The 72,089-nt window shown below is 35.9% G+C and overlaps 1 protein-coding gene across 1 annotated transcript; it reads right to left on the bottom strand.

Moving 5' to 3' along the window:
• Positions 1-41,057: 41,057 nt before the first annotated feature.
• LOC149792061 (methyltransferase-like protein 27) lies at positions 41,058-62,802 on the bottom strand. Its single transcript, XM_089969327.1, has 6 exons — positions 62,678-62,802; positions 53,342-53,513; positions 47,550-47,681; positions 46,855-46,990; positions 42,080-42,172; positions 41,058-41,356 (listed from the first exon to the last, which is right to left on the bottom strand). Exons 2-6 carry the CDS (start codon positions 53,498-53,500, stop codon positions 41,172-41,174), a joined length of 705 nt encoding a protein of 234 aa, XP_089825453.1. The 5' UTR covers positions 53,501-53,513; positions 62,678-62,802; the 3' UTR covers positions 41,058-41,171.
• Positions 62,803-72,089: the final 9,287 nt, after the last annotated feature.

The raw sequence follows: 72,089 nt of genomic DNA, 5'->3' as shown, positions 1-72,089 counted from the left end.
ACCTTTTCAGTAACCGTTGTGCTAGGTTAAAATAAATGTTCTGCACCTTCTACAAATTCAACTTGTGACTCCTGACGAGCTTGTAGTTTTTCTTTAACAGAATCACGGAATGGAATATATCTTTTAATTGCTTCTAATTGTTCTCAAGCTAATCTTGCTGAGTAAGATTCTTTATATGGTGCCATTATTTGATACAATTTCATTTTATTTACAGCAGCAGGGAGGTTGAACCTGTCATCGATTGTGTTGCCCAGGTAAACTCACCCGCGTATAAGTTTAAAAAGAAACAAAAACAATACAGTAACAAAACAACTAACCCGTAAAAGAAGCTCTCAGTTAGAGGCTTCCATTCCACGTTATTTACGTGTTCTTTTCAGCTTTTGTAGGAGGTCTTAGTTTACTACACACGGACTTATAAAAAGTGCGGGTTCACCCTCCCTGCTGCTGAAGTGAATTTGGATCGGGATTGGTGAGATTTGTACCTATATCGGGGCCATATTTGTATTTATATTTTGAGCTAGGAGCAGAGAGACGTTAGTTGGTAGCGAGTCAGACTCACAATCCAAGGGTTGCGGTATTTTTCAACGTAACGCGACACGTACCACGGTATACCGGAAATGTATTATCTCTGTCAATAACCGGTAGAAAAGAAAAAAAAAAACATTTGACTCTGATTTGTAGGAAAATAACACCGTATCTTATCCTCGATATATTTAAGAAAATATATTGAGATAAAAGAAAAGAAAATATTTAGCCTGAAAATAAAATCAGAGCTTCCTCCCGCCTCAGTTAAACGGCCATTTCCTTACAGCATTGAATTAATGAAAAGTTTTCAGTGGCCAAAGCGTCCCGTGTCAGTGTTTTTGGTGAAATATTGTTTTCTTTTAAATTTTGAAAATTACTCACACGAAATGTCAGTAAAGGGAAAATAATTAAACTGAGGAAAAAAGATTATTTTACTCCCATTAATGGTCCCATTGAATTGGTGGCGCTATTTAGCGGATTCAAGGGTAATAACCATGTTTCGTACCCCCTTAAGAAATTGAACATTCATTAATTGTACATTTACGTTTCGTACAACTTATAAAAACAAGAATATGATTTATGTGAACTTCACAAAGTATATGTTTTCAGAATGAATGTACCTGCAATGACTGATAAGTGTAGAAAGTGTGATAATGTAGAAATTCAACCTGTTTTGTCTCGAATTTATATCAAGATTAAGTTTTGTATCTATATACCAAACAACAAAGCCTTTGAAACATAACAACAGGGAAGAGAATGTGAACCTTAATGTGACCTGGACAAAGATTGCGCATTTTTTAACATAACGTATAATATCAAATAGAAGTCAATTATTGTATAACGGCCGCCTACCCACAGCAGCCAATGTGAGTTTTCGTCCATGATCTCATCCTCTAACAATATGTGGCAGCATAATGGCAACTTTTCATGACCTTGTTGTATTACTCCTCAGTAAGAATACTGAATCCGGCAGCAGTTATGTCTCACCCAGGTTTCACTCAATTGTTGAAAATTTATTCTCAAATAAAGATTTGACATTATCTTGAAAGTCACTTCTGCAATGCCTGAGTAAGAACTTTGGGGGCCCTGGGCAGAGCCATCATAGGGGCCCATAGTTATCATGCCTTGTCCATAGATATGGTTACAATACTATTAACAACACTGCATGTGAAATCAGACGATAATATACTGGGCCCCTTGAGCCTCGTGGGCCCTGGGCACGTTGTCTACTTTGCCCTATGCCCTATGGATAATCCGGCCCTGCACTTCTGACAATATTTAGTTTTTGCCAGAATAGATAGTATAATGATTTCAGAATATATCTTGTTCTACGTATGTTATTAAGTTTTAGTGTATATCTGGTAGATTAGCATGGGTGTCCTCAACATTCACTATAACAGTGTTAAAGGAATTACAACATTCTAATTTTGGACAATGGAAAATGCAGGATTCACTTTAATGTTCCTGGGTATCAATAAAAGATCCTGAAAACTTTTCTATGACACAATCTCCATGGTTTAGAGCTCACACCGATGGATTAAACATTCTCCAAGTATTGAATAAATTCTTCATTTGGTCATTTTGCTGATTATTGATTTTGTTACGTATTTTTTTTTTTTTTTTTTTTTTTTTGTATTTTTTCCCAGTGACACAGAAGACCGCTCCGGTGGCCTTGTGATTAGAGCTTCCGTCTCGAATGCGGGAGGTCGCGGGTTAAAACCCCGGCCGAGTCATACCAAAGACTTATAAAAATGCTACTAACAGCTGCGCTCAGCAATAAGAGGTTAGTGTTAAGACTGGTCGGCCTGGTGTCAGGATAATGTGACTCGGTCGGACATGACGCTACATGTTTGCGGCATGATGCCCCAGTGCCAGATATCACTGTAAACTTCCACACTGCAGACATCGAAGCGATATGACTGAAACATTGTCAAAGCTACGTTAAACACACACACACACAGAGTGACTCAGATTATTACTATCACTGGCATTGTTGTATGTTCATCCTGTTTCGTTTCCACCTTGCTCCGCGTACTGTGCTATCACACCAACATTTGTCTCTCATTTGAACGATTACTATGCGAAATGGTATACAATCTTTCGCAAACTATACGATGAAGTAAAGGTACAACACCATCATAGAGGGTTCAAAATGCAACTGGGCGATGAAATAGGAGGCTTGTTATCACTTACATTTGCATCACCATAGATAATTCCAGAACTGAAGCACGTGAGTTTTGGTGATAAGATAATAGGATCTATCAGAGTTGCGGAGTTTTCCGGTACTCTGCTCGGCTCAGATAACATATTATGCATGACGTTAAGCATCATTACCCGTCTGAGATGTCATGATTCAGCCATCGCTGAATAAGTGCTTGTCTAAATCAGCCATAATTAAAATAGTATCACATACTGTATCGTTCCTCTGTATGATGATTTGCAGCAAAGTGCAGATATGCCATAACACAGATGGAGGTCGGTAGATGACAAGTAACATACATGTCATACATCTTGCACATATTTATATATCTACCCCTTCAATGTTATGTGTCAACAGATGAGTATATTTCAAAAACAAGTTTTCTGAAATGTTGACAATTACACCTTTCCCACCTAATTGGTTTAAGGTAATTATCTACCTTAAGTAATGTCACTATCCAGATGAGTCTCTTTAAGTGCAATACTGTCGAAATAATTAAAATAATTAGTGTTGAAATTTAATTTATGGAGAACATGTATTATATGTAAATGTCCGAAAGAAAACGTGTTATCCGTTGACAAAATAAGTGAAATAGAATCAGATAAAGCTAATACAGATATTGGGCCTGGGGTCAGCTCAGTGTCACCGGATAATATAAGAACTAGGAAACACCCATAATATACAAATAAACAACTTTATTTAAACTAGGTTTTAAAAATTATTGAACCTTAGATTAATTTATTGCATCTATGTACACTACTGGCATGTAGCAAAAACTGATAAAAATAATTCAACGATATAAAAATCGAATGACACAAGGAGATGATAAACTATACACTACTATCATAGCATCTTTTCCCACTGTGATAAGGAAATTTATAGCATCATTACAGTTCAACCGTTTCTTACTGGGTACACTTCGGTTTTACTGAGGAAAAGTCCAATCCCATATTAAATAAGAGAGCATTCGATTACGAACAGTAAGAGTTCAACCTAAATGATAAGACAGACTTTGACTTGTGTTTAAACACTACAGAAGAACACATTATAGTATAGCATATTAAATGCATCCCCCATCCACAGAAATAACAGAATGATGGAAGACTGAATATAGTATAGCATATTAATGCATCCCCCATCCACAGAAATAACAGAGTGATGGAAGACTGAATACATAGAAAATGAAAACAAATACTGGCCGACTGTAGATTTGTGATCAAGATCGACCTACGGCGACGATCGTAAAAATAAAAAAATATTACTGCTAAGAACTACCAAAGGCAGAAGGTAAAGGAAAACAAGCGACATTCCAGTGTATGTACATAACGAATAGTGAATGCTTGCAATGAAACCAATTTCTTGTTGTTTTATTTTTAAATATATAAATAAAAAGATAAGAAGATAATAAATTCTACAGGATTCCTCTAATGTTATGCAAGTAATACATTATAGCAATTGTTAAGAGAGGAATGTGAGTAAATTAATTCAAATTATTCCAACATTTATTTCAGAGAACATATTTCTGATCCGATCATGATTATACATAGAATATCTACTTTTCATGGATAACTCTAGTGTGTTCGTTAATGTGCGAGATTCACGCACAATGATAAGGTGAACTTACATGAACGGCTGAGCTTGTTACCATTAAATAGGCCATATTTTTGTCATAGTTTGATCTGGTTGCAGCGATAGATTCGTTGGGAATGAGTCAAACTCACGATCACATGAATTCGTGTTCGATACCTACCACGGCTAACATATGTACTTCCTTGAGAAAAGCACCGAACTCCCATTTTTGCTGCATGACATAGCCATTAACATGCTGAAATTGCTATTAAAAATATCCAGCTACCACAAATTGTGAATAAATATGGGATATAGGTACGTACTATCAACATCTTAGATGAGTTGGTAAAATTTGGTAAACGGCTTACATCATTAAGATCTCAGACAAGTACGCTTACAAAGGAGATCCATTCATATTAATTGTGTTATTTTGTATCTATTTGCAAAGAACTGGTCGTCAGTAGGGCAACCACACTTGTCATTTTGACCGAATTTGTTTAACAGTCTTTTATAATCCTGATATGCTTAATTATGGGTTTACTCAATCACATTTAGGAGTTAATATTATATTCGATTTACTTAGCATTATATTGCCCTGGGGTCTGAATTTTGTTCAAACCTGGTCAATGTGCTTATGTCATCGTTCTGTTTGACTTGATCTATGGTAAGTTAAATATGTTGGCTATGTTTAATGGGGTGATCCTTCATTTGATTGGACCGCTCCGGTGGCCTAGTGGTTAGAGCCTCCGCCTCGGATGCGGGAGGTCGTGGGTTCGATCCCCAGCCGAGTCATACCAAAGATTTACTAAAATGGTACTAACAGCTGCCTCGCTTGGCGCTCAGCATTAAGAGGTTAGTGTTAGGGCTGGTCGGCCTGGTGTCAGGATAATGTGACTGTGTGGGACATCATGCTACATGTCTGCGGCATGAGGCCCCAGTGCTAGACATCACTGTAAAGTGCCACATTGCAGACACCATAGCAATATGACTGAATAATTGTTAAAGCTACATTAAAAATCCAAATCACATCACATCACCACTTCATTTGATTGGCAGAGCTTTTATCTTATCATAAGGCTTTATTTCTTAAATAATTTTGATTGCATTTATTTCACAAGATTGGATCAAACTTTTGGGCGCATTTAGATTATGATCATAATTGATGTATATTAATTAGGTCTGCAAGCTTATACATGTTTTGTATAAGAGTATGGTGAAAGAGGGAACATTTGTAAAATTTAGCGCAAGGCATACTGGCATAAATGGTTTCAGAGTCTTATAAATGAAGTCGACACGATGTCAAATATGGCCGTCACTACTAACGAAAGCAAAACGCTACCTCTCAAACATCGCTGAAAAAAATTTGATCAAATTTAATAAGATAAACTTTATATTTCGTTATAACTAATGTCGATCCGCTTCCAAATATGGGCACCGTTCCCAACAATTAGGAAAAAAACATGGCGTTTCTAAAACATAACACGTTTAAAGAACTTGCTTAATAGAACTTGACAAACTTGGTCGAAAGACATGAACCTCTTTTATGTTGCTACTACAAATTATGCCGATCCACCGTAAAAGGGCCAACTGTTACTACACACAGATAAACGTCTTCTCAAAGTCGGCTGTACAGGAATGTGTAGATATTTGAGAGTAAACATTTTGGTATGACGAACTTTTCAATTTTGTATATATCCTCCACAAATATGTTGACAATTTCTCAAATTAAAAACAAACCTTTAAACGATTGCTCCAAAATCGCTAGAAAGAATAGAACCAAACTTGATTTAAATCATTGTCGCCAGAAGACCTTACAGATTTGTAAAACTTATGTCTATCCATCATCAAATATTGACAACGTTCATAAAAGATGGTCATCGAAATAAAAAATATGGCGACTTATCCAAAGTGTCTAAATATCATTTAACGAAACTTGATAAAAACCACTCTGGGGATGGTTTCCTTTTAATCATATTGAAAAGAAGTCGATCCCCCATCCCCCCCCCAATAAATGAGTGTTGTTACTAAAATTGCCCAGAAATACGTTCAACAACTCCTTCTCCAAAACTGTTAAGCATAAATTGCCCGAGAGTGATGGACAGCATCCAAGCATCGAAAGTTTCAAATTTTTTGTACCTGATGCTGATTAACTCTCAAATATTTTTTATGTTATTAAAACAGACAGAAATATGGCTGCTATTACTAATATTAGTAAAACTTACATGACACCTTTTTCAAAACTGCTAATTATGACTTTGACAAAATTTGATAGAAAGCATTCTGGGGTAAATATGTTTCAAAATGAAAGATTAAATGACTTTTCTACCATCAAATACAAAAACATTTAAACGAGTTATTCACAAAACTCGCCTTACTGAATGTGACGGGCCCCGAGTGCCGAGTGGTCTAAAGTGCTCATCGTTACGGATCACCGTCATCTCATGTCTGTCTGCCTGGTTCGAGTCTCGGGTTCGGCTAATGGGGGTAAGTGAGAAAGCTTGCCGGTAGTTCTTATGGGGTTTTTCCTGGGTTCTTCCACCATTCAGACTGGCCGCCATATATAGCATATCTTGTGCTGAAAAATGGCGTTCAACCCTACAACAACAACAAAAAGTGAATTTGACCAAATCTAACGGAACCCATTGCTGCACAGCGGGCGTTGCAACTGTACAACTGAAACTTATTCGCCATCAGATATGACTACCGTTAGTAAGAATAGAAAACCTTTTCCTCTTTAGCTTTTCAACAGCTTGTATCGTCGGAGTTTCAGCAAAATTTATAGAAAGCATCTTGTCCTAAGGACCTTTGAACTTTGTACAAATTTGATTCAAGCTGGTATGTCTTAAATACGAAATAGAAGAATGAAATGCAATGGAAATAACATAAAATACGAAATGGAAAAAATGGAAAGGAACGCAAATAAAGACGAAATGGGAATTATTTTGTGGGTTTAATTTTTTAATGATAAAAGGTCAAAGTACGTTTTTAATCTTTAGATGTATAGATATCTCTTTCTATTGTGAAATAGAACATGGAATTAATTTTCAAAACTGGCGCTAATAATTGTGTGGACCATGCACATTTGAGTACTAGTTAAAACACACGAAGCAATCATCAAGCATGGTTCAAATCAGTTGGCAGAATTTTATTGACAGGAAAATACAACATTAATATACTCAAACCGTACTTCTTAACTTAAAGACGTATTTCTTAATGTGCGTTGGAGCTAGATCAAAAGATAAGATAGTTCCATTGCGTCTGCCGATTTCCATTGCTCATCAGGCTGGTCACTGTCATATGAAAGACAATACACTAAAATTATATCATTACTTAAAGCGAGGGTGGGTCATTTTTTGTGTTTATTAAATTGGTTTACATTTTGACTTGGGTACGTTTTCACTATAGTACTTTTGACTGGGGTACGTTTCGGTTCAGATACGTTTTTATACTAGACCGATTGGCCACGAGGAATGAGAACAATAGTTAACCTGGTATCCTGTCCTGACATAAAGCACCTCATATAATAATAATAATAATAATAATAATAATAATGACACTAAAACAACAACAGAATAATCATTGTGCGAGCTGTAACAGTAATGTTGTGGCATATTCAAATAATAATCCAAGACAGTTTACCGTAGACAGACTTAATAGTAGTCTTGGTCACAGACGTGAAAATGTGATGCTGACCTGTCTTGAATGTAATCGACGTCGAGGTGCTAGTTCACAAAAGTGAACGCGGTGGTAATTGCGTATCTTCAAGAATTAATTGTAATTGTTCACGTACAAATCCACGCTGAGGAGCAGTCTGTATGTTGCAGGTCTACCCGTGGATCTTACCAATGCTGGAAATTGTTATGTGTTGTCACACACCAAACAGGATCAGTTGCTCTCTTTTTACCCCCTTTAAATTCACCAGGTTCATATTTCCTTCGCATACTGGTATCCAAGTAACCGCTCAGCAAGTGTTCTATTAAATCGTTCAACAATTACCTGATCGTGATGAATTACGGTATGTCCTCATCTGATTCTGACGTTTTGTTTTTCATCATAGATGACACTGCACCAAGAAATTCCTTGCCAGGATCAACCTGTAGCAACTGTGGCCGTCGTAAGGGTTCTCGTTCATAAAGTCGTTCAAAGGTAGATGCAACTTCATTAGCTGTTTTAGTTGATAGTGGTTCTGATTCTTTATATCTACTTGCAACGTCAACGACAGTCAACGCGTATTTGTATGTGCGTGATTGACGTCTACCAATTTTAATAGTATCATGTGGTAAAAACAATATCTACTTGATGAACTTCATTGGAAGCGCTGACATCAAAATGTGCGTAATGAATTTGTTTAGGTGGTGGTAGATAAATTTGCCATATTATCTTTCGAGCTAACTAATTTCCAGCAACAGAACGTGTGACATTTTCTGCATCAGCGAGTTTATTAATCGCAGATCTACCCATCCAATATCCCCCCCCCCCGGCTATAATAAATCGATTCCATTATAATATTAATAATCGGTTGATTAATTACAGGCCCCTAATACTAGTTTACCTTTCATCGCGGATTTTACTAGGAAGCTAGCAAGTTTTTCTCTGAGAGTTTTTAAAAAGATGGAATTTAACGATTGAATCAACTTGAAATCTGTAATATGTCTTTGTTGTAAATCCTTATTTTCATAAGCTACGTCATGAACGTGACATTCTTGACAATAGCATTTATTGGACACTCTCCAGGTCTTGGTTGATCTTTCTCATCAAGCCGGACATCAAGTCGGGTTCCAGGACCACAATGATTATATTCAGGAAGATGTTTTTCTCCCGGATACTTAGTCCATGTAAGTTTCCTAACGAATCAGCGATATCACCACCCCTGACATCCGTCAGGTGAGAGATAAATTTATATTTTGTGTACCACACTTTGCACACTTACCTGTGCACGCTTTATATTTTTTGTTACTATTGTTGGTAATCCACTGGTGGAAGTGGACGCTCTGCATCGAACTCAATATAAATTCATATTATTTATTATATTTGTACAACATGGATATCATTGATTTTTCAGCGACACGAAAGCAAGGGCCATTAAAACATCATCCAGCGCTACCAAATTCTATCGGAGCTATTATCATAGGTCCATCTATGTCTGGTAAGACGCAATTGTTGCTGAATGTGATAATGAGATGGCTCAAGTGGGATAAATTGTATTTAGTGGCACCATCCGTAGATGATAAGCGATGCTACGATGAGCTTAAAGATTTGAATGAAAATGCAAAATTATTGGACGAGGGCGGCAATTATATTTTTGATTTTTCACCGATATTGAAAAAACCCCATCTGTTTATGTCCTCGATGGATATATTAATAGTCTCATAGTATACGATGATGTGATGCTGGACAAACACTCAAATCCAGCTCATATATTTTCTCGAGGCAGACACAAAAGCACCGATGCATACGTTACTCAACGAGATACACAAATACCTAAAATGATAAGAGATGACTGCATTTTTTTAGTTGTGTCTAATGGAGCTGATACACATACTTTGAGATATATTCATCAGACTTGGTGTTCAGGGGATATGGATATGATTAAGGTAAAAACTTCTTTTCACGTGCGCAATCTACCCTACACGGATATATTACGATAAATGTACATGATCCTCGGTCGGGATATCGTGTAGGTCTTGATAAAATTGTTGGTTAAGAGATAGCAGCAGGATGGGTGACGACCAACAACGAGTGTCCGGGTGGGTAAAAGAACACACACAAATTTGAAAACACGAGTGACAAAGATAAAGTAACAAAATGAACTAACCCAATTAGAGAAAATCTCGGTCGGTTAGAGGCTTCGGTTTGACGTTATTAGCATTGTATTTTCAGTTTTTCGTATGAAACTTTCTTTCAGAGAAGACTTGCTCCAAAATTGGTCTGTTCACCCTCCCTGATGCTGGGGGAAGTATTGCACAAAGGGGCATAACTCTTGTGACCATGTGCAATATTGCTAATTCAAGAAAGGAGATGAAATGTTCGGACTTTCTGCCACGTCTGGTTATAATTGGTCGAAAAATTAAGCACAAGGTAAACTATTACAATTACAAAGTTTAATAGCTCTCGTTAATATAGACGGATATTGCTGGTTACAGACAGTATCCAAGGCATTGTTGTAATGCAAGTTGCTGTCAAGTTTATTTGATTAAGATTTTACGTATAATGAAACGTCTAAGGTGCCCACAGCTTGACGGACGGACAACATATTATCCTAAGTAACCTACCTGACCAGTTGAGTAGCTGCTCAGGTGAGCTAATAAACTAACAAAAGCGCCTTTGCGGGACGGTATATGCCCATCTGCGTCACGAAGTCAGTAACAATTAGTATTCGAATATACCAGCCGGTTAAAGAGTTAAGGCTCAGATACAATTTGAACTTTAAACTATATTGTGACAGTAACCTTGGACGCACGGCGCTGAAAGTTGTGCCCGACACATCGTCTCGATGTAAGTAACATTTGTACCAATTATAATTCAAAATATACAAACCGGTTTAAGAATTACAGTCCGGACATGAATTTGAGCAAGACGGGCAGACAGAGGCCACGAGCCAACACATAATGTGACCAGTCTTAAGATGGACGTACACTAAATACAGTTATGCTTTAACAACTACATAATTAATTTATCTAAATAAACTGAATATACATCATATCTAATTCTATAAATGTAGACAGGAAGAAAAATTTATCACTATATGAAAGTATACATTGATTGGGAATGAAAATAACTGAGAGAATTGGTAACCAAGTGGATAACGTTACAAAATATAACGTTACAAAGTATAAACCAAAGGGAAGCTGATACGATTACAAAGTATGCCTATCTACTCACCAGATGATTACCAGGTATGCCTCTGTACTCACTAGATGATTACCATGTATGCATATATACTCACTAAATGATTACCATCTATGCCTGTATACTCACTAGATGATTACGATGTATGCCTATGTACTCACTAGATGATTACCATATATGCATATATATATTCACCAGATGATTACCATATATGCCTTATCGTGGGCAGTTGTTCTTTCAGGGGTTTTTCCCGGATTCTTCCTCCACCATTGATACTGGCCGCCATATATTGCCTATCGTGTGCTGAAAAATGGCGTTAAACCCTACAACAACAACAACAACCATGTATGCATATCTACTCACTAGATGATTGCCATGTATGCCTATATACTCACTATATGATTACCATGTATGCCTATATCCTCATAAGATGATTACCATGTATGCCTATTAACTCACTAGATGAGTACCATGTATGCCTATACACTCACTAGATAATGACCATGTATGCCTATATACTCACTAGATGATTACCATGTATGTCTATTTACTCACTAGATGATTATCATGTATGCTTATCTACACACTAGATGATTACCATGTATGCCTATATACTCACTAGATGATTATCATGTATGCCTATATACTCACTAAATAAGTACCATGTATGCCTATATACTCACTGGATGGTTACCATTTATGCCTATATACTCACTAGATGATTATCATGTATGCCCATATACTCACTAGATGATTACCATGTATGCCTACATACTCACTAGATGATTACCATACATGCCTATATACTCACTAGATGATTAACATCTATGACTATATACTCACTAGATGATTACCATGTATGCCAATATACTCACAAGATGATTACCATGTTGTTGTTGTTGTTGTTGTTATAGGGTTTAACGCCATTTTTCAGCACACGATAGGCTATATATGGCGGCCAGTATATAGATAATTACCATATATGCCTGTATACTCACTAGATGATTACGATGTATGCCTATGTACTCACTAGATGATTACCATATATGCATATATATTCACCAGATGATTACCATATATGCCTTATCGTGGGCGGTTGTTCTTTCAGGGGATTTTCCCGGATTCTTCCTCCACCATTGATACTGGCCGCCATATATTGCCTATCGTGTGCTGAAAATGGCGTTAAACCCTACAAAAACAACAACAACCACTTATGCCTATATACTCACTAGATGATTACAATGGATGTCTATCTACTCACTAGATGATTACCATGTATGCCTATACTCACTATATGATTACCATGTATGCCTATATACGCATTATATGATTACCATGCATTCCTATATCCTCACTAGATGATTACCATGTATGCGTATATACTCACTAAATAATTACAATGTATGCCTATATACTCACTAGATGGTTACCATTTATGACTATATACTCACTAGATGATTACCATGTATGCCCATATACTCACTAGATGATTACCATTTATGCATATATACTCACTAGATGATACCATCTGTGACTATATACTCACTAGATGATTATCATCTATGCCATTATACTCGCTAGATGATTATCATCTATGCCATTATACTCACTAGATGATACCATGTATGCCTATATACTCACTAGATGATTACCATATATGACTATATACTCGCTAGATGATTACCATGTATGCCCATATACTCGCTAGATGATTACCATGTATGCCTATCTACTCACTAGATGATTACCATGTGCCTATCTACTTGCTAGACAATTACCATGTAGGGCTATATACTCACTAGATGATTACCATGTATGCCTATTAACTGACTAGATTATTACCATGTATGCCTATATAATCACTAGATGATTACTATCTATGCCTATATACTCACTAGATGATTACTATCTATGCCTATATACTAACTAGATAATTACCATGTATGCCTATATACTCGCTAGATAATTACCATGTATGCCTATATACTCACTAGATGAGTACCATGTATGCCTATATACTCAATGGATGATTACCAAGTATTCCTATATACCCATTAGAAGATGACTTTAAAGATTTTGATCTGTAAGACGAAAAGCACCCTCGTTCATCTGAGGAATAATCGACTCTGAATTAGTGCACATTAGGCCAAGCATATCCCAAAAACCTATACATTTTGACGTAGGCTGAAGAAACGTGGCTTATTGTTTTCAGTTGTCATTTTTGTTAAAGTACATAGTTTGAAATGTTTAGTTTAATCATATTAAATGTAAATCGACAGCGAAATATGTTCTTACAGTTTATATTAATCACTCTCGCTGGCTTCCTGGGTAGAACCAGTACTAATCAATGTAGATTAATTGTTTTGCTCAAGGATAAATACCATTGCCACGGTGATGTTCGAACCACAACGTCTCAATCTGGAGTCCGAAGTTCTACCACGGGACGACACTTTCCACTCCACAATGCTTGTTTGTTAATTTTGTTTCTGTTTCTCTTCATTGGTTGTGGAGATACTGATGTTGGAGCCCAGCAGATGTAATTCATTTAGATACCAAATTTTAGAATACGTTCAGACGTGATTTCTCAGAATGACGTTCACCTCCTTAAGCCACATCTTTCCAGACCTTACAGAATGTAAATCGATGTGCCACTCAGTAAACGACACCACAACAGCCACCAACAGCGCCACACAGACGCTGCTATATGGTAAGCAAATTAATTTCAGACATTACAGCATGAGCAGCATGGGGTCAATATTTTATAGGGGTCCTTTTTGTTTGTGAGGGGTCATATTAATTATTTTATATAAAAAAACCTCATATTTATATTGCATTAATTATGATATAGAGTCATTTTTTGTATAAACGTGTTGACTAGGGAGTTACTCTTCTATGGGGTCGATTTACTTCATAACACATGTTCAGATGTACATCAACACCAAGTCGTCGGACTAAGTAAAAACTGTAAATGTCAATGGACATTTTGTGTAATATGAACAGTGCTTTATTGTGAAATCGATAAGAGTATGCTGTTTGGTGAACGCTCACGTGCACTCTTTAACAACAAGATGACCAAATATCGGTCCATCCAATCGAGTTTGTATTGACATAGTCCAGTAGAATAATTGTAGGTGGCTTTGTCCACGTCTGGCTAAATAATTAGCAGTTTCAGTCGCTAGGCCATATGATCTCAATAAAACATATAATTATGCGTCGCCATGTATGCTCATAATGGGTGTCATGTCCTGTTGTTGAATCAAGGTTAACAATGTCAGTTTCATGTGTGCGTGGTTCCATCGAGAACAAATTCATTTCGCACAAATACACCACGAAAATGCTTGACCGATTTTTTGTGTCGAGTATATCAAAATTGTCCAAGAACGTGGCCTTATGAGTGTTGTACCAGATAATCCAAGACATCTTCGGATGGTATTCGACGACATATTTCTGGCAATCGAAGGCATTTTCCTTTTTCTATTCGTATGCCACCCCGTTCGCCTTTTTTTCAAAGCCATTCCCGATGCTGTTCCGAGAGTCCATAATGCGGTCGCTATGCAAAAGCTGAAGCCGCTGCTGCTAACAACGCAGTAATGGCTGCAAAGAATGTAAATATTCCACAGGTCTTTTGCAATTGCAGTACCTTTGATTTGAATACTTTTAATACCACTGCTGTTATTGTGTCTGGCCGCATTAAACTAATCGAGTTGTGTTTGGGTCAACCACACTGGGACAATTCCTTTTAATTTTGTTAGATACAGCCATAATGTAACATCACAATAATTGTTTTTTGGCGTTTTCTATTTTCGCAAGCTGATATTGTTTTTACTGAGGTAGACATTAAATTCATGATTGGACATTATTGTTTAATGATGTAACTGGTTCAACTACTGTATCAAAATCTCGATCAGTTTTCAATTGCCGCATCAAGAACCTCCATTCTGTCATTCGAGCTCTCTAACAACAAAGTCTTATCAGAAAGAATCACGACATAACATCGAAAACAACAAGCTAGAGCTGCACCAACATGTATATGAAAATTTATATCGACAACGGACTGTCTGAATAACTCGTGGTGTTCATAGAGGTAATTATTATAAATTTATACCAAACCTACCTACCTCTCCATGACCATGTATTTCACATTTGTTCACCAAATACATATTAAGTTTTTATTTTTGTTTAAGGTTAAAATACGAAACTGTTCTCACAGGTGCTCTGCATTACATTTAGTTATCTTATAATGAGTTAAACAAAATAATATCTCTCGACTGATCAACAATAAAATGTTCTGGCTATCGATAATCTCCGAGGATAAGCAAATATTGGGACCGGGTTTGTCTGTGGCTCTACCTATTGGAAAGATAACTGGCCGTTTCCAGCAGCCTTAGTAGCAATGCCTTGTATAATATGGCGACGATGTTCTCTTTCACTAACATACTCAGCAGCAGCCATAGCATGACGGATGCCATACGACGACGTGTTATTTTCTCTCATTGAGATGACGGTCATGTTCATCATTATACTCACACAATAAAGCATGTATGTCAGCTTTACTCGCACCTCTTGTTATTAGCTCGTTACGCTCACTTGCATATTGTTTCAGTTGTTGTACCTGTGTTAGCAACCTTTTGTGAATTATCAGGGACAACAAGTTGATCCAGCTCAACAGTGGGTCCCAATAAATCAAATATGTTCACTTTTCACATACCTATTTGCATTCTCGTTGTTTTAATATTTGCACTCTGCCAAATTCAGAAAACGCAATCACTTCAATCCTAGCAATTATTTCATTTATTTCTTTGCATGCTTCCTCAGCAGCGTCGGATGTTTGTGCACATGTCACGGGTTTTTATGCAACCACATATTTACCGAATCTCAGATGACGCGCGCCATAATTGCTCACTAACAGATCAAAACGGACGACACAGCTGATAACGTGATTTGATTCCAATGCCACATATATACAAGGCCGAGCACATGTCTCAAAACGATGCGCGAGCAAATGTCATTTACAGTGTGAAGGGGCAAATTTTTCTGGCGATCTAACAAGAATACATTAGCTGAGACCAGAGAACCATTAATTAGATTTATGGAGACAAGTGCATATCATATCGCCATACTACCGTGTACGGTAATCCCCTTTGGAGGGAGAATTTTATTCTTAATTAAGCATTTGTTTATACAGCAGCCAGACGGACTATTAAGGACACGGTAATCTTCATTTTCATGGTAAAGTTGTCACAATTGAGAAACTGCAGAAACTCTGTTACTCAAACTACCAGGTTAAGCTGACCCCGACTTTGGCGCCTCTGAGAATAGGCGGCAGAGATATTTGATTCTGATTGGTTATGTTAAATAAGGGGGTTTCCCACACAAAAATTTTCTAGGTTTCAAAATTGCCACATCGGAAATTTTAATCAGTCTAAGCTTTTCTACAAGAGGAAGCAGAGTAGGCTCCGAGGGATTTGCAAGAAATTCCTCGTAAAAGAACTGTTGTCCAAAGAGGACTATAGTCGAAAGGAACCGACGAAATAATTTGGCGATTAGAGGGAGGAACGTTGAAAGCAAAGGTAGTGTGACAATTCCATGTAATTTGTTGATGTCATATATAATTCTTTGCTGAATTTATTTACTTGTATTTGCATGAATCTTTTTTGTACATTCGTGTAATAATTTGCTTTATGAAGTATAACTGTGTTGAGTTTATACATAGGAAGTAGGATATTAATCTTGTTTAGATAAGTTTGACGAATTGTTTGAATTTGTTGTCTTGTTTGCATAAGAATTATGTTCTAAGAAATTAATGCATTACATTAGTTAATATGATTACGAGAATCCGTGTGAATTCACCGAATTTAGAAGATTTCACGTTATTATTAAGAGTAAGTGTGTATTGACTGAAATGATTTAGTAATTGATCTGATGTATCCTATTTATTCGCTGTGTAAATTGAGGCTGGCTCAGAACCCCAGGCCTCGCGTATGGTGTGTTAATGTGTAAGGTCAAGGCGTAACGAATTAGCCATTTGACTAACTAGGGTCATTATAGGACATGTGGAGTCGATTGATACCCTTAGCATCTGTCTAGCACTGATAGTAAAATCTGACAACGACGGAGAATGATGAAGAATTAACTGTATCATAAATAACAGGAAATTTAGGTTGTCTCTATTTGTATTTATTTAAAAGGGAGAAAATAGCTCCTGAGACGTATTATCCTGAAACGTATTATCATGAGACGTATTATTCTGGGACATATGATGTGACGTTACCCTGAGACGTATACTGAGAAGCATAGAGAGAAGTGCAGCGGGACGTACAATCCTGAGACGCAATCCTGCGACGTATTAATTTCTGAAACGTATTCTGAGAGTATCCTGAGACGGATGGTGAAAGTATCATCCTAAGATCCAAGGGTCTGAACAGCTACAGTGGAAGCAGAACAACCGAGGACGAGCAGGTAATGCAATCGTCCAAGACGTTGACTTCGATTGTTCACTCGATCCTATGATGAACTAAATCTATCAGTAAACAGATCGGCTATTTTTAAAAATCTATTTGCGTTCTTTGTGTATTTCGGTAAAAGTTTAAATTTCTAAAAGCAGAGTATATTCCTGATTTAATGAATTTTCACAGTGTTTTCTTTTTGTAATTGATTAAATTGTTTATTTACATGTACGGAGGCTCGTGTTGGTTTGTTCTATATACCTGCTAAGATCTATATCTATTTCATCTATAAGTTTCACCGCTTATATTTATATATACTCGAACCGGGCAATAACATCGAGGGCGGTCAACCCCTAGATAACGAAAACCAAATTTGGCGGGACACCCACCAGGGACAATCCCCCCCACTTTACATACAGTATTTACAATAGCTTGCTCTGCTGCATAGTTCATATGTTACCATGCATACACCTTTACAGTTATTGCGTCCTAATGGGAGTAAACAACGAAGATTTTTCAAGTTGCCGCCGTTTAAACTCGTTATAAGTATCCAGTGGTATTATTTACAAAAACTTATGGAGATCGCCAACACAAAATTGCGAGTCAGCCCTTTTCAAACAATTAATTTGTTTATTTTGGTGTCATCGTCACCGAATTCCTTTGATGCATTATATACAATATATTTCAGTTAGGAGTCGGCATAAATAGGTTGAAATAACCCATCACTGGGTATGACACCGACACAACTTTTGCCAGATTGGTGTGTGTACCCAAAAATATTGTTTTGGACTGATTCATGATATCAGCTATGGTTTGGGTTTCCTATGTCAGATAGTAGCTGTCAAGAATTTCCACAAGTGCTTGTGCTGCTCTACGTTTAAAACGTGTATAACATCTTTTGAGCCTCTTTTATAAATCTGTGTGATGCATTCAAACGAATCAGTCATTGAAACTTTTCTGCCACTTATATATATATATCCAAAAGCCAACTTGGCATAGTTCAGACATAACACAACAGGATAAGAACAGGAAGGCGAAAGAGGACGGACGGATGGCTGGATGTATGCTAACACGGCATCAGACCCGGGGAATTTCGGATGTGGATTCCTAGGGTCTCCCTCCTCTATCTGTATTGGCCCAAAATAGAAATGATATTCGTAACAATGTACCAGTTAACCTCCAAACTCGCTATGTCCATACTTAGTATCTTTTTATAGCTAATTCTTCACAATGAATGATTAAAACAGTATAACAATATGTAGCTTGTTCTGAATTAAAATATTCAAAAGTCGTCCCTATGCAATGCGTAATTAGCCGCTCTTATAAGCCATGCATGTAACCAGCTGATATTCCTTTTATGTCCCTTTCTAGATTGGTACGGCAATAAGGTTTTGTTCAAATTGCTTCCATGCCATTCATAGTAATTTTGGTAAACATTAAAGTTCATATGCAGGTTAAGTAAACTCCACTGCAATCCTCTCGATGTCTTTGCAGTTGAAGACAAGATGCAATTCCATTTCAGCCCCTTAACAAATATTATATATAGGCATTTATAGTTCCATTCTAATAACAGTCGTCCAGAAATTCCTTTTGATTTTTCCATTCAAAATGTAAAGGTATAGATCAGATAGTGTATCTAATGATCCTGTACTTCAACAATTTTGTGAATTTAGACTTTGTTTTACATAATTATAGAACCTCTGCAGCAAATGCAAAAATACATGAGCAAATTTTAAATGTTCGGTGCTTAGCATTGAGACCGGCTGTATACTATCTTTGAGACCAAATGAGACCAATTGTATGTAAGTTTGACAAGTAGTGGACAAAATATAGCTTGTCCCGGCTAAGTTTATATTTTCGACTTAGATGCAGAGATAGACAGGAACAAACGTAATAAAGGATCGAAAAAGATTTTGCAGCATTTTTAAATTATTAAACTGTACGTTTGCAACAGTACAATCTCTAACGTAAAAAAAGTATCAAAGAACTCAGAAATGTCAATGCATTTAGAAAATTTGTTATGAGCCAAATCTTGTTGCTCGCGAAAATTATTGACTGATTTGTGGGCAAAATCCAATGTCACACTGTAAGAAAAGTGTCACACAGCAGAATAGAACAAAATTAACTTAACAAAGTTTCTGCAATGCTTTCCATAACAATTATTCAAAACTGAGTTCGGATACAACAAAAACAATGTATTTGTCACTTATACCAGTCAATTGGTAAAAGGACGTCGTTAGTTTAGATCTCGATCCATTTTGTCAAAATGTCCTGAGCCTCAATCTGAGACTTTTTCTGGATTATATATACCGCAGTAATTCTTCAAAATAATATATGTCTTCGCCACTATATTTCTCCTCAGCCAGTACAAAATGTTCTTAGCCACACTATATAGTAAAGTCTATAATCTGGTTTATGAAGTATTGAAAAAGTAGTTTATGTAGTATAATTTCAATAAGTAATATAGGCCTCACTGAAAACTTTTCCATGCAGATCATTATCGTAATAAACAATCGTGTCTACTGTAATAATGTCATAGTCGGTTCATGCTGATTACTGATTACTGCCACTGTCTTATATAACTATTTAGCCACTTCATTTTCGTCGATTATAATCCATGGGTTGCACATGGTATGTGGATCCTTTGCTAAAATGAACAAAAGTCATGGCTCATAGAAGGCGGTGACCTGAAAGGTAAGGAATATACAAAACACTTTGTATCACACTAATCTGATAGCCTTGAAAAAACCCATCAGATTCGCATTCTGGTGAAGTGAGTTAACAACGTAGCGAAAATCAAATTAAGATCACAAACATCATACGGCTAATGCACCAACATCTTTGATACCTATTCGGAAAGCAATAAGTATGCACAGTACATTCAAAGAAACTAACTGTCTATAGAAGTAAAATTCATAACTCTGGATTATTCGATATGGGGAATGTGACTACCGCAGTTTTCGGCGTCTGGAAAAATACCGAACATGCAAATAAACATATTGGCATAGCTTTGTTATAACACAACTTAACAACTTTACAATGAGTCTGTCGATTGAAATATAAATTTCCAGTTGTATAGAAGAAATGTGTATAACCGAAAGTTAAAGATGTTCCCATCCGTGTCTTTTGTTTAACAATTATACCTTTCTTGCTTGCTCTAAGCTTCTTCAAACTTTCTTTATCCATTGATGTATTTTCCTCTACATAAAGTATTCAATAACTTTCAGCAGCATGGCTTTCAGTATTATTCCCTCGCTTCTTGAATGCATTATTGCTTTCATTATCGCATATTATCCTACTCACCATAGTATACTTTTCTGCTTACTCATCATGTAATAAAAAAAAAATTGTAAATCAATTAATTTGGAAAGTCTTTGCAACAAGCCTCATTAAAATTGCACCAAACACGCTGAAATTCAGTGCGATGATAATCATCTAGCAATTCCTATGACATCGGAAATGTCAGAGGTCACACTCATCTCACCGGCAATACACGCCATGCTAACTCTAACCCAGTTTAAAAACGTGTATACTTTTTGTATATTTATTTATAATACCTCTTTATGAAGTTGATCTTTGGAAACATACAATTGAAAGTTTTATCTGCCGGTAGTTTTAGATACAAAGATGGCTCAGTTTGTTTACTTTCCAGATGATCCACAGATAATATTATCTTGCTACTGTTGTAACGTCTATGCATTGGCTCTTTTACACTTTGTAGAACGCTTGATGAATTGTTCACAAGATTCATTTCTACTTTGATCCTTTTTCTTCATTGAAGTTGTTTTTCTGCTGAGTTCTCTAATGCAAAGTTCATTTTCTTTTCTCCACTTTCCATTTATTTTAAACCAAATCGTTAGTTTAACGTAAACATGATTTTAAGATTACTTGAAAATTAATCTATATCATAATTTGATTAACCATAACATAGATATAAAATCGGCTTACGATCACATTGAAAGTAAATGTAAATTTTGAGCAGTTCAACGTTCATTGTAAATGATGTAGCAAATATAAATAATGGATATTAAGAGATGCTCAAAAGAGAAGAAAAAACCCACACCATCAAAAAGGTAATAGTTAATGAAAATTCTGAGTAAAGGGGTATAAGAAAAGGTGGAAGATACAAAATAAGAATTATCTTAAATACTGAATATAACCTGGCATAGAATATTTGATTGATTACATAAATGTACACAGAAAAAAGATACATCATATAATTTTTATAACGAACAAGACAAGAGGTATTTTTAAAGCGTTTTAAAGAAAAGGTCAACTCAGATACAACGATGAACATTACATTTCTACACGCTTTTGATTTTATCTAATAGAGTTACACAATTCAAACCAAAAGGTGTTCGTGATCATTCTTTAGATATAGGTCATGCGTAATTACGTGCGGGTTGGTTTTTTTGTACTTGGTTGTTCGTTCAAACAGGTAAGATTTGCAAGAATTCCACTAATAACAGCTATATGAGAACATTATATTTAAATGGAGGCTTTGAGAAATGCTAATGTTGCCATGGATTAGAATATGAATCACATGTCTGTTTTATCACCAATGTATCCTCCCTTAAAGGACTTCACCGTGTAAAAAATAGGTTCCTATATTAATAATTACAAATGTGATAAAGAAAAAATTCATTAATTTTAAAGCATGTGGTGTACATGTATTCACAATTATCTTTCGATTTTTATTAGTTGATTTTAAGCTTTATCAATGCAATCTAGCATTCATTATAGACAGAGGTAATCCCTAGTAAGATAACAGAAAACCCAAATGAACTATATAATCATATGTGATGTTTCTTTATCTCTATGAATTACGTAAATTACCGATGCGTACAAATACTCATCAGAGAAGTTACTGCAAGATAATGTCATCGTAAAATGTCTTATATGTTTTAACTGATCCCATCTTGAACGAGATCTCTCAGGTTTTCTTTAGGGTTTTCTTGTCCATTTTTCCAGTTGCATTTTTAGCTGTAATCTCCTTGTATTTTCCATTTCCTAAACTACTTTTGAATTATACCTTGTATTCTTCAATTACGGAAAAGATAAACTTGGTTTAATTTTCTCTCGATTGAAACAGAAATAAATTTAAAGATAATTATTGGTTCATTTAAATAACGCAAATATTGCAGATGGTAGTGAAGGATTTGAAGATTCAGAACTACCTGATGATTACAAGGGAGATGGTTAGGAATGCATTAAATCATTAAAAACGTATTGAACCATATTTTATTGAAGCTAACATACTATCGAGGGGTTTAAAACTCCTTAACAGAATCGTCCAGCAGACGTAATCGATCGGTTTGAAAATGACACTATACGTTATTAAAAAAAACCAGAAGCAATACGAATTACCCGAAATAGCCCTAAAATAGAAAATAAACATATTTGTTTAAACAGATGAAGAAAAAGTTAGAATATTAAGGGAAAAACCATGAAAAGTGCAGTTGATAGAATATTGTAAGCTTCACGAACAGAAAAACACCGAAACTAAAAGTGTTGAAACAGTTAAAATAGGCAATCATTTTTCTTTCTATACATTATTGTTTTTAAAGAAATATGGCTTAAAACTACAAATAAAACTACTAACATGGTTTAAAACTGCAAATGAAAACGACGTGTCTTCATCCTTACCCCAGACAGGACTAACACCAAGAAAGCATCTTTCTTATCCAAGGGTTAGCATTGATAACCAATACAAATTCACGAGGAAACATCGATGCACACAATTAACACAAACGAACCATTTAACCAACGGTTAGGGGAGGCAGAGACTGTAACAAATGATAGCCATAAAAACACCCGAATGGCGAAGAATATTTAATCCACAAGGAGAAAATTAGGAGGCAAGGCAAGTACCATAACAAGTGCTGAACCGACGATAGAACGCATGAAATCAGGCTTTGAACATAAAGAGTACCAAGAAAGCTATCAGCAAGAAGCAGATGCAACTATACAAGTTAAATTTCAGGCTCTGTTGAAACGGTTAGACGTAAAAAGCATGTAAATGAATATGTAACAGACTTTGAACGTAATTTTAATGACAACGTTAAACAATACATTCATAGTTATAGGAACGGTACCATTAGACTAAATGCAAAAGCAAAATGGCAAAGAAGAATGTAAGACATTGGCACAATCATTACATTTGATATATGATTGTAACAGCTGTGTTGTATTTATAACTCAACTGGTTAAAGGTTTAACAATAACTGGAAGAAAAAACAAGTGCATGTGGAAACGGTGGTTAGAAAAGTAACAGCGGAACACTGGAGGGCAGAGTTAAACAACGCATGAAAAATGTTTCCAGTTATTTGCTCGAGCTATCTAAGAAAGTATTATTAGTATTGCATGACACCATTGGAAGTGTACTAATCAGGCTTTTAAAAATAGCTGGACTGGTTGTTTCTGTCTTGGATAATCGTTGTCACTTTTTTGTTTATTTATTTAAGCTAGTTTTGATCAGGTATGTAAATGCAGCAACAAAACTATACCAGATTAATCATTTATTTCAGCTAAGTAAATGTAACCAGCTTGTACAATGATAGTTATGATTATAAATTATTAGGGTTGATCTCTGGTATCTATCTTTTTTATTAACGCTTTTTTTATTAACGCTCCTGGTCTTTTGGGGGTCTTTTTTCTCTGCATAATTCTTACCCGTGTTCTCTTCTCCTATCCTTTGTTTAGCCCTTGACTAAATATTATAGAATTCGTATAAGATGCATGAACAACAATTTGTACCACGTGGCTATTTATCGTATAGTATAGTACTAGTTAAAATTTGGCGGATGACTTGTTCAAGTCGTTGTTGTTACCAGCAATGCTAATCGTTTTGATCATCATTTAACTCTGTAATAAAAAACCGTCAACATCAACAAGATATTGAAGTGTACCATTTGAATCTAAAACTGAAAATTGATCATGATTTTTTATTTGAGCCATAACTAGGAGCTTTTACCAGAATACATCGAGGTCCTACACCAAGTCTATTCAATTCGTTTATTTGGATTACAGGCCCGACGTTCTGCCTTCTAAACAACATTCGCTTGCATAAATGGTTTCAAATTGTACTTTGCTAGTTCAATTACAAACTAATGATCACTTTCACCTTCTATAAAAAAAAAAAATTATGCCATATTTATCGCAATCGTTCAATAGTGGATGTTGTTCATTTTTATGCCAGGGAACTCTCGGGCTTGCACTTTTATTTCGATAGCACGTGTGTTTGCTTGTTTCTAAGGCTTATTTGTCCCCAGTAGTCTAGTGGTAGCTGTAATTCATTTTCCCACTTTATTGCTTCTATAGCCATATCTGTCCCTAGTGGTGTTAGTGGCAGCTGTAGTTCATTTTATCACTCTATTACTTTTATTGTCATATCTGTTCCCAGTAGTCTCGTGGTAGCTTTAGTTCACTTTCCTACGTTATTACTTTTATCTGCCACATTTGTCCCTATTTGTTTAGTAGTAGCTATAGTTTATTTCAAAATAAAGATCTATCGCGTTTTTCTGTTATTTTAATGACACGTTTGTGGGCTTGTTTCTTTCCCAGTAGTTAAAGAATTTGGCTAATATTACCAATCATCCTACTACTTGTCTTCATAATAAATGAAGAGAAGAATGAAAAGAGCTATAAAGAACGGGCTAATCTTTGTGTATAATACTCTGTAAGTGGGAGAGTTATAAATATGCTTGAAAAATTTATGACTTTCTACTATGTAAATTCTTTAAAAAAAATGAAACATTATTCATCGCTTAGTTGCATTCGATTTTGCTATAGTGATGGCACTAATTACAATAGCATACGCAGGATACGGTCATTCTCCACAAGCTCTCGGTAAACCGATGCAAAATACTATAATGGTATTTTTGATTGAGCAAGTACAGTTATATTGTAGATTTGCAATAATATAACTGGCACTTTATTGCTGCGTGATATATAATGTACATTGTCCAGAAATCAGCAAAGTGGTTACTTTCCATTATGTTGCTAGTGTGGTAGTAGTTTGATCCGAGTCAATTGACATTTCGAGTTTAGTATATGCATGTTACCCCCACATTCCTTTTGCTGGTTTGGTGAAATCTTCCGTTCTCTAGTAGAGGCATGCCGTCCAAACTGAACTTTGATTCTAACAAATGTCTTTAATTTTCTTTCTAGTCTGGAAAGAAATTAACACTTCAAAAACAAGATTACAGGCACAGTTATACTGATATATGACAGAACACTCGATATTTACGTTTTGTTGACTTCAGTATCGCGAACGACATAACTGTGACATATACAAATGCTTTTAAGTCAAATCTTTTAACTGAGAATTAATGGAAGAAATAATGAGTTAATTAATTGTGTAGCTAACAAAAAAAAACTGAATGATAGATCCATCGATTGATTATATATTTAATTGTTAACCCCATTCCAAACTGGTTTTCGCGATTATGTGAGAAAACACTAATGTAATTTCTGTTCTTAGTGCAAACGCACATTTTGATAAAGTTAATAGTTCAACATTCTATATAGAACATGTATAAAAGTCAAGACAAAATAATTTTTCAAATTATTGCATTTGTTGAATCACATATTTTTAATATCCGTTTATTCTAAACAGATAAGTCCATTTGTATTTCGTCCTCGTCAAGTCTGGTAAGATTAGTTTATAGATACATTTCCATTTTTCCTGAATCTCTGGATATTTTATTCCTGGTCCATGTCAAAATCCACGTTTATCCACTATTGGTAGGTATTCTTCCCGAGTTGTGATGCAGATAATTCTGAAAATAAAATGAAACACAGTTTTATTACCCTAGGTAGATACAAAAAGCAGGAAATCTAAAACATAATAAGAAACAAATCAAATTGTTCGATATTCAAAATGGAACTTTTCTTAAATATTTCCAGAAATCACTTCTAAAGGGTTACTAACAACAACTATATTATCATGCCGATTACATGAGGGTCACCTGCATATGAAAACTTGTAGAATATGTGTTGTAAGGTTAAAATTAAGTGTAGAATATTTATTTATCATAATAAAATGTTTAATACTTTATTTAGTAACAATGTCGACATATTTAACCATCTGAACTGGTTTCGCTTCTTAAGAATATAATTAAAAGACTTTGTTTTACTGGAGTATAATTGTTACAAGATTTTGTAAATGTTGAAAAAATCTTGATAGATACATATATCTGCATGTATGTTAATATATACTGCAATGCTCCCAATCATGTAGAATATAATGTCATCAACTTCATACAGAAACTGGTGATATGGTACACCTGAAAGACATTGTTGAATTTGTGACACAGAAGACAGTATTTCTATATATCCAGTATACCAACAACCATCTCAACCTAATAAGACAATATTTTTGGAGACACCAAAGTATGCTTAGATGTATTTACGATTGTCGGAAAGTATAAAGTTCAAACTGTGTGTAGCTAAATATCCTTAGCAAGGACTAATATTAATGCAGCAAAGCATTATCAACTGGGTAATTCATCCTCCACGTGATTACTATCTAGAATATCGAGTATATTTCATTGTATGCTATAGTATTTCACTAAGGCCAGAACAAATATGGGTGGTTCAGGTAATGGGGAAAGCATAGGGTAGGAGGGTAGGTGCTGATCGTTTTATGTATATTTTATATTCAACCTCTTTGTGCTTACGTCATATTTTCCAATATCAACTTGATATTGGCCACTAGGAAATGATATAGCCTTCATGTAAGGAATACTATTAAATCAGAATGAAATGTTTAATAAGATCTGAGCTTGACGTGACTGTATTCAGATGGTTTCTCAGTCTAATATTTTCTTTCTGTTTAGTTTTAACCTTTTTTGTCTTTACCTGCTTGATCTTTGTGTCCTCTGCAGTCTATCTTTTTATCAGCCCTTAATTTTGCACACTCTCTTCAACACTCTGGCATTTGCACCCTCTGAACCTTAGTCACTCTCTGTGGCATGATATATAGTTCTTAAACATAAATGAATGAGTTTGTGCATGTCCGCTTGAATCACAAACCGATTGCTCTAAGCATGATGAAAACTGGGAGTTCTAGATAAGCAGAAAAAGGTTTGCACATGACATTATGTATAGCCATTCTGATATCATCCACGGTCTGCTCTGATTAGCAATCTTTTACAGCATAGTTCAGTTGGCGATGACTTAAACACCACATCTTCCCTAATTAGATTTAATGCTTGTACTATTTCATTCCAAGAAAAGACAAATCTGATGCATTCAAGAGGGCTGAATTTCAGTAGCAAAGAAGCATCCAGCAAGCAATTGGTGTAACCTATTAAAGGAAAATTATGTTACAGCATAATATAACATATAATAATATAATTTATTTAAAAACAATTATTACTAAATATTATTTGGAAGCATAAAGCTTTTTATTTAATACCGTACATATTTTTGGGTTCCATGTACATGTACATTCTTATATGACATATCATGCAAATAAACCGGACTCAGTAAAAAAGACATCATATTAAACTTGTAAATCCACTCATGATATTAATACTGAATCAGAAGCTGATCTGCAATGGAAAATCCCCATTATAAATAGATCAATGTCTGCAATGGAAAATCCCATTAGAAATAGGTCAATGTCTGCAACGGAAAATCCCATTAGAAACAGATCAATTTCTGCAACGGAAAATCCCATTAGAAATAGATCAATTTCTGCAATGGAAAATACCATTAGAAATAGATCAATTTCTGCAGTGGAAAATCCCATTACAAATAGATCAATTTCTGCTTTACATTATCTCTATTTCTTATAAATGGGACATTTACTTCTAGCGGATGAACATGATATGTACTTCCCATTTGTGTTTGCTGCTGTAAATAATATATATTATTGTTCATGCACATGTAACAGTGAACACGAATACGATGCACAAATCATTTTCATCTCTTAAAAATAAATGGTCCATGTATAAGAAATATAAATGCAGCACACGTGTATTTCGTCCCCGTATGAGAATTACATTCACAAATTAACAAGAAAAGTTCATCTGATTAAATACATACCTTGGTTATCAAATTCAGTCAATTTTTATCAAATATCGTAAAATTGATGTGATCTGTTTCGTATAATTAAAGATTTTTATGAAACTTGTCAAGTAAATAACAATATGTACCAGTATTATGGTAATAAACGCTAGAAAATACTAATTTTGAACTTGATCATATATTTTCATATGAAACCCTTTTAAAGAAAAATATAATCAGATCAGTATATACATCTGAAGGATGTTGTGGAAATATTTTTTAAAAAAATTTATAAAATGCTACTGTTTCAAAGACAAGAAGATGCTTCCTAATTTCCATATGACCTTTTAACACGTGGAATTTTCCACTCCTCTCTACATGTTATACATATTGGCAGAGCAATTTTAGACTGCTTTCTAAGATCTGCATCTGTTACTGCACCAATACACCAGTACCAGCTGCTGTTAAACTCTGGAAAGGTGCAAGTAACGTCTGCCGTACTGAGGCACATCAACATTTTCCTTTTCTACACATGTCCAAGCCTTTATTTCGATATGTTTATGGTCAGAAGAGCCATGTTCGCATTCACACACTTCCAACAGTGTCAATTTGGTAGGAAACGATGAAAACATTTTTATACTATTGGCCACACTTTTCCAAAGTAATTCGTATCACCCTCGCCGTGAGGGCCATCTTGATCATGGATCTGGCTGAAAACACATAAGATTTCATTAAGCCGACGCTAGTTACGTACAAGACAGGTTGTGATAACCTTGAATATTTAAACATGCCGGACAATAAAACTCTTCTGTTTTGCATGTATTTCTTAAAAATGAAATAAAAACAGGTATTAAATAAAATATAATATACTTATTACTGATAAAACATACATGTCGCTCGGAAACTAAGAATGCATACATATCGGTTAAGGAACGATAATTTGATATTTGGGTGGTGGCTGAGATTTTTCTTATTTTCCTTAAGATAGTTTGCTTTGTTGCAACTAACATAATTGATCAAACTTAGTAAACTTAGTTCTATTTCAGCAAATCTGAGCATAATTTTTTAGCTTCAAGGTATTTGGTAATGGACATCAGTACAAAGGTAAATGGTCTGTCTCTAATGCCTGTAATTCTCGCCCAGAAATGTAACTGAACGACGACTTGAGTATTTGTTATTGCTCTCCAAACATTTTCAGTGACCAAATATGAGACCCACTATCAATGACTTCTTCTTTGCAAATTTTAAAATTTTAGAAACTTCTTCTATGCACAAAAGGTTTATGGTTCAGGGTTGAAAAAATTAACACGATATGTACTAACTTATTAATTTTATTCCTATTTGATAAAAAAAATATAGGGTCGATACCATTAAAATAGCTATTTAGAGTTATCCGAAATGTACATATTTATTTGGTCCGAAAATGTCTACATATGCAAAACTAACATTCGTTATGGAAAATAATTACACTTTATAATTCTCTTAATTTATACTGTATTTCCCTTTCTTCTGTCTGCACTAGCATTTCTTTCTACTCTGTTTCTGTCACTCTGCCTCTCTCTTCCTCTCCATTTTAATAGCGGAGAATATGCATGACATCATTACCTTCTGTAGCTGAATCATTCTTGACTCCAATTCCATATTGTGTTCTAGCTGTAGTTTGTTTAATTTCAAATCAAGCACAGCTACATCATTACCTTCTGTAGCTGAATCATTCTTAACTCCAATTCCATATTGTGTTCTAGCTGTAGTTTGTTTAATTTCAAATCAAGCACAGATATAGATTTACCAATCAAACCCAAAGAACTGTAATCCAAAATGTATTTTCAAACAAAATACTGAATCCAAATATTCTTTATGTCTTGCTTTGTTAAAAATGATTTCCCTTGAGAAAGATCATAATGTCTGGCAAGCTCAAGCATCTCGTCCTTCTTCAAGGACTCTAACCCTGGGTAGGATTTGAAACAATGGTCTCGTCATTAGACCATACTGTGAATGTGTGCTGGTTCCACTAAAGATTAGTCATATATATGAAACAAAGTACAATGAAAATTCCGAAACAAAGTCAATTTAAATTTTAAAAACAATTGTTAATATATCTGATATGTTTGAAAGAAATTCAGATCCTGGACAGCCCCCCCCCCCCCCCACCTCCAATTTCTGCTACGACTCTAGGTCTCCATTTAAAGAATAGATAAACGTTAAACCATCAACTTAAGTAAAATCACCAAGTTATTTATTCCTTTACAACATAAAGTGAAAATTTCAGAGACATTTACAGCATTGTGAATAAAATCCCAAATAATCCCACACGTCTTATCACAAGTCCAAAGATATGGAAGGTTCTGAAAGAATCCCAATCGTCTTATCACACATCCAAAGATACGGAAGGTTCTGAATGAATCCCAATCGTCTTATCACACATCCAAAGATACGGAAGGTTCTGAATGAATCCCAATCGTCTTATCACAAATCCAAATGTACGGAAGGTTCTGAAAGAATCCCAATCGTCTTATCACACATCCAAAGATACGGAAGGTTCTGAATGAATCCCAATCGTCTTATCACAAATCCAAATGTACGGAAGGTTCTGAATGAATCCCAATCGTCATATCACAAATTCAAAGATACGGAAGGTTCTGAATGAATCCCAATCGTTTTATCACAAATCCAAATGTACGGAAGGTTCTGAATGAATCCCAATCGTCTTATCACAAATCCAAAGATACGGAAGGTTCTGAATGAATCCCAATCGTTTTATCACAAATCCAAATGTACGGAAGGTTCTGAATGAATCCCAATCGTCATATCACAAATTCAAAGATACGGAAGGTTCTGAATGAATCCCAATCGTCTTAAATGTCCTGCTGTACAACAAGAGTGCAATCCATCATGTCTTTGAATGAGTATACAATAAAGTGTTAATCCAAAGTCAGTAAGCATTTATTAAATCCAAACAATACTTTAAAGAAATAATTCCTCTTGAATTATATCTGAACGCAATTGTACATTCTAATGACAATTGGATTCCAAAGACTAATCTAAGATATGAATGAATTATTTGTTTACCAAATTGCAATTTATAAACATTTTTATTTGGCCTGAATGTGAGTCATTCCAATGGAAAATTCTAATCAAATTTTAAACCAGTACGTTTCATGAATATTTAAGCTAATAAACATCCTATGCATAGCCTACACTCACGGAAACAATTAGCCATGTAAATAACAAGTTAACGTTGTCTAACTTTCAATCATGGACAAAGGTTAAGCACAAAATATATATATACATAGCTGTATGGTTCATAAAGTCTTTTCCAGCCAGATAATGACTTCCATAGTACTATATTAGCTCTCAGAACATCCCAACACTAATCTCCGTTTTCCACCTGTTGATTATATATAGCCCTCTACACGTTTCTTATGGATGTGAGCTTATCTACCTATATACATTTAGTACAAAAATAAAAACAACAATATAAGCCCTATTAAAATCTCTTGCAAGGAACACGATATCTTTACTTAGGGAAATATGAAAGGTAATAGTTTGATCAAACTTTTACTGTACTGATTTCTATCAGTCGTCAAACGCTTTTGTTTTCATCAGCTCTCGTGTGAGGAGGAATGTAACCGGCATCGGACGCAGCTGTTATACGCGATGAATTAAAGACTTCGTATCGAAGTTATTGAACAAAGAATTGAAGCTTTATTCAATATATTCAACTAAGCAAGTGAACCGGTTTTGTTTTATTTCTACATGAAAAAAAATTTATAAATGAAAGATACAACAGGAAAGATGTATAACACCATTATACCTTAAGAGTACTACATTTAGCTAAATAAAAAAACACTGCACCATCATGCCAGTAGTAAACTACCGGAAAGCTCCACACAAAGATTTAAAACCAATTTCCAACCTTAATGTTGATGTTGCTGTATGCATGTAGAAGAAAACGAAACTCATGAATTGATCTGTACCATATGATACAATAATGTATGGACAAAATATATCTTAAACTAGATGATACAGAAAATTTTAGGATGGACAAAATGTATCTTAAACTAGATGATACAGAAAAATGTAATATCTTAAAGCAGTTGATGCTTTAGTGTATAGAATCAACCAGTCTCAAACTAGAGGATAACTAATGTATAGACACAACGTCTTAAACTCGATGATACAATAATATATACACAAGGATATCGAAAGCTAGATGTTAGAGATAAAACTACTTATGTGTTTTGTTCTGAGCTGGCGGAAAGAACGAATTTGATGAGACGAAGGAATCTCAAATCCGTCAGAACGAGACTGTTCCTACGCCGTATCAAACGAGTTCTTTCCCCTAACTCAGAAGAAAACATTTATCTGGCTTTGTATTTATTACATAACCCCTTTTAATTTAACATATGTTACATTTGTTAATGCATACTTGTAAAGAAAATGAATTAGGCATTTAGTGTTTTATAAAAATATTGTGCAACCATTCCCATGAACGTATCACGGGCTAGCACTAAATATATGCTGTGAAGTTACGTCATCGGTCGGTCTGCATTGCAGAGATGGGCTCCGGTTCACCAAACAGCGTGCTGCCAAGACTTTCGTAAGTTTTTACCTACGATATCCGTACGTGATTACGGGTGTTTCACTAACGAGAATTACGTACGTTTTTTTTTTTTCTAAGCTTCCCTTATCATAGTACGTAACTTTACGGAATGAACCAGGCAGTCGTAAGTGCAATGTTTTTTCTTAAGTGTACTTGTGGAGACCCGGAATGAGAAGGTATTTTTTATAGATGCGACCTGGCATTCCATATATCTACCAAACAGCTGGTCCTTTTATAATTCAAATCATATTTATAAGCATTCTCTGTAAAACAAATATATATGTATCAAACTCTTACATTGTTGATTATTGCGAAAAATATAAACGGCTAATATTAAAAATTCTTTCATGCAGACTCTTTGGTATTTTGTTAAAAAATAATTCGTGTCAGCTAAAATAAAAAAACTAATATTTAAAAGGGATATCTGTATTATTGAAAAATATTAAATATGGAAAGTAAAAAAAAAGAATATTGGCTGGTTCCATCCATATCATGTGTATAGCATTTAATTCCAAATGGATATTACGCAAAATTACATTTCGACACAACCATTCTATGGAGAGACTAAAATAATATTCCCAGTGGTTTACTATGATTCCTTAGTGAGCTCAATAAACTAGTCTCACTATTTCCATTGAAACCGCATATTTATACAATGATACCTCAGTGCTACAAATATAGTGATTAAGAAACATTGCTGCATCTGTGCAAACCTGAGCAATGTAGCAAATAATAAGCTGTCTCTGTATACATCAGCTAAAATTTGACCATTGGGTGCACAGTACGTGATATAAAAATTCGATTAAAATAATTCAGTCACGATGGCTACACAGAAGTCAGGTAATACTAATAATCAAACAGCGGTGCAATCACTCAAATAGCGGAGGACAATTACAGTAAATTAAAAGAATAAGATTTAAAAAATGAAAACTATAATTATCTTGAAAGCTTAATTACAATTTATTCAGATTTCTATTTCAAGTTGGTAGCTGTCTGCAGGAGAATTTAGTTATTCACTTTTCTTATATAATTGTCAATTTGTTTGCCCTATTTAACGAACAGACTTAAATGTTTTAGTACAAGTCTATATAATATCTCTTTTAATAATTAAAATGTGTATTTTTTCAATCAGGACATTCATACATCACGAAGCAATAGCTCACGATTCTGCCTTTTATTTCATACAGCCTTACTATAAGCTCTGGTTTATAAAGGTAATGTTACAAACAATATAAAATACTTGTAAGAAGAAAAAGAACAATGCATCTTGTATGACATCCACATGTACACGCTAGTATTCCATCAACGGTAAGAATGTGGATGCTGTTGGGTGTTTAACTGCTGTTCAAAATATACAATTGAAATGATTATCTTTTCTACGGAACTTCTTTGCCTCGAGAATGATGATGAGTATGTGTTCTACTTTCAATTAGTTATTGATGTGTTTATTTATTTATTGTCTCAGTTTTCTTTAGATAAAAATGCGAAAAAGCGAGATATTTTCTTTCCTTTCTCTACTTCACGTGTTTTTGCTTAATAGTTCTGAAACGGTTTACCTTCAAAAGGTAGAAGTCCAAAAAGTTCATAAAATATTTAGAAACTAAATAAATAAAGAAATGCATGGCATTTTCATAAAATTTAATTAAATTTCATTTATTTCTGCCTCGTGCGGTTTATGCTTAATCTTAACAGTGTTTTATTTTTCTTTAAAAAATGCCCAAATTCCACAGAGTTTTAAAATATGTAAAAATAAAGACGGCGTCATGCCCTGAAAAATAATTTGGTCATGTACGTAACCATACAATAAATGTTAGCAAATATTCATTCGCATACATTGCCATTTTTGTTAAACAATCTTCACGAGACCGATAGACAGAGCTACAGAAGACATGCGAAGTTCGTTTAAATTGTTTATATACATATGTGCCTGCTTCCATGAGACTTCATTGCTGCTTAGTTATTTTGATAACTTTCATCAGTATGGTACATACATTTTTTTTCAAACAAACATAGTTTATAATGCTTAAGTCCTGTAATAGACTATTCAGAATCTGTAGGCCTTAGTGGATACAATAGACTATTCGGAATGTGTAGACCTTAGTGGATACAATAGACTATTCAGAATATGTAGACCTTAGTGGATACAATAGACTATTCAGAATGTGTAGACCTTAGTGGATACAATAGAATATACACAATGTGTAGACCTCTAGTGGATACAATAGACTATTCAGAATGTGTAGACCTTAGTGGATACAATAGACTATTCAGAATGTGTAGACCTTAGTGGATACAATAGACTATTCAGAATGTGTAGACCTTAGTGGATACAATAGACTAGTCAGAATGTGTAGACCTTAGTGGATACAATAGACTAGTCAGAATGTGTAGACCTTAGTGGATACAATAGATAGGAAGATTAAACTACTCATGGTTCATATAGATCTCAATCAAATAGCTACTGACGTAAACCTTATTAACTTATAGAATTCTGTTTCTTTGCATTAATGTATAATTCATAAATAAAATAAATTAAACCTGTTTTGTTATATAGGTAAAACTATAGTAATACATGAACAATAACTTAACTTAATACTATGTTGAGAGAATTTATGAAGTGTGTGTATGTGGGTTTGTGTGGTGAGAGAGAGAGAAAGAGAGAAACGCTAGCCCATTCTGACGAAACCGATCTAAATCACGTTACACTTTATACTACTTAATTTTATCACATGGTTTGACAAGCCTAAAAACAAAGAGAATGAGTGAATGAGTGGTGATTATTTTTTTGTCTCTCAGATTTTGGCCTTGGAGTGCAAATAATTTGAGCAAACATTGAATTAATACCTAACTAAAACTTTATTCTTAGTATTGCAATGAGTATCAAGTAAGTTCGGAAGGTTGTAGCTGACGCAAAGGATTGCATAAAACGTCATATTTACCTTCTCATCTATACTAGTTGATTCTGCTGGTTTGCCGTTGAAAACGACAGCATGAGGAACTTCAAGCATATTTATAAATTTAAAGTAAATAAAAGTCGATAAATATAGTGAAGTGAATAGATAACCATTTTAATATATACAGCTAAAGAAGTATGGCTTAGCCATTACCTTCGACAAGTAAGTTAAATTATGTTTATTCATCGACTTATAGATCAACAATCTCTCCCCCCCCCCCATCCTCTCTCTCTCTCTCTCTCTCTCTCTCTCTCTCACACACACACACACACACACCTATTGTTTTTCCATTAGACAGAAAAAGCAGCTGCCTGCCTAGAGCGGAAAGAAATCCAACCAGTGGCAGATTTTAAACTATGAAAATCTGGATTTGTTAAAAGGTGTATTAATTTTGCATATAACAATACGATGTACAATTTTTATATTATTACAGAGAGTAACGTTCTTTAAAGGTTCTGGTTTTTAGGCTTTATTTTGGACGGGGGTAGGGTGGTCTTGCAACTCTGGTAGAGCCTGGGGGATGCAAAATCATAAATCCGTCGCCACACACACACAGAAACACACACACACACAGACACACACACACAGTCTTCTTTAATCAGAAATAATATCTATGTTTCATTCAATATGATTATTTTATGCCCGATATTTTTTGATCGTTGTATTGTTTGTGTTCTTCGTCGCCATCCTTTACAAGTATCTTGCAAGTGCCCTATTATATTTTACCTATTTAATATACATTCACAGGCAAATCAACTTTTTAATTAGGTCTCTGGTGAAGCATATGTTTTGGACCAGTAAGTGCCTCTTTTTTACACGCTGCTTACTGAATATAAACTTCATCCACTCAATTTTCAGCGCAGATTTTTCAGACAAGCAGTAATTAAATACATTCAAGTTTACATAGACATTCATTTGTTACCAGAACATTCAAACTATTTTAATATTTTCCTTTCAAACAAAAAATTATTGATATATTGAATTTAAATTGATACTTTAAACATGCACTTTTAAGAAATCGATGATTCGGTCAATTGTCTAACATGCTTTCTAGATATTTAATATTAATTTTTTGGACATAATTAACAAGTAAATTCTAAACAATATTCCATTGCTGTTATGTTTTCTTCTCTGTATTGTCTACATAAAACAATCGCAAGAATTTAAGATGTAAACGTAAAGTTCGCTCCATGTGACCCAGTAATGAAAATGTCTCCTCGCATTGTTACACGTTGCAATTCTAACTATTCTAAATTTGCTTCACAGTCAAACCAGCTGAAGTTCTATGTGATGCATTTACCTTTATGTTTGAAATGTCTGTTTTTTGAAACTCTGAAGCAGAAATGGATTTTAGCTACGCTTGTTATTTTCAATGACTTACATTGTGAAATGACTTTTGGGAATTAAACATGGGGGGAAAGGTATTACTATCGTGGGGTTTTTCAAGCCATGCTTGAATCTTGATACGACTCCATGAGGCTTTCTTACTTTATCCGGATTTATGAAAAATTTAATACAAGCTTTCACGGTGAAGTGGCAATGTACTCTCTCTCTCTCTCTCTCTCTCTCTCTCTCTCTCATTTTTGATGTAACTTTGCAAACCAGCTTCATCTGAGAAATCACTGTCAAGTATTCTGTCCACAATATTGCTGTCCACATCAACTAACTAGATACCGTGAAATGCACATAAATTACCCATTTACTACTTACGGTACTCACCCATTATCCCGAGCGGCAAAGTGGTCATTTTCGCCAAAAATGACTCCTTTTTTAAAATTACAAACGCGTGTTGACAGTTTTGGAATAATTTCAAATGTATATCAATAAATCATTTCGGATATTTTGTAAGTGCACTAGTATTTAATATTTCAAGTTGCCAATGTAGCATGATGGGCGTGCGATACGGAAATTGTTAGGTGTGCAATACCGAATTGCAGATTGAACAGATATATCGAACGCCAGACAATGTAAGATTAAATGTGTATGTAATAAGTGTGTGTGTGTGTGTGTGTGATTTTGATTTTTAACGTAGCTTTAACAATTTTTCAGTCATGTCGCTACGATGTCTGCAATGTGGCAGTTTATAGTGATGTCTAGCACTGGGGCATCATGCTGCAGACATGTAGCATGATGTCCCACCCAGTCACATTATCCTGACACCAGGCAGACCAGTCCTAACACTAACCTCTTAATGCTGAACGCCAAGCAATGCAGCTGTTAGTACCATTTTTGTAAGTCTCTGGTATGACTCGGCCGGGGATCGAACCCACGACCATCCCGCATCCGAGGCGAACGTTCTAACCACTAGGCCACCGGAGTGTATGCAATAAAACAATGTATAGACACAACGCATATCAAATTCGATGACACAATAATATATGGACCCAGCATACCTTATACTAGATGATACGATGACTAGTTTAATCCTTTGGGAAAGAATTACTAATGCACCTGGGAATAAAACATTTTAATGTTCAGACACAGATGGATATTCTGTTGTTAGTATTATTATAATAACCATACCATTAATGCAGATTATGGTAAATGCTTGCATTTATAGTCAGCTTTCAAAAACAGCCACGCAAGTGCCTAACATTCACGTACGTGTTTTTAATGCAATGCATGTGAGTGGAAATAGGCAGTAAATCTGTATAATATTGACTTAAAATAAGTTTTAAATGCAATGCCCGCACTTAACATTGTGATAGATAGGGATCCTGTCAATCAAAACTATCCCAATTACCTAGACGGATGCAATTTACTTACGAACACTTTGCTTTTGTTAAGGTGCAAGTAAAGTAAAGGAAAAATGTCCTACCTAAAAGGTGAAATAACAAGTTCTACCTGAAAGGTGAAATAACAATTCCTACCTGAAAGGTGAAATAACAAGTCCTACCTGAAAGGCGAAATGACCAAACTTGTGCTCAAAGCTCTTGTGTTTCGAAATTATTAATATCCTGGCGTTGGAATACTTTCTTATGTGCATAGACCGTATTCAAAAACTTAAGTTTAGTTTGCAAAAGAGGTTTCATAATTTACTGATAGTTCCAGTTTCTGACACCTAATTTTAACTTAACAGAAATAACTGGTTGCATGTTAAATGAACTAGTATTAGGCAGCTGTCGCAGTCGTAATATGGATCCACGCCTCCCAATATCTCTAACATAAAGACTATATTTAACTTGATTGAACAGATTTTGCTGCACACAATATTTCAATTTCATCTGTCCAGAGAGCTGCCTGTTATTTTTTCAGTTTTGTATATTATAATTGGTATTAAAAGACCAGTGATTGGTTATAAACCATAGAGTGCTGCTTTTCTTTTTTTAAACTTTTTGAACATAATTCTCTAATAGCTATTCTTTAATAATTTATGTTTGTAATTTATTGTCTCGATGAAATGAAGTTTGATCAAAATGTGTTAAAAAATAAAGCGTTTAACGACCTGACTGATGAGTTTAGAATATGTGTGTGTGTGTGTGTGTGTGTGTGTGTGTTAAATTGCATATATATATATATATATATATATATATATATATATATATATATATATATATATATATATATATATATATTGTTACACGCACACGGGTATTTACTTGACCGAGCGGTTGTCAAACCCTGGCGCGATTCTCGCTAGAAGTCATAAGTTTACCCGACTTTCCAAAGACTTCCATACAACCTCAGTTGTAAATCAGAAAGCCCGACGTGTCCATTCTATACCTAAATTTTCCTCTAATTAATGCAAGACCACAGATAAACCAAACTGCCAACTATCTATCAACCGTACATCTGCGTGTTTTGGCTTCATTATGTTTCCGTACCACCAACCGTTCACGCCTTAGAACATATATGAGTACTCCCTAACAATGGGAACTATTTGAACTCCGCCACCTTAGGCCAGTCAATGTATGCTTTCCAGCACATTTCGCCGATATAACTGCACCATATTCGCCCACATGTCGACATAAACGGTGTCTGTCAAGTCCCTTTTTATTTATTCCCTTGAGTAATTTACCGGTTTAATACCGTAAGTAATGTCCTTGCAGTCACGCTACCAATGTATACCATTAGATTTTAATATGTACTATTTTACTCAGGGACATTCATTCGGTTTTGGTCGGAATTCACTACTAGTGAACCAGGACATCATGGAAACACACTAACACTTCACTCCGTGACGTTTGCTCCTATTAATTAGCTCATTAGTTCGGGCCAGGAATATTTCCATGGCGCCGAATTCCAATAATCAAACAAGTAATCACACACATCTAAGAACTGCTTAAAACGGGGCACTACAACCAAGTGCACATACTCTAAATTTACTACAATATATATATGTTGTTGTTGTTGTGGGGTTTAACGCCATTTTTTATCACACGATAGGCTATGCATGGCGGCCAGTATTAATGATGGAGGAAAAACACAGGAAACCTCCGGGAAGAACCACCGACCCACGAGAAGCTACTGGCAAGCTTTCTCACATACCCACATTGGCCTCGAACCCACGCAGACAGAGGTGAGATGGCAATGATCCGTAACGGAGAGCTCTTTAGACCACTCGGGGCCCATATATATATATACACACACGGTAATATAGAAATAAGTTTGTAACTCAAACCTGCACATTGATACACAGTGGTACACTCGAAATATATTTCTGTGGTAACAACATGGCGAAAGACATCAATGTACACATGGAAATACTTACACGTTCAAATAACTCTCTTTGTATTTGAAAATGAATGGGAGAAGGAAAGAATGAAAACAAATGACCCATTGACCATTTGATTCATACATATCTTTATTGACTGCGCACTATGTAATCTTACTACATGCTACTTATACGCAGTGACTGTTTTCTGACAATCATAATCACTTAACATAATTTCCTTTTTTGGCGCAAACAACCATTTTGATACAAGGAATGGTTCAGAGGTATTCTTAGAACATATACTTCTGATTAATGCAAGGGTAGAATCTTATATTTGTTTCCGTTGTTTCCGTGCAATTTAACACACTTTGTATTTCCACATGATTCCCTCCTTGTCAAGGAAAAAGCCTGGAAAGATCTGTCTACAGACACGTTTCCATTTGCCCTGCTCCTCTAGCGTTTGCATTAAAGGTTCAAGCCGATTTCTGTATTCATCCACTGTTCGCAGATGTTCTTCACGAGTTATTAAACAGATCACTCCACCTGAAAACAAAATTAACCCCTGGTTTTCTTAAAACATGTATCTAAACTACTATCCCGTTTAACTATAAAAAGCAGGAATGTCTAAACAAAAATGGATACAAATATTTTGTGTCAGTTAATTTATATTTATAACATACATTCGTGTAAAGAGTGTGTGTAAATATTTAGAGCCCAACTTCAGTGTGCACATAAACTCTGTGTAAAGCCGTTCCCTAAGGACGGCATTATATGGACAACTTGGTAGAATACCTTTGGGATTTCTAAAAATATTTGTTTATAATAAGAAAATTCGCATGCTTCACTGCTTGGCAATGCTAAAATATTTAATTATTTTCACTCCGTCAGACTATTTTGAAAGGATTTGGTTTAACTGAAGTATTTCTCTATCAGATTAAAAGAAATAAATTTTGCAAAGACGTAAGATCCTACAGTAAGCTGTACACTACTTAACTCAATAGCCTGGATTATAGGACAGAATTCGTGTGTATGACGTGTCTATTTGTATCTTCCTTCATCGCTTTATTAAGTTAGGCATATCTTCATTATCAGTATTGATATTGTCGTCTCCTTATGTGGTCGTCGTCTTTTTCGTCGTTATCAACTTTTCTTCTTCTTCTTCTTCTTCTTATTATTATTATTATTATTATTATTATTATTATTATTATTATTATTATTGTTATTAGCTTAGAGATAAAGAAAGAAGACGGGAAAGCTCCAGCTCACCCGGTTTTACGATCCGAACCATTTCATGAAGAGCGCTACAAGGAATATGTCCTTCCCCAAACCCGGCGCTCACGGTCAGCAAGTCGTACGTACCTGAAATACATCATATTCCTTAATGGACGGACACTCTAGTGGATGTGTGATGTCATATGGTAGTGGTTTAATATATTATAAAGAAATTGGAAGGCGATTCATTACAACTACATATGATATATTATAATAATAAGTAAATATTCCACAAAGTCCTCTACACAGGTTGCTTGTGCAGCTGCTTTTCTCTCATGTAGAAAGAATCTGTGGCGACGCAGACAGACACTGTGTTGCGGAAACGTATGACAAGAGGGTTACTGTGGGCGTAAAAATATCTGGCCGGCATGCCGCGGCTGGCAAGATCATCCATATCCGTGGTCGAAATAATCAAAGAAAAAAACTTACTATTGGAGCATGGAACATCCGTACTCTCATGGACAAAGAGAACGTAGCAAGACCACACAGGAGAACAGCTCTAGTTGCTAAGGAGCTTTCGCGCTACAATATTGACATTGCAGCCTTGAGTGAAACCAGGTTCGCAGAGGAGGGTTCTCTTACTGAGCTAGCAAGCGGCTACACATTCTTCTGGAAAGGAAAAGCCCCAAATGAGGACAGGATCCATGGAGTCGGCCTGGCAATCAAATCATGTCTTCTGAAGCAGCTTCCGGAAATGCCTGTTGATATCAATGAGAGGCTAATGAAATTGCGAATACCTATCAGCCACAAACGCCATGCAACAATCATCAGTCCCTACGCCCCTACCCTATCGAGTCCAGCAGAAGCCATCGAGCAGTTCTATACCGACCTCAGCTCTGTACTTAGCTCAGTTTCAGCTGACGACAAGATCATACTACGGGGGGGGGGGGACTTCAACGCCTGTGTTGGCTGTGATTATGATCGATGGAAAGGTGTGCTTGGCAAACACGGTGTCCGCAGAATGAACAACAACGGCCTGCTCCTACTCAGCAAATGCGCAGAATTTAACCTCCTAATCACAAACTCAATGTTCAGAATGGCGAACAAACACAAGAACACCTGGATGCACCCCAGATCTCGCCAATGGCACTTAATCGACTATGTAATAGTCCGCCAGCGTGATGCCAAGGATGTCCTCATCACCAAGGCCATGCGAGGAGCAGAATGCTGGACAGACCACAGACTTGTCCGAACTACCCTATAGCTGCACATTGCCCCTCATCACCTAAGACGTCCTAAACTTGTGCGCACAGCCTTCAACATTGTCAAACTCCAGCAGCCTTCCACCAAGCTCAATTTCCAGAAGAGACTAGATGACAAGCTGTCAACAAACGGACCGATATGTGGAAATGCCTCCGAAAAATGGAACAAGCTCAGGGACACGATAAGAGAAACAGCTATGGCGACCCTGGGCCCAAAGAAGCGAATCCATCAAGACTGGTTCGACGAGAACAACGATGCCATTGAAGATCTGCTTGCCAGAAAGAACAAAGCATTCATGGACTGGCAGAATGACACATACTCCATCAACAAAAAAGACCGCTTCAAATTCTATCAAGCTGAGGTTCAGACTGAAATCCGCAAGATGCATGACCAATGGTGGGAAAAGAAAGCTGATGAAGTGCAAAGCTATGCTGACACTAACAACTCCAAAGAGTTCTTTAACGCCATCAGGTCAATCTTCAGCCACGCAAAGTCCAGCTCTGCGCCCTTGCTCGCTGCAGATGGCATTACACTAATAAAGGACAAGAATAACATTAAGGAAAGATGGAAAGAACACTTTATTCAGCTCCTAAACATGCCCTCATCGGTCAGCCAATCTGTTCTTGATCAAATACCGCAGCAGCCAACGCACGACCAACTGGATATTCCACCAACGATGGAGGAGTTGAGGAGGGCCATTAAACAAAATAACTGTGGCAGGGCACCTGGAAAGGATGGTATCCCAGCGGAGGTGTACAAGGCTCTCAGTGTACAGACTCTGGAGGCATTCCACGACGTGCTAATCAGCATCTGGACGGAAGAAGAGATGCCAAACGACCTCAGGGACGCATCAATCATGACCGTCTATAAAAATAAAGGCACACGTGTGGACTGCAGTAACTACAGAGGCATCTCCCTGCTGTCCATAGCTGGCAAAATACTTGCTCGCATCATCCTCAACAGGCTTATTGCGGCAGTGTCAGAAGATAACCTCCCCGAGACTCAGTGTGGTTTCCGCCCAGACCGCAGCACCGTTGACATGATCCTCGCAGTGAGACAAGTCCAAGAGAAGTGCCTTGAGCAGAACATGAATCTGTATGCTGTCTTCGTGGACCTGACAAAGGCTTTTGATACAGTCAACAGAGACGCACTGTGGGTAGTACTCAAGAAACTTGGTTGTCCTCAGAAGGTTACCAACCACATTCGGCTCCTCCACGTTGACATGACTGGAGAGATTCTCTCAGACGGCGAACCCTCTGAGAAATTCCCAATATCTAATGGTGTCAAACATGGCTGTGTACTTGCTCCGATACTCTTCAACCTCTTCTTCGCACAAGTACTGTTCCATGCCATCCGTGACCTTGACATTGGCATCTACATTAGGTATCGCCTGGATGGATCAGTGTTTGATCTCCGTCGCCTAGCTGCAAAAACAAAGACGCTAGAAAGACTCATCATTGAAGCACTCTTTGCAGATGACTGTGCCCTCATGACCCATGAAGAGACTCACCTACAGGCAATCATGGACAGATACTCTGAAGCCTCCAACTTATGTGGACTCACAATCAGCCTAGGAAAGACAGAAGTCCTCTTCCAGCCCGCCCCAACCACTGTCCCCTCACAACCCTGTATCACCATTGGCGACACACAGCTGAAGAATGTGGACAATTTCAAATACCTTGGCAGCATTATATCTAGTGACGGCTCCATGGACAAAGAAATCACTGCGAGGATCCAAAAAGCCAGTCAAGCACTCAGACGACTTCGAACCAAGGTTTTGCAGCACACGGACATACGCCTGTCAACAAAAATGAAAATGTACAATGCAGTTGTCCTCACGTCTCTCTTGTATGGCTGTGAAACGTGGACACTCTACCGAAGACATATTAGTCAGTTGGAACAATTCCACCAGCGCTCCCTGAGATCCATTATGCGGATCAAATGGCAGGACCGAATCACCAACCAGGAAGTCCTTGACAGAGCCAACACAACAAGCATCGAAGCCAAATTAATCCAGGCCCAGCTTCGTTGGACTGGCCATGTCATCCGCATGGATCAAAGCAGAATCCCAAAGCAGTTGTTCTATGGTGAGCTAGCCCAGGGAAACCGAAACCAAGGCCGCCCTCATAAGAGGTACAAAGACAACTTCAAGATGAACATCAAATGGACAGACCTCCAACCCCGCCAGCTCGAGCTCGCTGCCTTAGACAGAAGCCGTTGGCGAGCGCTGACCAGAAAAGCCTGTTCCACCTTTGAGGATGACCGCCGCCAGCGTCTTGCTGCAACTCGGGAGAAACGTCACAGAACTGTATCACAAATACTACCAACCACCGGTGTCCCATGCCCCACCTGCAACCGCCTGTGTGCATCGGAATTTGGACTCAGGAGCCACATGCGCGTCCACCGTTGAATGAGATCGCACAACTTGTCTTCCTCGACTCGAGAGACTACCATTAATATTATCATACGTAAGTTTTTGGATAGTCAACTCTCTTTATGGTTTTCATACACAACAATGACCTTGGTAACCTCAAACCCGGTGAGGATTGCGGTCTCGCACATAAACCTAAGACCAGGCACGGGGTCAATTACGATTGTAATCGTAATAATCGATTCTAATTAATTACAGTACGAGCTGTAATCATAAATGTAATTGTAATCATTGATTTCAGAAAGTCTATAATTGTAATCGTAATCATAATCATCCTTCATGGACAGAGTAATCACATTGTGTAATCATGATAAATAATGATTACATCCAAAAACATTACCAATTATATTCTTAATAATTGTAAGAATAATACAAATTTACATAAACAAAAGACCATAAATGTTGACTATTACGATAACGAATGCGTAATTTGAGGTGGCTAAAATGCAGGCTATTTTTTCTAAACATATACTGTGTCTAATACGTTTAGGTGACTATTTGTCAATTCAAAAATTCATGTTCATTTAGCAACTCTTTCATCAGGATATATGTTAGCAGTGAAGTAGATTTAAAATAGATGTATTTTACTTAGTTACGGAGTAGAAGTATATAGAACACATGTACTTTAATTGACTTCTGAGCAGAATGCCAAGTTTACATAGCTTAGGTTAGAAATTTAGAATGCCCATATAAAAAGAAATGTTTAGTTCTTGGTGATTGTTCATTGTGAAGTCAACATGCCTTCTCCTGCGTTCAGCAACTTCGGTCCGTTACAGTCCAAAGACAAACCAGAACGTATTAAAGCTGCTTGCAAATAATGCTCTACAGAAGTTGCTGTGTGAAGCAGAACAACGTCCAACCTCATTACACACCTAAAGGTATATTGTTACATTCCATCATTTTCAAAAAGGCACTTGACGAAGCAGGTTCAGGCGTTATCGTACTTAAGTGTATACTTATATCTGTTGACAAATGTAAATCTTTTTCTGACTTGTGAAAACTTGCCAACAAAGTCTCACTAAAATGACACTCAACCAGCTACAATTAACCAAATCTCAAAAACCAACCATTAACCGAATCGCACCTAACGACCGTATTTATCCTAAACTCACTCATTGACACACAAGCGTCCTACCTGCCTCTATATCCAGTTTTTTGTCCGATATATAGTCACAAATAATTCTTTCGTATATGTTTTTATCTCTCGCTTTGGACAACATTCCTTCAGATGGATCTAACGCGTCAATGTGCTGGAAGCCATGTTTTCTGAGCTGGAAAACAGCAATGTTGTAAATCACACATTAGAATATCGCGTGGTATGCTCTCTCTCTCTCTCTCACACACACACACACATTCACGCACACACACATACACACAGACACACACTCATTAGTGACTTTTAATAGCTTCAAGTCTGTAACAAACATTGTATTTTTTTTTCTTTTCTTACAAATGCTTTTAGAAAAAACTCCCTTCCCATTGATTTGGACAATGTTTCTGTAGTTTCTAGTTTATTGACGTAAGGTTCTATCTGAACCAAGACACGTACAGATTTGCCACCAGAAAATGTATATAGACAATTGTATTCCTAAATGATCCTTTCCATTCAATTATACTAATACTAAAGAAACACAATAAACATACAATATATGAAGTAAAAGGAAATGCATTAAAGGCAAAGTTTTGTAAAGTTTTACTTTGCTAATTTCCATCAACAGTCAAGAAGAATGTTATAACTTAGTAATCGAACTCTCGGCAGTTGAATTTTTGCGCCAAACGCTTGATCTTTGAAAAAATAAAGATATAAAAGAAACCAATTGTTGTCTACACCTCCTCCCCGCAGAGTCCAGTCCCGGCAGCAACATCTATAACTTTTATATCTGCTCTTTTGTCTGGAGGAAAGCTCTCAGCGGCGGAAGCAGCGGTGGTACGTGGGGAGTTGAAGACATGGTCTGGAAGTTCCTGAGCGAACAATTGAAAACGTATTCGGTGTGTTCAAGCTAAGTAGGTCAGTCATTACAAATTTCTGCCTCAAAAGAGAATGAAAAAACAATGAAAGAAAGAAAGAAAGAAAAGTCTTGCATGATACCATTATAGGAGTGCTATATTTTGAAAAATAAGAAATAACCAATCCGTCACCGCATTACGATTCCAGAAGGTAGCAACACGACGATTTAAACTCATAGTTTTCCGCTTTACGTTTTGATGGTGTACTATGCATGTTCATACTGCAATCATGATCAAAAACTTGAAGAAAAACTAAAACCTGTCAAGCATTCCTAGCCAGATGATACAATAACATGTGGACACAACACAGCTTAAGATAGCTTAAACTTCCTGGAGTTAAAACTGCTAGTACATAATCCATGTCACACTTTTTTTTTAATTCAACTTTAGAGTGCCGCCATGTGAGCGGAAAAATGTATTAAATCTATCTAAAAATTGACTGACATTTTAATGCAATGCTTATACTTAAAATATGGAATGAAAGTCAATCAGTCGACTTAACAAATCCACGAGAACAAAAGTTACGCACTACCTGATCTTTTGGAAGCGTCATAAACAGAAAATGCAGGCTACAGTGATGACCATGTCGTACAAAGATCATTATGTTGTACAAAGATCATTATGTTGTACAAAGATCATTATGTTGTACAAAGATCATCATATAGTACAAAGATCATGATGTTGAGCAACGAACATCATGTTGTACAAAATATCATCGATATGATAAGCATATCAAACTGTACACTGTTCGGATTCCCATAGAACAGTTTACGGATTGGTGAGAACTTGATAGAACCTTTTCAGGTCTAAAGAATTACGTTCTAGGAAGTCATATATTGTAAATTATAATTATTTCCCTTTGTTTGATTATTATATTGTATTTAAATAAATTTATATTTTGGAAACTTGAATGCTTGTTAGGTTTCATACCTTGTTCTGTTAATTAAGTTTAAACCCCTAGACGTAACAATACGCTTTAGTGAGTTTACTTTAACTCATTGGACCTTTTCCACAGGTATCATTGTCTCACAATAAATATCAATTAACGATTCAATGTCTTTTCTTACGTGCAGGTGTAGAGTGTACTTTAGAAAACTCATTTTTATTATTGTATTCTTTCGTCGTGTTTGGATATGTATAGGTAAGTTTCCTATACATGTTTTCACAAAGCGTCCACTTCATAGTTACTATAAGCGACACTTTAGTAATTTTACCTGCAGAGGCAATCACAATTTGGCCTTCCTACATGTAACTTGTTTCTGGAATTGATGTCTGAGCATTCACTTCGTAAATATTAGTAGCTACTCTCTACGTTTCTACTTTTACAGACCACGTGAGCCCTTTTACGGGTATTTTTCATAGTTTGTAACTCTGAACGGACAGTTCTACGTTCATAAAGTAGGACGTGGAGTGCACTGCACCTGTATATTTTGCCTGATCTATTGTGTCTTACAGATTCAGATCAAAGGCAAGACCAGGCTGATAACCACTCTACATGTGTAGTTTTCTCTGGTTACCATTATTTGAATACATTTCAGACTTGCATATTATAGACAGAAGTCAATCGGCGGCAATTCTATCGGTACTAAAGGGAAGGCCAAGAAGTATACCTTGAAGGTCAAAGATGCCATCAGCTTTCACACAAGGTTTAAAGTCATATAATTAACTGGGGACCGAGATAGAGAGCAACAACAGCCGAAGTTACTATTTCGCATATCAGAATTATGGACCGACTACATCGATTGTTATCCCGCATCCCATCGTAACCTCAGAAATGGACAACGTCATGCCTGCAAAAATTGCAATATTCCTTCACGACCGGACTCGGCCATAAAACCCAGGGTGCAATGGGTCACGACCACAATGGATCATTCATTATCAGCCTCCAGAAAAACGAAACTAGTCCTGTTGCAGTTAGTGTATTGGCAGATTCGTTGCCCCACAACAACCAACTTCACGTAATACAAAACATAATGGTCTCTTTATCTCCCATTTTGTATTCACTAGGTGCCTGATGGGATCTCCCTATGATAGACATATTTGCAACAAGATGTATTCCAACATTCCATCCTTTGTCTCACCAGTCCCTGATTTAAAGACTTGGATAATCGATGATCTTCCTGTTGATTGAAATGAACAATGGTATAAGCTTCTTGACCAGCGCCTCAGGTTCTGAAGTCATACAGAAAGCAAAAGAATCGATTGTCTCCTCAATCTAATTACTCCACTCAAACCAGAAATCTTGGATCAACCACGCCAATCTCGCAAAAACAATCGCCAGTAAATCGAGATATTACCTCGTCTGCTTTATGCAATCACGATGGCCGGTGTTTCGTCCCAGCCCAGAGCTCCTGAATCTGCAAGTCGGAATCGGAAATGCTCTCAGGATCAAACCGTTCTTTCAACCAGTGGTGCCGAAATCCTAAACATGAGATGGCCCCTCGACCTAATCATATGTAAAGCCTACGGTTCCACGGTCACTGATACAGTTCGTTGTCATGGACGAGAGGATGTCGGACAATCCAAAGAAGTATCTGATCCTCAATCCATTTGGATTACATAAGTCAGTTATGCTGGAGTCTTTCCCAAGTGAAGTCAATCATAGGTACTAAAGTGGCTGTAGAAGACGCCATTTGAAACGCTTTCTTGAGTTTCGTTGGTTCAGCTGTCATTGGCGAAAAGTAGGCTGAATAAGCGGATATATGTCCAATTGGTGGACCGGTCTACAGTTAGTTCAGACATCATGGGTCAGTAGCACTTTTGATGACCGCTGCTTTCATTAGCAAGAACAATTTACGGTTCATGAGTAACCAGACTTTAGTACTAATTCCTGTCTATTCTGGACAAATCAACTCAAGGTCATCTACGGGACCCATTATTAGCAGTCAAGTGTAATTAAGGAAGATCGAGCCGTTGCGTTCAGTGAGATCTTGCCTCTTTTTGCCATCCCGGAGGGAAGGAAGCTATATGAACATATTAATATTACTTCGTCCAGAATAAAGTAGACTAGTCATTCCACATATCGGAAATAATCCGAAGGTATTAATTTGCTTCGCATCTTGGTTTAGGAAGTTAGGACAGTCACCATAAACACTGCATGTAAACGAAACTGTTCACTGTTGTTATCGATGCCGTGGGATGGAGATCCAAGTACACTTCTCCAGTCTTTATCTCAGAGATCTTTCATCATAAAAGGCTCAACTCGATCAGGTGGGATCTATAGCAGTGGAGCAAAAAGGTTACCTTCTGGGTCGTTCGACAGCTTCATAAGGATGAGGAATCAGGACTTTTCCTTTTGAAGCCGCTCACGACATATGGAGTATATTGTCCAGTCGGAATTTCTAGAAGCTATCTCACACACAGTAAGGGATCTGAAATGGCATTTCAGTGGTTAGATGATTAACTCCCTCCACCGTCTGCCTATTTTCCTAAGGTATTATGATCGAGTAACATATTAAAGAAGAAACCATTCTTTTCTAGATTTTTTAGTATTTCACTGGATTTGGCACTAATCCCGGGATTAAGGGGAGATAGCCTCTATCTTACTGCCACCAGGCCACAAGATAACGTGTAATTTTTAGCTGGGGCCCCAAGTGGCCGAGTGGTCTAAAGCGCTCACCGTTCCGGATCACTGTCATCTCACCTCTGTCTGCGTGGGTTCGAGTCCAAGGCTCGGCTAGCGTGGGTACGTGGGAAAGCCTGCCAGTAGCTTCTCGTGGGTCGGTGGTTCTTCCCTGGGTTTCCCAAGGTTCTTCCTCCATCAGTTATACTGGCCGCCATGTATAGCCTATCCTGTGCTGAAAAATGCCGTTAAACCCTAGAACAACAACAAGCTTTTTAGCTAAAACGTTTTAATCTGACACGAGTGGTTTTGTGAGGTATTAGTAGTTCTCCTAAGGTGTTAACATCCGGTACTAGAAAAAAATGATATTTCATAAAGATCCATTCTGCTTCAAATCATATCTCATCAAATCATATCTGATGAAGATCTGACAGCGACCGCCTAATGGTCATGTTCTAGTAACCTATGTTATTATCATAACCGCTAATTTTATCAACCAATCAGATGAAGTCATATCTTCGCGTTTGGAGACTGGGCAGTGTGGATGAAGGGCATGACTGTATGCTGAACAATTTGATTCACTTTCAGATATTTGAAAGCTGCATTTCCAATGGCTTAGTTTAAAGGTCACCAGAACATGATCCTTAAGTGACCGTCTTAATATCTTCATGTAGGACAGCTGAGATCCGATTTTAATCAGATTGTATAAAGATCATCATATTGAATAAAGATCGTCAAATTATACAGAGATCGTCTCATCGTACATTCATCATCAAATTGTACCCAAAAAATCGCCATATCGCACTAAGATCACTGTATTGTGCAAATATCATCGTATCGCACAAAATTCATCACATTGTACAAAAAACAATATGTCCCAAACAAAACAAAATAACCACATTGGACAAATATCATCATAATGCACAAAGATTATCTTATGATACAAAGTGAAATATATTGTACAAAGATCGTCATGTTTACAAAGATTATCATACTGCACAAAGATCATCGTATTGCACAATGATCATCATGTTGTACAAAGATCATCGTACTGTACAAAGATCATCGTATTGCACAATGATCATCATGTTGTACAAAGATCATCATACTGTACAAAGATCATCGTATTGCACAATGATCATCATGTTGTACAAAGATCATCGTATTGCACAATGATCATCATGTTGTACAAAGATCATCGTATTGCACAATGATCATCATGTTGTACAAATATCGTCACATCGTCCAAAGTAATACAGCAAACCAACTGTTTTTACTGAAACTACCACATTTGCATGTTGTTGTACAAAGATAATTATTTTGTACAAATATCATCATATTTTAAAAAGATCATAGTCTTGTAAAAACAAAAAAAACACCATGTAGCACAAATATTCTGATTTTTGGAAAAATCATCCTGTACAAAGATCATCAAAAAATAATCGTATCACACAATAGTCGTCATGTTGTGCAAAGGTCGTTATATTTTACATAGATCGTAACGTTGTACAAAAATCATTGTTGTGTACAAAGATCATCATCCTGTACAAAAATCATAATCTGCTATAAAAAAGCAAGATCTTCATGCTGTAAAGGACTATCATAATGATAAAGATCATACAATTTTACAAAAATGATCATACTTTAAAAGGATCATATTGTTGTATAAAGATTACCGTATTGAACAAAGATCACCATGTTGTAAAAAGATCATCAAACTCTATAAAGATCGTTATCTTGTACAAAGATCATCATATCGACAAAGTAGTAAAAGAAAAACGCTTGTATTTGTACTAAAACTACCAAAGTTTCAAAATCATACAGAGTCTCCGATATTCTATTCAAGGAAGTTCTTTAAAATGCGGTGCCAAGTTCACGTGCAATGAAAATCCCTACTAGATATGCTATTTTAAAAAAAATAACTCGGGACATCATAAGACTGGAGTAGGTAAAGGCATGCGGAGAAAATGGGTCTCATACAAGTACTGACGAGAAACGAATTAAGATATCGTTTACCGGGCAACAAATTATATTCCATAAAGAATATTCGTACTTGTTCATATCCGTTCTCGTCACACGCCCACTTGCTGTAGAAAGCGGTGACCTGACCAGGCTCGATGCCCCTCTGCATGACCGTAGCGATGTTCTTGTAAACGTGCGCATGATCTGGGTCTTGGTACCTTTCCCATTCCTTCTTCGACAAATCCGCCATAGTTCAATCTTTGCTGAAAGAGAAACACCAATGTGAAACAAATAAAACATAGCAAACAGTTCATAGTATGCTTGCCACATGTCTTGTTAAAGGTCATGGTGATCTTTGGCAGGTAACTCCTAAAATAAGAAACCTTCGTTGACTCATTAAGAACAGCCTAGTGAATCAGCGTGTGATTTAATTCAGTAACGCTAAGTTATTATGAACGAACTCATTTCCTTTTGTCAGATTATGATGAGTTTAGCCTATGACTTTATATGCATAATGTAATTAACAGATTTTTCGATATCATCAAGGGGATTTTTTCAGTGGGACTTAGTGAAGATGTGTGTGTGATTAGGATTTTTAACGTAGCTTTAAAAATTTCAGTCATATCGCTACGATGTCTGCAGTGTGGCAGTTTACGGTGATGTATAGCAATGGGGCATCATGCCGCAGACATGTAGCATGATGTCCCACCCAGTCACATTATCCTGACACCAGGCCGACCAATCCTAACACTAACCTCTTAATACTGAGCGTCAAGCGAGGTAGCTGTTAGTACCATTTTTATAAGTCTTTGGTATGACTTGGCCGGAGATCGAACCCACGACCTCCCGCATCCGAGGCGGACGCTCTAACCACATGTACCATTAATATAAGTCTTGGTATGATTCAGACTTAGTGAAGACTAAACTATCTAAAGCTTTGAAATGATCAATTACCATATTTTTCAGACAAATGTAAAAGGAAATAAATATTTAGTGACGGTTTGTTTAGTAGATTCATGTTAATTCTCGGAGACTACATTCCTTTCTCAAATCATGCATGTTTTAGCATCAAAAGAGGATATTTTCCGCAAAGTTTGGTAAATGTATGCCATGCAGAACTCGTTAATGCACGGAAACAAATTTGTTTTGGTTGGTACGTTTTATCTTAACCTTTATGCAGCGGCCTAGCTTGGCGCTCAGCATTAAGAGGTTAGTGTTAGGACTGGTCTGCCTGGTGTCAGGATAATGTGACTGGGTGGGACATCATGCTACGTGTCTGTGGCATGATGCACCAGTGCTAGACATAACTATAAACTGCCACATTGCAGACATCGTAGCGATCTGACTGAAAACTTGTTAAAGCTACGTTAAAAATCCAAATCACATCACAACACATCTTAACCTTTATAACACCTACATCAATGTAGATATTTGGGTAAATAGTTCTGTAAACATACATGGTTTGGTGAAGGAATGTGACGCATAACTCATGTTACGACTGGGATAGTGTTGGTTGGATCGGACGTAGTAGCGTCTACCTCAAGTATGTTGACTTACAAATCAATAACGTTCTTTGTTTGTCACAGAGCATATCACCTGCAAAGTTTGGGGACTTTATATGAAGCTTAATTCAAGTTGCCAAACTGTGACTAAATAGTTAGCTGATGGACGAAGTGACAAATAAATGGATGTGACCATTACACACAGTTCGCTGTGCAGTCGACGTATAGAAATATAACACTGAAAAGGCTTTTAATTTTTATTTTCTGCTACTATGTTAACAAAAACGTCGTCATTGCATCAACAAAAACTTGGCAGCAGCTCAGAATAGTTAAATGTTATGAGACAGTTAAAGGTAGCTCAAATTTCAAACAATTTATATTATGTCCAACGGAATTTCAAAATGACTTTTGACAAGAAAACCCAACTTTGTTACAGGGGACCAGCAAACTCTGAGTAGATAAATACATCTTTGAGTATACATTGACTAAATTAGATCAAGCAACTTGACACGGTATTGCGTGTCGGCCTAAAACTGACTGCAACTGAAAATCAGACTGTCGCCGGAAGTGTCAACACAATTTAACATGATACCTTTATAGTAAAGCCAAATAATAAGAAGCATCACAATCTAATTCACTTGCAGTCTTAGAAGATATCCGATGGTATCAGCTGACCCAGCCACTGAAGATCTATATTGATATGATGATTCGTTTAGTCTCATTATGCATGAATCTACACGGCAACAAACCATACCTACAATAGTGTCACGTAACCAGGTCAATTTGTCCAAAACATCCTAATCCGCTGGACCTGTGGACCTACCTGCATGATTGCACTTTCTTAAACTGTAGATCCAAACTTTGTTAGCAACCCAGTGTACAATAGTTAGATAGCAAAATAAGTAATCGGGTACATGTAATTAGTGAGGAAACAAACAACATTATAACGTTTTAAAAGTTAATATTTTACAGACATAAATAGATAATATAGATAGTTCCGTAATTCTTTGGCATCTATACCTAATACTTTAATGTCATTTTACCGTAACATACGATAATGAAGACTTTTCCCATAATTAATATGGCTCTAAATGCATTAAAACAATTCTGACAAGAATTATACGATGGAGAATAATATTTTGTTCCTTAAGACATGAATGCAGCATGGACACTGTAATTACTATAACAATTCAAAAACAGCCTTATATTTTGTTCTCAAAATTCAACCCCTACTCCTACTGCTAAATTAAAATTGCAATTATAGACTTTATCCATGTGTTGTGGTTCCTTTAGGTCTACGTACCCGGCGCTTAACATACAAGTCTCAAAATATTATATGAAAATGGTGAGCATTGGTCATTCCTAAAAAATGCTAGATTAAACAATTAATGTGCTTTATCAGACGTGTTTATCATTTCATAGCCCTATATGTATCAGATTTGTGTTAAAGTACTTAATTCAGTTTGCGGGCATCGCGAAATTGAAACAAGTTTCCCAGTATGATAATTAACATACGACCTAAGACTACTTTTGTATATGAATGACGTATAACTTCAGATAAATTCACTACCTCTTAAAAGAAGGTATTTCAACCGTCCTTCACACTAACATAAACTATTGACGAGACGTTCTAATTTTCTAAAGAACTACCGTGCACATGCGTAAAATGCACTTTGTGTAATTCTCGTTGATGTTCCTACGGTGCATATAATTAATTATTTGTACACCACAAATTTGAAAGCAGGCAATCATGTCCAATGATGCAGTATAGGAGAAAACAAATCAAGCCATACCCATTATCAATGTGACTCAGATCCCAGAGTCTAACAAAGGAATGGAAAGGTCAGATGAACTGGCGCTGAGATAAAATTGAGTTTGCCTTCTCTTAAGGTATACGTTAAGATGTCCTACATGAAACGTGAAGCAAAACCAATAGTACATATATAATCTCTTTTCAGTTAATAAATATAGTTATCCAAGGATATTATAATACTTTTATATTTTAGTGTGCGTACTGTGTGTGTGTGTGTGTGTGTGTGTCGGTCTTATGTAAATTTTTGCTAAGAGACTGTTTAATTGTGCTGTATTTCCTCGTTTACTATTTATTGCTATGGATCATAGTCGAACAACAGTATTTCGGTTTGATTGGGAAAAGCCAACTTTAATTAATTTATTTAAATTATGCTTCAAAGGATTTTTCTCATTTCTAAGATCAACCAGTTTGTGTGGATCAGTGCGGTACAACATCAATTCTGGCTTAGCTGAACTGGCTTTAATTTTTGGGGGTTGGGGGTGGGGTGGGTGCAATGATAGTAAAGTGTAGTGCCTATGGACATAACACGGTAACCAATCTAGTCTGCGATCTAGCAGGCAAGCAGACAAGCCACTGAGCTAGTAACAAGTGTTCTAATATGAAGAACTACCTTTACATTCTTTCACAAGATTGTGCTACATTTTTACTAAATAATGTTATAGCCTCAATTATAACTAGCTAGAGTGTTTTTTACACTTCTTATTCAGTTTTGAATCACCAGTTATTGATATTAATCCCTAAGATAAATTGGTGCGGTGATTGTTTAAAATTTGTTCTATTGAAATGTGTGTTATATTTATTTTCTTTTGTCTTTTTTTTAAAATTTGTCCGCAAGAGAAAGAACTCTGCATAACCCCAAACCTATAATTTTCAATAGTCCCCGTCATAGGTTACATCACATGCGTTTTTTTAATAGGCAAACTGGGACGTATTTTCATGTACCGCATTGCATGCTCATAAGCAGTATTTTCATGTACCGTACTGCATGCTCATCAGCAGTGTATTTTCATGTAACGTACTGCATGCTCCTCAGCAGTGTATTTTCATGTACCGTACTGCATGCTCCTCAGCAGTGTATTTTCATGTACCGTACTGCATGCTCATCAGCAGTGTATTTTCATGTACCGTACTGCATGCTCATCAGCAGTGTATTTTCATGTACCGTACTGCATGCTCATAAGCAGTGTATTTTCATATACCGTATTGCATGCTCATCAGCAGTGTATTTTCGTAGTTTCAATATGAAACTTAAATTTGATCTATTTACTTTTTACAAGTGTCATAAAATAAGAGCAAAGAAAAAAGAGACAGAGACAGAAACAGACAGATAGACAGATTTGAGTCTTGGGTATACATTAAGAGAACGATACGATTGCAGAGCGTACGAATTTTATTGCAATTTTTAAACTGTGCCGAATTATGGGTATACAACAAGAGAATGATACGATTGCAAAGCATACGAATTTTATAGCAATTTTTAAACTGTGCTGAATTTTGGGTGTACAACAAGAGAACGATACGATTGCAGAGCATACGAATTTTATAGCAATTTTTAAACTGTGCCGAATTTTGGGTATACAACAAAAGAACGATACGATTGCAGAGCATACGAATTTTATAGCAATTTTTAAACTGTGCTGAATTTTGGGTATACAACAAGAGAACGATACGATTGCAGAGCATACGAATTTTATAGCAATTTTTAAACTGTGCCGAAATTTGGGTATACAACAAGAGAACGATACGATTGCAGAGCATACGAATTTTATAGCAATTTTTAAACTGTGCCGAATTTTGGGTAAGGGGCACATCTGCCAAAAAATACCTCCTCTTCTCAAAGTCAACAGTACAAATTGGCAAACATCACCTCAAAAATAAATCTAAGCCAATTATATGCAGGAATTTCTCATTGCTATGTGGAGATATCGCTCATAATAAAAATCAACCAAGATCGTAAATAAGCAAAGCTAGACACATCGTTTGATTAAAATCCGTTGAGAAATGAAGCGTCTATAGCGTTTACGAACTCGACCTATCACGTACATTAATAACTCAATAGTTTGTGTAGATGCCGTTCGCAATCAAACTCAACTTATACACAGTGCTTAATCACAATGTATTTTTCCAAAACGTCTTTATGGTGTTTGCAAGTAGATGCTGAAGGTCAGATACATGACGGTGGACGATGACCAGTCATTGAGTTGAGTGCACAAAATGTTTCAGGTATAGGTTTATTGTCTCAAATTGAAACCTCAAGAAAATGGGTCTTTGACCATTGTTAATAAGTTGATAAACGGTGTTAAAAATTCTGGATTTGTATTGAATAACATGCTACAAAACGTAACACATCAAAAGTAAATTATAAAGTAGACCTCAGTGTACAGATCTGTTTGATTGCAAACATAATGCGTACAAGTATATTTCATTTCACCTTAGAAATAAAGAGTTATTGTCATTAATATAAACATCCAACCTGGTCAAATATAGCTTCCGTTTGGATTGTTTCCCATCTTACTTTATTTGTTTTGATCTGGGTACATATCATTCTTTGATCACAGAACAACTTATTTTAATTTTATTTTAATCAGTTATATGATCATATGCTTCTGCTAGAACTTTTGATTAAATGCAATACATCAATTACTTTGTTTGGGGTTACGTTTTCATTGACATGGAACAAGCAGAGGTAGTAGCCCAGTCGAGGGTATCACCATAAAGTGTATGATCCTTGCTGCTGGTGAATTTGGTCCTACATTTGATTACGATTCATCATGTCTCATTGTAAGAGGAATGGCACGTGTGTTTGTACACATGATGTGTAAGAATATTTTGTAAAATAAAAAAGATATCGTCCCGCTAATATTGTTATAAAGTTTCATTTGCAGCGTAAATGATGTGACTACCGTGAAGGTTTAAAAATACATATTCTACTTTAGTCTTCCATGATTCAGTGAAATTGCTTCTGTGTATTGAAACTTATCTCGTGAATGTATGTATGCATATATATATATATATATATATATATATATATATATATATATATATATATATATATATATATATATATAGAGAGAGAGAGAGAGAGAGAGAGAGAGAGAGAGAGAGAGAGAGAGTTGTATGTATGTATGTATGTATGTATGTATGTATGTTCTTTTTATTCAAAATATCCCATATTCAAAGCAACCATACTGGTCGTTTTAGTCGCTACTTGACCTTCACTAAAGTCGCTACGAGAAGATTGATAGTACACCTAATGGTGTGGTGATAGTAATGATAACAACACACCAAAGTGGCCTGACTTTCAACCTCGCGTTAGGTGATATATCTAGGTCAATTTACCTGACAAAAGATAAGTGTTGTGAATACAGTTTGCATGAAAGACACAGCGTGTCCCAGAATGAAAACGCCACGATAAATATCTTCTTGATGACCCAGAGGGTGGTTTAGAAGGTCAAACTGACAATTATGTTTGGTTGAACAAGATATGCACTCGGAAAATGTCATGAAACAAATTTAACTATGGACGTTGGCGCGAAGTTAAACAAAGTCATTTGTAAACGAGTAACATGTTGTTTGTATGGAACATCATAGTGAAGTCATTATGAAAATCAACAAAAAGTTCAAAAGTGCAAAATGCAATCCATTGAAAAAGATAGACATTAGAGTTAAATTCATAATTATTGTTTTTTCTTCTAAATTTCTATCAGATCTATCGTTCTCTCATACAGAAGAACTCATTAAATATATTTTCTTATAAATAAAGCACGTTGATTACTTCACCTGCAGTGTTATAATTATCATTATCGAACTGATACTAATCTGATACTATCAATAACTAGTAGCTATAGTTGCCAATCTTTTAGACGCGGCACCTAAATTCCGAAAATGACAGTAAATTAATAATAAATAAAATGTAACAAATAATTACAAAAAGAGAAATGAGAACGAAATTGAACAAATTTGAAATGAACGAATATGAAGGATGAAATTATCATGGAAAAGAATTTTTAATATTTTGTATCCAGTGCGTTTTAAATAAGGGTGTTGAAAATGTACCATGCCTTCTCTCATTGTCTCTTTGTTTCTTTCTAAGTCTCCGTTGATTTTGAATGCATTTATACTTATGAAATTCTGCTTACGCCAGTTCGGTAATTGATTACTACCATCGACCTTTGTTGAACACCTTGGAGAATGCTGAGCCATTTAATATATAATGTTATTGACAATTTCTTTTTCACCAAGTTACTGGAATGGCCGCTTTCATTGTGAACTAAATCACCTTTATCATCGTATAGTATTATTATTAAATTTCTGGAAGTTGATATTTTCAAGTGTATATTTATCACCTGCAATGGTTTTACAGGATGTCCTGAAGAACCACAATTTCCATGGTGATGTACAAAAATGACCGTAGGGGCATTTGAGAGAAACTGCACTAGATTTATTTTTCACTTAGAATATCCCATAGCAATAAGACAGCTCCGTTTAAGAATTCACAACTTCCGGAATAAAGTAGCATTTCTACGCCGTGTATTTAATTTAAGAATGCTTACATTAGGTATTCGCAAAATACTGTTAATTTACACAGTTTTCAGAGCACTCATTCGGTTATGTCCATTTGAGTTCTTTTTCGGATCCAGTTAAGCTCATTTTCTGCGTAATTTTCGACTTTGTTTTCTTCTACAAATTCAATCCCGCTTGATTATATCTGTCACGGAATTGTATAAATCCCTTTATTTATTAAATACATGTACTCGGGTTTCGTTTTCTGTATACAACGATACCCGAGGGTGATTTATGTATATTGTACAATATTTCGAAACCCTTAGTTCGGTTCATCCTATGCTGCACGTTCGAAGTTCTTTCGATGGGAAAAACCGATGTACATCAAGCACACAGATGGTGTAGGGCTACATAGTCTGTGTATAAATACCTCACCGTAGGACGAAATCTTTACATTGTGGAACGTCTTGTCAGTGAGCAGTCTACTTTAGTATATGCACAACTTCAGCTGTAGAGTTATGTGAGTTATTTATTAATTTCTTGTATATATTATAGGTAATAACTATCGTACTACCACGTTTATTTTTGTATATTTCTATGTAGCTCTGGTTTGTGTTGCTGGTTGAGTAGCAGGTGATCGGGCGTTGCTGACCGATTGGTGAGCGCTGATTGCTTGATTGACCAAGGAATTATATGGTGGTCGGTGACTACCTGTAATGCTGACTGCTTGATTGACCAGTGTGACTGGTAGCCAAGTATTTTGGTGACGGAGTGTTTTGTGTAACTCCATATATGTAATCTTTTAGCCGTGGGCTTATTTTGAAGTTTGTTATACCCAGTGTTTGGGGACTGTAAAGATATTTTGTATGATATATGTCCCATCGTTTCATCATTTTACTATTTGAGTAAAGTACTTCATTTTTCACTATTTGAGTAAATGCATCATTTTACTATGAGCAAAAGTACATCATTTTAACTATTTGAGTAAAACACATCATTCGTTTCATCGTGTGAAATAACCGTGAATCATTTGTACTATTTTTTTAGGAAAACACAACATTCTTTTTATCGTGTGAAATTACTGTGAATCATTAACATTTTCCCTTCTACTGTGTAAGGTCATTTACTTGTATTCATTTATGTTATATTTTTAGGTTCGTGCAGATTGTGTTAATTGTCCATTATACACGCACGTATTAATCATAATTATTTTTCCATTCAAGTCATTCATCAATAAACATTGTATTTATATCACAATCAAAAGTGATCTGTTATAAATCCGAAATCCAACCCGGATATCCACTTTAGTTCGTTGTCTTTCCTTTTTTGTGATTAGGCATGTCATGTTTAGATGTACCAATTTCGGCGATGAACACATATTACAAAATGAAAGATTAACACGTAAACGACCTAACAATATCAGAAATCGAGCTATCTGCTCTGGGTTACTTTTATATGTGTCTCAAAAATGTGAAAAGCGTTTAAACTGTCAGACAGTAAAATTGTAATCGCATTGCCAACTTTGCCAGTGTTAATCGATCATAAACGAAGTGCTGACCCCGTAATAAAAGAGGTGACAAGAGTATTGCAATGTACATGACGTACATACCTTACGAAAGATGTTGAAAGCTTGTATAATCCTACAAGATGAACGAGTACATTCGAACAGCTTCACTATCAAGTTAACAGTATCTCACAGACAGACCAACTTGATTTTTTCCCACTGTGCTTTCGTCTCCCCTTATGTTAAGTGAATCCGTTCAAGCGGTAATTGTATGGAGTACACAGTATATGTACTGACTTTTTTTTCTCTATCTGTGGGATGGTCCACTTCGCCCCTTTGTGTAGTTTTACCTGTATATTGACTTCTCCGTCTTCCATAATTAGCTAGGATTTATTTTTGCATTCGTCGATGACACTATCTTTTTTTCTGAATAATTAAAGTTTGCGAGGACGGAGCAAGGTATGGTTAGAAATTTATAAGTTATGAATAAAGATTCTTGTGCCTGGTATTTTTATTATTTCAGAGATGCATAATGGTTTTTAAGCTGACGACGGTATTTTCATGGTAAAATTAGTTAGCCTGAATGACACTATATATCCGTGTTCCTATATTTACCTGAGAAAAACAATGTTTCGACTGCGCCAACAAAGTACTCTTCAACTGGATGTGGGTTGCTCTCAAGTCTTCTTGTCTTGCATTTGAATGTTTATATATTTATCTATAATCCACGAACCTATGAACTTGTTTACTATCACACATGTATAAATACATACCAACAGTGCAAGCAAGCAAAGGTCAGAACCGAGTCAAACGTTCGCTCCCTGGCCACGTAGCAGATAATTCGTTTTCTATAATGTCAAAGTCGAAACACTCCGACTTTTTCACTAACTGGGGTCCTTGCTGATACAGACCTACGGTAAACATGGAATGCCCCTAGTCACAGAAAAGGAAAGAAAACAATATATAATGGACAAAATCAGGCTGAAATGAACTTTATGTAGAGGACCAAAATTAAAAAATTGCCAACTAAAATAAATTTAAGTGAACAAATAGTGAACTTAAACTGTCATAAATGAATTAGTACTCATGAGTTAGAAAGTTCGGTGTAACTATTAAGGTTGAGTGTTCCAATACCCAGAACATTGTAGGAAACCAATTGACTTTCATATTTAATGTCACATGACTGAATTTCTGATCTCAAATAAAAAATGTAAAATACTCCAAAATTTCCGATAGGTTCTACAGTCTCATGGTAAGTGATATCCATTCCGAATTTATTTATCATTGGTTTGAGTATATTAGAAATATATTGATTTCAGTCGGAAGAATTGTGAGTATATTAGAAACATATTGATTTCAGTCGGAAGAATTGTGAGTATATTAGAAACATATTGATTTCAGTCGGAAGAATTGATTTACTTTACCAAGCATCAATACGTAACACTCAAGCTCTGAAAGTAAGCGTTGGACAATCGTTAAATGACTTATTTATACAGGGATGAAATGCTAGATTAGAAGCTTCGTCGAAAAGTAAGACTTACCGAATTATCAAACAAGATTTAAACTTTGAGAAGTATTTTGATATCTATAGAAAGAATAGTTTCTTTGCCTTTACTAAACTTAAGAACAGGCAACCACAAATTTCCAGTTGAGTCAGGACGCTGGTAAAACATACCAAGACAGACATGTACCGTTTACGATGAGGATGACTTAGATAATGAATTTCACTATTTATTTGTCGGCCCTTTGTTTCTCAAGAGAAAGATGTACATTTTGACAAATCTTTTTACCGTATTAATCCTAATGAAATAAAGTTCGGTAAAACTCCTTTCCTCCAAAAATGTATTCATGAGTCTCTCTAAATTTGTTGACATAATTCTGAAAAAAATAGTCTAACTGCCAGTAACATACATATGCATGATCGACTGGATGTGCACTAGTATAATTGTGTTTGTACATGTATAGATACAAATGTATGCCTACATGCAAATGTAGGTATACGTACATTTCTATGTACGTGTAATACGTTACAAAATCATTCTTCACAATGTATTGTTTGTGTTGTTTTAAAACAAACGATAATCATGCACACCCCATTTATTTTGCCATAAACTTTGTTTGTACACTAAAACGTTTACGAACACACACAATGCAACATAAGATATAAAAGCATTACGTTGTTTTAATATGCCGCCTGCGTGTGGCCCCAGATTTCAATATCAAATAAAAGTTATGTTCTGTTACAAGAAAAAGGTGTTCGGAAATATCAAACTTAGTAAACAAAAGACACAGCATAAAAGCTCGACGTTTTTCGGAAATTTTGAGTTCTTACGCGGAGCTGTCATAATACTACGACGGCTTCTAAGTGAATCATGAAATCCAGTGCCGTGTCTATCAAATGACCTTGTACATCACCCTGGAAATTGCGGTTCCGTATGTATAATATTTCAAAAGAAATGTATTCTAGGCAACATATCGCTAGGTTTGCAAGAAAAGAATATGCTTTATTCTGTAAGACGGTTTGCAGGTGACAAATTTATACCTGATAATCTCAACACACACACACACACACACACACAAGATTTTTTTAAAAATTATATATTTCTTTAGTAATGTTGACTTTGCATTAAAGAAAAAATAGAGAACAGTTTTGGGGGTGAGGGAATTGTGGTAAAACAAATTGTCTACATTTGATAATAATTGAGCAGAGAATTTTTCATAAATTCTTGACCACATTTGATATTTTTACAGATTTTGTAGCAAGGTTGATGGTTTTGGTTAAATATTGTTTGACACTTTCTACGAGTGCTAAATTAAAGTCCGGAAGACATACATCATTTGGAAGTTATCACATGTATTGTGAATTGTTGTATGACATTTTGGTATTGTTGTTATTGTTGCTGTTGTCGGGTTTAACGCCATTTTTCAGCACAAGATAGGCTATACATGGCGGCCAGTATAAATCGTGGAGGAAGAACCCGAGAAAATCCGGAAAGAACCACCGACCCACAGCCAAGCTTTCTCACATACCCGCGTTAGACGAACCTATGACTCGAACCCACACAGACTGAGGTGAGATGGCAGTGATCCGTAACGGTGACAGCCTTAGACCACTCGGCCACTCGGGGCCCTGCATTTTGATATACTCAGTACCATTAAACAAAAATTATTTAATTTATATTTTCTGTTGTTTGGTTTAAATGAAACAAATTAACACAATATGCTATTCTCCTGAACATTTCCGGATTTCATTATTAAACACAAAGAAACGCATGGCCTTAAGGAAGAAAATTCCGAGGAATTCAGTAGCCAGTTTGGCCGGTCGAATGGTGTGAATGAAATCCGTACACTTGTGGCCACGAGTCCAACGTCTTAACTAATGAACCATCGGGTCTTGCCTGGGTAGGGTTTTAGCGTTTTACAAAGTTCTCTGGGACGCCAAAATCTGCATAAATGTACGCCTATAACTGAGTTCACACGCACGGATTTCCAGCAGTAGAGTCCTCAAAGCATGCGGAGGGGGTGGGGGGTCTTTGGTGAATTTATCGCACCATGAATCCATCCGCAATATTTGAAACAATCCGTTTTATCATGTACCATGTTTAGTAAAGTAATGGGAAGATTTTTGGACTTATTTTGTTTCTAGAAGAAATAAAAGCTCCCATGTTAATAATCATACATTGCCATAATATAGGTTGCTTTTCGATGTTGTGAGCTGGGATTTTCGAGTGATTATCAAATGTGTGCTTATCCGATGTGAACATTACATAAAATCGTTGGTGCCAAGCACAAGGCTGCAGATGAGACTGATTATATTATAGATGCTTTCACAGAACTTGGGTCACATTATGGTAGACAGATACATCTAAACGTGAATAAATGAAGGCTGAACGTTTCCAGTTCACGATGGCAGCAAAATCACAAGCAGGAATGAATCTGCAGGTCGCACACTTGAAATTGTGCAAGAGGTACACCGACTCGTTTCGAGACTTTGTTGGTTTAGTGAAGTGTTTCTGTCTTCTCCAAGAACCTCAGTGGCTTGAGAACAAGTTTCAATCAATACATAGTGAAAAGCTGAAAACAAGATACAAGGCGCTCAACCTAAGGATTGAATCCATCGCATGAAGTGAACAACTTTATTAAAAGCTTATGTACTAAAAACGTAAATGTAGTGTGACGTGTTGCCTAAAGACGAAACGAGAAAAAGCGAACATGGTCATTTGTTTCCTCTAGTGCCTAATTAAATTTATTTATTTGAAATGGAAGTAAGTTAATTTAAAACAATTGATATAGAAACAAAATTTTAACATCTTCCTTGATTCATTTTAGTCACACACAACATTAAAGAATGGCAAGGTAAAGCCACAGAGAATTATTATAAGTATATCATTAGAAAAAAATATGATTATCGATGTTCTCAATTGTCTATGACTTTTATTCTTTCATGAGTATGCCAAATATTTCACATGCAATGAGATTTAGCAATTTGATAACGTAAATATTAAAATAATGTAATTTTTGGCTGAGACAGGAATCATCCTGTCTAAAGATTGTATCATGGCGTAGAGGTGGGAAAAAATGTTTTTGTCTAGTCGTGGATAGGGGGTTGATTTTGAAAAACAAAACTGAGTTTATTTGTGAGCTGATGCATGAACTACAATGTATATGTACGTCTAATGAAACAAAGTATGTTTATACAATTTTGTAAGAAATATTCTTGTGCATTTAGATTCACATGGGTTATATGTGATTTGTGTGTGATTTAGATTTTTAACGTAGCTTTAAAAAAATTCAGTCATATGGTTACGATGTCTGCAATGTGGCAGTTTATAGTGATGTCTAGCACTGGGTCATCATGCCACATACAAGTAGCATGATGTCCCACCCAGTCTCATTATCCTGATACCAGACCGACCAATCCTAACACTAACATCTTAATGCTGAGCGCCTAGCGAGTCAGCTATTAGTACCATTTTTTTTTAAAAAGTCTTTGGTATGATTCGGCCAGTGTTCGAACCCGCGACCCACCCCCACCCCCATCTCCGCATCGAGGCGGACGCTATAACCACTAGGCCACCGGAGTGGTCTCACATGGGTTATGTGAATCTTCATTATTCGATACTGCGGTAAAATGGCATTAAAGTATTATCAGCATTAGGAATTATACCACTGACTATGATGTATGCCTGTAAAATATTAACTTTCAAAACGTTATAGTATTTACTGTTCAATAAATATATGCACTAGATTTCTTCAGATCCTCACTATCTGTCGTACACTGGAGTCGCTACCAGCATGTGTTGGTGGTACAGTTTATGTATGAAATCATTCACATAGGCACACAAATCCAGTAGATTAGGACGTATTTTGTGTTTCAACGTAATTACGTGACACAGTGGTATATATGGTTCGTTATCCTGAAGGTCTATGCATAATGAGAGTAAACGAATCATTCTATCAATATAGGTCTTCAGTGTCTGGACCAGGCAGTAACATCGGTCAGCTATTAAGACTTCAGGTAAATTGGATTTCAGTCTCCTTCATCGTTTTGTTTTATAATTAGGTGATTATTGTAAGATGTTGTTGACATCTCTGGTGACAGACTAGTATAGGGGGTTTCACGGTTAGTATCTCCCCTTGAAAACACCAGAGGGCATCTCTGTGCAACTCACTTCCGGATAGTTCAATCAATTAAGATGGCAGATATAGATCAAGAAAATGTGACAAATCGCTCACATTATTCAAGCAGGATCGATAAAACTTATCGATAGAAAGAAATTCTATCAATATTTGATCAGTTGTTTTTCCTTTTTTTCTCACTAACTTGCGCTGCTCCTAGCTTTCAAATAAATATTCTCTGCCCATTTCAGAACTTCATTATCTTTCCAGTATTACATTATGCTCTAATTTATATTATTTGATTGTGCGAAAGTGTATCGCTGCGTAAAAAGTTCTTGCAATTTATCTCGCTTGAAGAATAATGAAAATATATTATTTTTTTACGGCTTTAAGCATAGCAGTTAATGGAGATTGAACGAGAACGAGAAAAAAATTCTAACTTCTTAAGGTGCTTTTATTATTGATTTAAACTATTACTTTTCTATTAATGTTCATTGCATTTTTCATGAAATAACTTGAGTTCAAAATGCATAAATGTCAACCACGCTTGAACAGACAGGCGCACGTACGAGTCTCCTTGATTATTATTTTAATTTTATTTCCTTGAACGTGTGAAATTTTTGAGCATACAGTTTGGAGAAATATCGATGTTAGACACACTATGCATGTATAGGACATTTGTGGCTCTCACCTGTCTGCCTGTCTGTCTGTCTGTATGTATGTATGTATGTATGTATGTCTGTTTCCTCTGGTGCATGGGTATGTATATCCTCGAATGAACGTGTGTTCGCATGCGTATATTACATAAACATACTTCGGCTTAAAAACGAGTAAAAAATGATGGTAAGATAGAAAGAGCGACTGATATATAAAGAAAACAAATATGAATATTTGTGAGTATCCATTTATTAATGACTTGTAGAGTATGTTCTTACAAGCAGTCTCTTTTTTAAATCATACTGTTTGCAATTTCACATCCAGTCACGTGGATCAATATTAATTTAAAAGGCGAACCAAAAGAATAGGACGGTGTGTGTATGTGTCATTTGGATTTTTAACGTAGCTTATTAATAGGACGGAATCTGTGGAAAGAATGGATCTTTAAAACTTACATATTTGATGCAATGAAAGTTAAACAGAATTAAACTAATTTTAAGAAGGCTGTTCTAGATGAATTTGCTGGTGGCAATCAGAAATGTTGTCTAAAGACCTCATCAAATTTGAGTTATTACGTGTCAGCATAAACAAAGAAAAATGATGCTGAAAGTTATTGCATGTACCGTCCAATATTTGATGTTTCAAAAGTCAAAAAGAAAATGAAAAAAAAAGTCATTGGGTATGTTATTTAATATGAATATTGTACGATATTTACACCCAAATATGAATAAATATTCCGTCTGCATTAATTACACTCCTTTATCGTTATGATAGTTAATGTAATTATTTCTTTGTTAAGTTCCTTTGAATTCATTAAAATACTGTGTTCCATTTAAAAAAAAACAAAAACTTTTCTGCTTTTAAAATATTCAGGATTACAAATCAGCTGACGTATCGAATTTGTTTTATAATTTTCTTATCGAACTTGTGTTATAACTTTCTTAATTCGTTTTATAAACGAACTATTACCCTTGCAAAAATAACTGAGAAAGAAGGTTATATCAACATATGAAGAATGCAAATTGTTGAGATTGTTTTCGTTAAAGTTATATAACCAAAAATGTACAATAAATGTTTAAAATCGGAGAGCAAAGTGAAATGTTCTTACAAATGTATCTGAAATTATGGATAATGAATCTATATTATCAGGTATGGACAGCGTATTTAATTTAATGTTTTGATATCATTTAAGTATGGAAAGTAAATATTATTTAATTATCTGATATAATGTAAGTATGGACACTGAATCTAATTATCGGATGTAATGTCCATAATTATTTTCCTAGTATCAACGAAAGATGTTTGACATATATAATTGACTTATTGGTTTAACCATAATGATCTGTAGTACAGCTAAGATTCCTTCCTTTCTTGACTTTATGTTTCGCTAACCAAGTGTAGAAAGGTGAACTATCCGGAACTGGAAATTTTTTGTGGACATGAGCATTAGAGCTAAGGGAGGTAATTTTAGGCGCTATGATCAGTAACTCCGTTGCAACCGTGAAACCCCCTATTCAGTTGCAATCAGTTTTGTGTCAACGATAGGTTGACAAGATTCTTGATTTGATTCACCCATGGTGCATACTTGAAGTAATCTGTCTGGACACGGTTTCCTGGTCTCTGTAACAAAGTTTTGTTTTCTTATCAAATATTGTTCCAAAATTCAGCTCGTCAAAGTTATGCAACATGTTTGAATAAGCGATATCAAACAGTCATAATATTTAACACGTTTGAGCTGATAAGTTCTTCTTAATATATCGGCTACCTTTTGATTAATAAAGGAACAAAAAATAAAACTCTTTTGTCTCTCAGATTTCTTTGCACCAACATTATGTTAGACTGCATATGATGATCATGTATGTTTGTTTGTCCTTCTATCCGTTAACTTACAAATTAGTTTTAAGTCAGCAACTTGAGTTCAGCTTTTACATACCTTCATCAAACTTTGTGAGTGATTTATTATGTGGGAGACAAAGACAATTGTTGAGTTGGGTGTACTAAAGTCAGAAGTCAAGGTGAATGTGACCAACAAAAATAAAATGGTTTCCAGCCAATAACTTCAGTTCTGCATGATTTAACTTTGTAGATAATTTGCCATTTGAGATGCGAAAATATGCATTTTTTTTTTACCTCGACTTAATTTGAGAAAATAAAGCGTATTTCGCGATATAATATGAGTACTACCAAACATGCCATCACTATATATATATAACTTTTAAAATAAAAGTAAAACAAACTTGTTTAGTCCTCGGGCAAATATAATAATTGGTGATACCAACTGGTTTAAATAGTTTGGTTTTTACTAAACCTTATGAAAAAGTCCCCCTTGATGATACCAATAAATCCATTAATTACATTGTACAGCCTGAACTTATGGACTACACTGACTTTAATCTTTCAAAAGACAATGAATTCGCGCTTACTAACTTTAGCGCTACTGAATCTCGAAAATAGACTTCACATTTAAGCGATCCTTGATGAGGCAACGAAGGCTTTTGGGAGTAAAAAAGGTGAAGGTCAAGACAACCGTGACCGTTAACAAGATAGGCGTGGCGTTCGCGTTATACACCGTTTGTGGTACTCTTCTTTGTTGTATTACAATATTCAAATAAGTTTATTAATGTTTTCTGCCAACAAATCTTGAAGTATGATGGACATGTCGAAGAAGGAATGAGAAAGATCATGCCCAAGTTTACAAGAACACCGCTACAATCATGCAGAGGAACATCCAGTCTGGTCAGGTCATTGCTTTCTACGATAAGTGGGCGGGGGACGATCAAGGATATGAACAGGTAATATTGATCAAATATAATTATTTCCTCGATTTATGATACGTAATTTGTAACATCGTTTTTTGTATCTGACTCATTACTCATTTTTATGTATGACTTTTAGTTATTATCTTGTAATGTGTGCTGTAATTAAAGAAATACAGTCTGACCTAAAGTGGAATATTTCAAGAACATATCCCCGTGTAACAAGTATATTCCTCGTAAAGAGTTATTCCATAGTGGTCAACAAGCATCAATATTCTTTAAGTTAGTTAATTTGGGAAGATTTAATTCAGATATGTTACTTTTGGTTGGATAGAGTTCCATCACGATAGGTGATAAATTCTTTGGCTCCTGAGATCTCCAATCTTTAGATCATAATAATCCAATCCAGGTCTAAAAATTAAACAGCCTCTTTAGCAGCAGGGATGGGGGTATGCGAGTAGGCAACTACACCTGAATGGGGTGGT

The sequence above is a fragment of the Sinohyriopsis cumingii genome, chromosome 9 (assembly GCF_028554795.1).
Source record: "Sinohyriopsis cumingii isolate HCF-2022 chromosome 9, ASM2855479v2, whole genome shotgun sequence".
Lineage (NCBI taxonomy): Eukaryota > Metazoa > Mollusca > Bivalvia > Unionida > Unionidae > Sinohyriopsis > Sinohyriopsis cumingii.
This window is presented reverse-complemented; position numbering and strand designations above follow the sequence as displayed.

Bases quoted from the DNA above. Each gene is read 5' to 3' on its own strand.
- LOC149792061 (XM_089969327.1), bottom strand. From the start codon at position 53,500: ATGGCGGATTTGTCGAAGAAGGAATGGGAAAGGTACCAAGACCCAGAT. The intron at 47,682-53,341 runs GTACGAATATTC...TTGTTCGCTCAG, and splicing joins ACGAGAACGGATATGAACAA to GAACTTCCAGACCATGTCTT. The intron at 42,173-46,854 runs GTAGGACGCTTG...GATGTATTTCAG, and splicing joins AAAACTGGATATAGAGGCAG to GTACGTACGACTTGCTGACC.